The sequence below is a fragment of the Bicyclus anynana genome, chromosome 3, assembly GCF_947172395.1.
Source record: "Bicyclus anynana chromosome 3, ilBicAnyn1.1, whole genome shotgun sequence".
Taxonomy (NCBI): Eukaryota; Metazoa; Arthropoda; class Insecta; order Lepidoptera; family Nymphalidae; genus Bicyclus; species Bicyclus anynana.
This window is the reverse complement of record NC_069085.1, coordinates 5242978-5315066: the sequence shown is the minus strand read 5'-3', so window position 1 is coordinate 5315066 and position 72089 is coordinate 5242978. Positions and strand designations below refer to the sequence as shown.

The 72089-nt window shown below is 35.6% G+C and overlaps 3 protein-coding genes across 3 annotated transcripts; 1 reads left to right on the top strand and 2 right to left on the bottom strand.

Moving 5' to 3' along the window:
• Nucleotides 1-22428: 22428 nt before the first annotated feature.
• LOC112048284 (monocarboxylate transporter 13) lies at nucleotides 22429-60143 on the top strand. The gene is made up of 7 exons (XM_024085764.2): nucleotides 22429-22600; nucleotides 34523-35004; nucleotides 54724-54843; nucleotides 56873-57097; nucleotides 57172-57954; nucleotides 58032-58232; nucleotides 58503-60143. The coding sequence occupies exons 2-7, from the start codon at nucleotides 34848-34850 to the stop codon at nucleotides 58646-58648; spliced, it is 1632 nt and encodes a 543-aa protein (XP_023941532.1). The 5' UTR covers nucleotides 22429-22600; nucleotides 34523-34847; the 3' UTR covers nucleotides 58649-60143.
• Nucleotides 60144-60215: 72 nt separating this feature from the next.
• On the bottom strand, nucleotides 60216-63645 carry LOC112048286 (rhodopsin). The gene is made up of 7 exons (XM_024085765.2): nucleotides 63476-63645; nucleotides 62439-62604; nucleotides 62219-62343; nucleotides 61568-61784; nucleotides 61244-61328; nucleotides 60872-61021; nucleotides 60216-60491 (listed from the first exon to the last, which is right to left on the bottom strand). The coding sequence occupies exons 1-7, from the start codon at nucleotides 63555-63557 to the stop codon at nucleotides 60375-60377; spliced, it is 942 nt and encodes a 313-aa protein (XP_023941533.2). The 5' UTR covers nucleotides 63558-63645; the 3' UTR covers nucleotides 60216-60374.
• A 621-nt stretch (nucleotides 63646-64266) lies between these two features.
• LOC112048282 (visual pigment-like receptor peropsin) lies at nucleotides 64267-71636 on the bottom strand. Its single transcript, XM_024085761.2, has 7 exons — nucleotides 71456-71636; nucleotides 71007-71169; nucleotides 70563-70690; nucleotides 69730-69952; nucleotides 68981-69065; nucleotides 65281-65427; nucleotides 64267-64630 (listed from the first exon to the last, which is right to left on the bottom strand). The coding sequence occupies exons 1-7, from the start codon at nucleotides 71547-71549 to the stop codon at nucleotides 64493-64495; spliced, it is 978 nt and encodes a 325-aa protein (XP_023941529.2). The 5' UTR covers nucleotides 71550-71636; the 3' UTR covers nucleotides 64267-64492.
• Nucleotides 71637-72089: the final 453 nt, after the last annotated feature.

Genomic DNA, 72089 nt, shown 5'->3' with positions numbered 1-72089 from the left:
ATACTAACTGGGCGTCCGCGGTTTTTCCCGTGTAGCTCCCGTTCCCGTGAGAATACTGAGATAAAACATAGCCTATAACACTCGTTAATAACGTAGCTTATTAGTAGTAAAACAATTTTCAAAGTCGGTTCAGTAGATCCAGACATCACCCCCTACAATACCACAAATTAATAGCATAAGCTGCTATGGTTATCCTTAAACAAAAAAACGATATAATTTATTATAAAACATTATATTACAGAATGACAATAAGTTATCTAGAACAGAAAACGCTAAAAGCTAACGGTGGTTAACACTCATAAAAAAAGAATGAAAGCGTAATTAATACTAATTAATAATCCGTCTTCCAGGCAAATCATTTCGGTCTTGGAATACAAAATTCACGAATACTTCAGCTACTTAAGCAATTTTGACAACGATATTGCACTCATTATCTTAAAGGTAAGACGTTTGATAGTGTCGGTAGATATGTATGCCAGTATATATTTTATTAAGCTCCTCTGGAGTAATTTTGTATCTCTGGAAAGTTCATCGTAGTCATTGAAATAACTAATTTCAAACTTCACGAAGTTTATTTCTGTTTACAGGAGCATGTATCCTTTGAAGGCAATGTGATGAAAGCTCAAATTGTGGAATCGGAGGTTGCTTTACGAGACGGGACTGCGTTACATGTTTCCGGGTGGGGAGGCACGGTTAGTATAGGTATTTACACACTTATGATTTCTTGGTACAACATTGAGGGAAATATGATTACCACTTTTTTTTTCTGATTGTGTAAGTCCTGGAGGCTCCTTAATGGGACCTCAACGGCGTCACCGGGGGGCTTGGGTGAGCGCAGAAGCATCGCCTAATGGGACCCGAAGGCAGAAGCAGAGTAGATGGACGGAACGACTGTCTAAGGGCGTCTCCTTTGAGACTCGGACCTCGGCTTAGATGGCCGTTCGGGAAGGGTGTTTTGGCCTGAGTGTATCAGTTTTGAGTGTATCAACGAGTTGCGAAGCTGAAGTGGCAATGGGCGGGGCACATAGTTCGAAGAGCCGATGGACGTTGGGGTCCCAAAGTGCTGGAATGGCGACCCCGCACTAGTAAGCGCAGTGTTGGCCGACCCCCCACCAGGTGGACTGACGACATCAAGCGAGTCGCAGGGATTCGCTGGATGCAGGCGGCTCAGTATCGTGATGTTTGGAAGTCCCTACAAAAGGCCTATGTCCTGCAGTGGACGTCCATCGGCTGATATGATGATGATGATGATGTATCAGTCCGGGCGCCCCCGAGATCGTGGGTGGCGGCTCTCTCAAAATAAGATTTCGAGAGATGTTTCATATATTGGGCTATTGTGCGGAGATCTAGGTCTTTAGCCTGCCCGAAGCATGATCGGTTCTGAAGGACCTAAAGGGGTTTAGAGTCACCTACCACTCTAATTACAGAAATATGAGGCTTAAATAAAGCCTACGTCTCACGGTGTTGTACATAGTACGGTGCATTGATAAGAAGTGTTCTTTGGAAGCCTTGCGAATTGTTGCTCTGTTTTTAGGTTATGGTTTCCACTTACTATCAGGTTGGCCATCTGCCTGGTCCGTCAGTTAGGACTGTAAAAAACATATTATTATAACTTAGCCCATAACAACGAATTTGGTAGGTATTTATCAAATGAAAATCACGGCTGATTGGTGGCGTATAATTTTATCAGATTCTAAAGACAGCGCCATCTATATACGCTTCTCTGAAGTTTTATGTTTCAGTGCTGGTGACCAATTTTCAGCGCGTAGCACTAACCATTAAGACCTGTTAAAGTTGATTATTCAGTATTCCTAAAGATGGCGTTTATTTTCATTATGGTAGAAGTTCTTTAGATTTGTCGTTTGATTCTTCCTATTTTTTTTATAAAACCAAACAAAACAAGACAGCATAAATCAAACCTCTTTTTCTTTCTCTCTCTCAAAAAAATCTTTCTTTGCGTCTAGCTTCTTTAAAACCAACAACATTATATTGTACGTACGGTGCAAAAAATAATATATATTTAGGTAAAATTAAATACATTGCATATCTTTTCAGAACCTACCAGTAAAATATGTGAATTTACTTGTAGTATCAGAAATGATTGTACTAAATAGAAAGGAATGTGAAAAAATTAACAAAAACCTTTTAACACCATCTAACTTCTGTGTGAAATATACAAGTGTAAGTTTAAAAATAAATTTCATACATCTATCACGATTATAAATAATTGTTTAATTTAAATAATAAAGACATTTTTTTATTTTTGTTATTAGACCTTTTGTTATTTCATAAACAAATAAAACTAGGTTGTGAAGTGACATCCAAACAATATTTCAAGAACAAACTGTTACGGGCTTACGGCTTTCCACCACGCTAATTATCTAATTACCAGCTGACGCCGCGCGGTTTCACCGGCGTGGTTCCCGTTCCCGTAGGAATACGGGGATAATATATAGGCTTTCTCGATAAATGGGCTATCTAACACAGAAAGAATTATCAAATCGGACCAGTAGTTCCTGAATTAGCGCGTTCAGTTCAATCAAACAAACAAACAAAGTCTTCAGCTTTATATATTAGTATAGATGCTGTAATTTTAACCTATAAAAAGTAGTGCTGGATTAAGGTTACTTTGATGCCCTAAGCAATGTTACTCAATGGGGCCCTCTATTCGTAAACCCTTTAAAAATAGCTTTATTTTTCACGTGCAGGTTTTTTTGTCAGTCGTCTCTAGTGCCCCCTCCCCCCCCCCCTAGACGGACTTAAGCAATTGCTTAAGTAGCTTACCTATAGACTAATCCACGAAAGAGAATAAAAGTGCACAGTCATAGAGTGCAATTAATTCCTAAGCTTTTCTTTCGTCCATACTATCCTATACATTATTAAGAATATTAAATTGGTATAGAAGTGTAGAAAGAAAGAAAGAAAAAAAAAGCTTTATTAGTGAATTATGCCACACAACACAATTTGTTCTTTAACAATATCCTGCGATGTGTGGCACAACCCAGTAAACGGATCCAACTCAGCATAATGCTACATACTCTTTAAATAAAAAGAGCATGCAGCGCTGGTTTTCAGTTGGAACCGTTGACCAGATGCCGCCACAAACACAGCACACACCAACCTTATTAACTAAAATAAACAATAATAATAACTTCAACTTAAAATAATACATTAGAATTAACTAAAATAAAAAGGGAAAACCAATAAAATGAAATCTTCAGTGACAATGTAATACATTGGCACCATAAAATTCGCTAGTAGGTCTGATAATGGAGTCGGAATGTACTCATAGATACATTAATTAACTAAACATGATAAACACATTAAGTTAGGGATCATCTGTTTTAGTAAACACACAGATGCTACATGTTAGAACATTTTACATTAAACCTTTTTTTCATATTCTTTAAAATTAACTTTTTATAGTATTTTTAAATATTATACAGTATGTTCCAAAACCCTTGTCCGATACGAAAGGAGAGTGTACCTAATCATTCTAATATTATACAAAAAAAATATTACTCAATAAGCATTTAGCATCATACAAATATCGTTTTTTATTTTAATTTTGTGCAAGAGTAAAAAATATTTCTTTTATAATAAGGTCTGCATAAATAGAACCTATCCAGGATACCGAAGTACATCTTAAAGGATCAGACAGGAGTTTTGGAACATACTGTATGTTTATTTGTATTTTCTATTGCAAGGATGGGCGTCTAAGTGACAATGGTGGAGGCGCCACGTTTGACAATATACTAGTAGGGATATTATCATGGGGAGCCAATAGCGTAAACAGCCATGGTGTAGCAGTCCTCACAAACGTTTCTTACTTTGAAAGGCAAGTTTAGTAATAACTAATCAAAACTATATTATCATATCTAAAGGCTAAAGTCCGGCCGCTCAGAGATTGCGTTTCTGACACCTGTCAATGTTTTTTAAATAAATTGTTAATTAATTAATTTTAGCCCAAAACTAATACGTTAATTTTAAGTTGACATAATTATTCATTATTTTTAATGTTATTACTAGTTGTTAAGGTAAATAAAATATATTTAAATATCTCATTGACATTGACATTATCCGATATGACCATTAGAAGCGCAATCTCTGAGCGGCTAGACTTTAGTTATTTTTTTTATTTGTGTGTTACGCTTTGAAGCATTACTTACTCAACGGATCATTATGAAATGTTACATGATATAAAAAACTAGCGGACGCCCGCGACTTCGTCCGCCTTTAGAACTCCTTAATACGGCCCTGTCGGTTTTCCAAGGGGACGATGTCACGGTCGTCTGCTAGTGATGTTATAAAAATAAAAGCCTGGTTCTACAATTTTCCTTTATACTTTAATTTAGAAATCAAGCATTATAAGGAACGTTTGTCTTTAAGTAAAATTTATTTTATTTTATAGATGGATAAAGCTGAATACGAATAAGTTTCTCACAAAATATTGTGTGGTTAAAGATAATACGAATAAATTTCGAATTAACTCCGAGGAATATGTACAAACTTGATTTGTCTTCGAACACTATTAAAAAAACTATATTTTAAAATAAATATTAAAATATGTATTGGTTGGTATACTTAGTTTTATCTATGAAATAAGTTGTAAGAACCTAACTTGCTTGAAGGCTTTAGTATCTCTAGAACTGCAGCAAGTTCTATATTATAACGGCCATCTAAAGCTTCTCTTTTAGTCATCATCATCACCTATAAACTATCACTAACTATAAACTACCTCCCTGTCAAATTTCATTTTTGTACGTCAAGCAGTATTCGAGATTTCGTGATTCTATATATTGAAATTACCTTTCGCTTTTTTTTTTTTTTATTCTTTACAAGTTAGCCCTTTACTTCAATTTCACCTGATGGTAAGTGATGATGCAGTCTAAGATGGAAGCGGGCTAAGTTGTTAGGAGGAGGATAAAAATCCACACCCCTTTCGGTTTCTACACGGCATCGTACCGGAACGCTAAATCGCTTGGCGGTACGTCTTTGCCGGTAGGGTGGTAACTAGCCACGGCCGAAGCCTCCCACCAGCCAGACCTGGACAAATTAAGAAAATCTCAATCTGCCCAGCCGGGGATCGAACCCAGGACCTCCGTCTTGTAAATCCACCGCGCATACCACTGCGCCACGGAGGCCGTCAAAAAATATTATATATTGGCTTTTATATATTGAGATATTTACCTATTTATAATTAGATTAGATGTCGAGTGAACACCATAGGTGCGAACTCATTCCATAAATTGCAGTCTCGCCTTGCAATTTATTTTAAGCGGATAAACGGAACTAACATTGAATACTTAGTACAACCTGTGGTAATAACTTTAAGGTGCTAACCATAGACATCTTAAAAACAAAGCAATAGAAATGGCGTGTTCCACTACGAACTATTGGACCCAGTGTCCCCGAAGAATACCTAGCAGTAAAGCGTCAACAGCAAACTACGCAGTGAGAAACAGACATTGTTTTTTTTCTCATTTATATATATTTCTTCTTTTAGGGTTCCGTAGTCCACAAGGAACCCTTATAGTTTCGCCAATCTGTCTGTTCGTCCGTTCGTCCGTCCGCGGTTTAGCGCAGAGACTATTACTACTAGAAAGTTGTAAATTAGCATGAGTATGTACATTAAAAATGTAAACAAAATCGTAGAATACAATATTGAAAAAAATTTTATATTCGACTCTTGATCCAACAGATAAGCGAAAGCTTCATAAGATGTTGGTCGATTCTTTTCGCTTTATGACCATTGACTGAAACAACTATTGGAACAATAATAGTTGACTCAACATTCTACATGAAGGTAATCTCTTGAGCAATATCCAAGTTTTAGCATACATTTTATTTTCTCTCATTTATGTATTAGTTCTTTTTTTTTAATTTCTAACAATGTCAATTTAAGTATAAAATACTATTTAAAAATTTATAAAAAAAAATCCATCCTCCCGCTGCGGGACATTTGAGTGCCCCAGCAACCGGTGGTCAGGGCTCCAGAGTGACTCCTCCTCACAATACGCGCCGTCTCAAGAATCACTGCATTTTGTATCCGACTCTTGATCCAACAGTTAAGCAAAAGCTAGCATACATTTATTATTATAAAGTGTAGCAGTACATGTTCAGTGTACAGCGAAATTTGAAATATGTCGTGTCTATACAATGCCGTCTATACAAAGTTTTGCCCAGTACTGACCACGCTGGGCATGCGGGTTGATCATCGCAGTGCTAGATTACTCGCGCCGGTGTCGCTGATGCCCGACACCGGCCTGAGGCATTTCATAATCTAGCCTGTGGGAATGGATATACCGCCATTCGTCGGTAATGCTTGCTTGCTTGGGTACTGAAAATTCTCTGGTTTCTGGTTTGAATTGCTTCGAGAAAAGTATGGTACGGTCGTACCATACTTTTCTTTTTGCTTAACTTGGCGATAAACTGCTGTCCTGACATTCCCTTTGTTCACACACACGCATCCGTTATTGTTGTTACCTTACTACATCCAAAACTTTCCTAAAATATAGTATGTATTCTATACATTAGCCAACCTGCAAAGCTAAGCTAAGCTCAATATTATCTCCTCTCTCAAGAGTTATATTAGACTGATAATAATGATACATGTCTTGTATCACCTGCGACAAGTTCTCGTATCTACGCCACTTCTATTCCTTTATGATTTCTATAATGCTACCCCATTCCACAGCACGCCACCCTCGAGTCTGCAGGTGTCTCGAGCCCCGTCGCCGTACAAACAAAACATCCCACAGTATCAGGAGGGTTATTCTGTAACGATGGTTTTGGAAGATTTGGATGGTCTATGCAAGTTTCAAATACACCTCTATCTCTGTCTAACACGATACTATAGAATGAGAAAGATAGGGGTGAATTCTAAACTCGTACTTTTGAGTTATACAAAACATCGTTACAGAATAGGCCCCCAGATCGTGTAACTTCTCACACTTGCGTCTGGGAATGTAATGTATCGCAAAGTGGTCTGTAGCAAGCCGAGCTGAGACAATGATTCCTTTACGGGAAAATGATCCTAAAATTCAGACACAATTCTGTTTCCTTTTATGCTAATACATACTTCTGAGTTCTTATAGTAAGGATTTACTTATAAATCGATAATCTGCCAGAGCATACCTCACTATATGAAGGCAAAGTACATCAGCGCATAATGTTTCTTAACTTTACAGATACTCGGAGGGCATTCAATCAGCTTCCACACAGGAAGTAAACTTAAATTGTAAAAACATTTACTATTGTTAATTTTAATTGAAAAATCATACAATTTTCAAAGAAGCAACTGTTGAGCCTTCCGAGACGGTGGTAGTTTACATAAAGACAAACTTGAGTTTTTTTATTACTTACAACTCACTTGACACTTGCACTTGACTACAATCTCACCTGATGGTAAGTGATGATGCAATCTAAGATAGAAGCGAGTTAACTTATCAGGAGTATAATGACAATACATACCTTCGGTTTCTACAAGACATCGTAACGCTAAATCGCTTGGCGGTACGTCGTTGCCAGTAGGGTGGTAAATAGCCACGGCCGAAGCCTCCCACCAGTCAGAACTGAACCAATTAAGAAAACCTCAGGCCCAGCCGGGGATCGAACCCAGGACTTCCGTCTTTTAAATACACCGCGCTTTCCACTGCGCCACGAAGGCCATTAAAATGCTATAATAGCGCTTATATAGTAAGCCTATTTGAAATTAATGAATTTTGATTTTGACAAATAATTAAACGAGAGAAGAAATCTAGGAATGTGTGGAAAAAAGCATTATTATATTTTATCTAAATCTAGCCACAGCCAGCTATCGTTATAACTACATTTCTTCCAATACCAAGTTCATCTATTTCTCATTAATAACCAACACGGCTCTCTCTCTTCGCGTCTAACTTTATCGGCTCCTTCAGATATATTAAAGCAATATCGCACGAGAACGCCATAATCTCACTGTAATCTGTAATCCTCGTGTAATGCTACACTAAGCCCACCGAATATCTATTTCAGCTTTTGAATTTTGAGTGTAACTACTTAAAAAACAATACTGTACTTCCTAAAAAACGAAAATACGAAGGCACCTAATATAAAAACTGGACATTGGTAAGTACTGTAACTGTGCACTAAGAGGTTCAGAAATAAGGAGGTAGAGGTATCAGTAGAATATAGTAAATTTATTACTGGTGGGAGCCTTCGGCCGTGGCTAGTTACCACCGTACTGACAAAGACGTACCGGCAAGTGATTTAGCGTTCCAGTACGATGTTGTGTAGAAACTGAAAGGGGTGTGGATTTTCATCCTCCTAACAAGTTAGCCCGCTTCCATCTTAGATTGCATCATCACTTACCAGGTGAGATTGTAGTCAAGGGCTAACTTGGGAAAAATTAAAAAAAATCCAATTATTTTTAATTAATTATTTATACAGGGTGATTCGGTCTTTAGTGCGGATATTTTTTTTCGTGGTTCTGTATCATTAATAGAATATAAATCTACAAACAGTTCGATACATTTAATGTAATTTTTTTTTTAATTTATGTCTCTAAAATAACAAAATAATGTACATATTATTACTAAACAAGATATATTCAGCTTAAAAGTGATCTGGTGACGTCCTTTAGGTATCAAACGAAAATAAAATAAACGCACAATAGGGTGACCCTAAAATTCTGTTCAAAAGTAAATAACTTTAGCTAACGATAATTTTGTTATTTTTGAGTTAAAAAAAAAAAGAAAAAATACGTGATCATTAAATTTTGTTTATGTACAAAATATAAAAATATCCGCACTAAAAAAAATTTCTTCCTGTATAGTCGCTTCCAAGTAGATCCGCTTTCATCCATGAGAACGCAATGAAAGAGTAACTTTTCATTTAATAAAACCTTTATAATTATGCTACTATTTTGGGACAAAAAAATTAAAATGTTGGATGTTTAAAATAAAAATACTCGAGCAAATTAAAAGTTTATCCTTTATTATTATGAAAATCACAAAATGATTTGTAAAGATCCGTCACAGATTTGTGTATCCAGGAATGGTAAAAATTAACATTGACGTATATGCCCGGCATCTGGCTGCAGTTCTGGCCATGGGATACGATACCAACTATAACACTACAAACAAATTAAACTAAATTATTCTGTACCAACTGTTTCATTTTATAAAAAAAAAAGTAAATATAGGCAGTTTATTTATTCCTAACTTAGAGACATTCACGAAGACACCAAAAATTTACAGTATTTACCGTAAATGTAAATGATAAAATATACGGCGATTCTTAACTATGTTTAGCCCTTATAAGAATTTCAAGTAAAAGTATTTTTTTAAAAGTATTTTTGTGTTAAAAGTACTGCCACTAGCACTAAGTTAACTTTAGTTTTAGTTAACTAAGTTGAGAACTAAAACTAAAGCGTGATTTTTAGTTTTAATTACTATTTTTAGATTAACGATTGTAAAATTGAGCTTTTAATATGGCAACATTTCACGGAACAAACAGATGATCCATGAAAACCCCTCGGATACAACAGAGCAAGCCGCAGAGCACATTCAATGAAATACATGCTACTGTGCCCTTTGAACTTGTCAAACTGAAACATGGATGCTAAGCCTCATTTGTTATGTGCCTGTAATTTCACCGGTCTCCGTACCCTTTACACTAGAAGCATAACAATGCCCCCTGGGCGATAGTAATTCCACAAACGAGCCCTGTCGTGCATATTCTCCCCTCATTGGTCCAGTGTGTGGCTTAATAGGCTTAAAATAATAAATAAATAGGCTTTATCAATGTATGTATTTCATAAAATTATACAAGGGGCTAAAAAGACCTATTATATACGAGGTATTAGATATTTTAGGGCACGAGCCGTAATGCGAGAACCGCTAAATAGAAATCGAGTTTATAATGGGTTTAGCGCGTGTTACACTATAATTTGTTCTACGATTGCGAGAAATTAAAATAAATTATTCAATGTTAAAATTCTTTTTACAGACGCAGCTCGCAACCCAATAAAAATCAAATAAAAAAATCAGTATCAATTTTTTATCAAACAATCAGGGCCTTACATATGTACTCGTATATACCTAGGATGATTTTATTTACGAATTAAACCTTTTTCGTTTTATAGTAGGCTACTAGTAACAGACAAAAATTATAAAAACAAAATTACTTTAGCCCCTAGAGGCTTAAATGCATGTTTAGCCTCCCTGTGGAGTGGTAATATGACAGTGTTTTTGAGCTAAAATAGTGAAAAAATACTGTACCCTTTCCATAATATCCCACCACCAGAGTCCCCACGGCATGTGTCCTGTTCACCATTTCCAAACAAACAAAACATTTCAGGGCTCAACTCCAAACGATGTTCGGCTTCACACTTCTTTTTGCTTACATAGTGTAGAAGAACTTTTTTTAGGTCTCGTTTTTTTAGATCTTGTTCTTTTATTCCTTCGCCATACTAAAAATGTTTTATTTTTATTAATTTTATACAGTAATATATTTGTATATACATAAACTGTACACATCAAATATGGTATTACTGTAAATAAAACTACAAATTTCGACGCTAACTTTCGTGGTCTAGAGGTTTAATTTTCAAGTCCTTCTTAATTTTTAACCGATTTCCAAAAAGGAGGAGGTTCTACGTTCGGCTGTATGTATGTTTTATGTATGTCCACCGACAATTCCGTCATGTATGGACCGATTTTGAAAATTCTTTTTTTGTTTTGAATGGTTTGATTTCAGGGTGGTCCCATATTTTTCATTTCAGGATTTGATGATGGCATCCTGGGGAAATCGAGGGGAACTTTCAAAAGTCGTAGAGACGGCTAGTGCTTTGTAAGTGTTTCCATGAGGTATTTTAAACCACTACAATTTTATAAAAGTCTGGAGTTGGTCTGATGATGGAGCCGAAACACAGATGATGGAACTCGTCAACGATTTACAGTAGTTACCTTTTGTTTGGGCTTGATTAACTTGTATTGATGAGAACTTTCCACCTAGATGCACCGCCTTGAAACTGATCAGCAGATAGCACATAGGTAAGATGTTTTTTTTGCTTTTTAGTTTAAGTTAATGTTTGAATTGGAAGTCGGTTGAATTTTTTTATTAAAATTTTGAGATTTTCGAAATGTTTTACTAAACGAGAAAAAACAATTCCATTGTAATCGAATCCAACAAATATAAAAGAGAGAGGTGGAATATAGCAAGGTGACGAAATTATTGTTGTCATAGAATAAATTGAAAAAGAAAGTGTAATCCACGAGAAATTTGACTAACACTTCAATTAATATTCATTAAAATCTACCTTCGTTTCACCCCAGCCGGTCGCTATAAAATTTTCTTTCTCATTCATCCAGACGTCTGTATCAACAAGTGTTGCTTTTTGTACTTGCGGGCCGTAGACGAAGTCATCGTGTATTATGATCAGAGCAATATCGTTAGCGAAAAAATACTTAATGTTATAATGTTCGTGTATTACAAAACTCCATACTTCGTGAATGCGAGAGTTGATGTCAAAGACGAAACGCGGGTCTGAAAGTCATTCGAACTTTTATAAACAACTTTGATTTTGTGAGACTACGCTTTGACATTAACGACCGCCAAAACAAGCTTCGGTGAAATGTATGCCAAAGCAATTTATTTACTGAACTGAATAGACGGAGAGCTAGCGCCCGCCAGACCTTCGTCATTGTACAAAAGCGGAAACTTAAGTTAAGGCCAATATTCTTGAAAAAATATGTGGGTACGAGTACAGTAAGTTAGTCATTATTAGCGCCAGTAAATTAATTTAATTCCCTAAAAATACCTCTGAACAGCATGCGACAGGGTATTAAATCGTTGTTTCTTGCAAACGTTATACATTAAGAACCCCTAAACCCCAGACCTTCGTCATTGTATATATAAGCTGTAAGTTTGTCAGCTCATGCTCCTACCATAGGTAAGTAGGTATCGTAACCAACTATGGAGTTTGGACCGTGGCGGCTTTGGGAGATAGCAGGTTTCAAGTATCCAGACCCTCAACCTCCTGAGTATAAAGTATAATTTTTTTATATTTTTATCGGCGTAATATGAGAAATGATATCCTCATTAACCAGATACTTAGCTTCATGGCAACCCTTTGCCAATGACCCTTGAAGTTTTAAATTAAATAGTGTTTCACGAAGGGTTGTCACGAAGCTAAGTGACTGGCGACTAGGAATATAATTTCTCATATTATGCCGAGGAAAATATAAAGAAATTACACTTTATACTTAGACGGTGGAGGGTCTGGTCCACCACGTTCCAAACTCCATAGTTGGATACGGTTCTTACCTATGGTAGGAGCATCAGCTGACAAACTTTCAGCTTTTATAAAATGACGAAGATCTGGGGTTTACGGGCTCTTAGTGTAGAATGTTTGCAAGCAATAACGATTTAATACCCTGTCGCATGTTGTTCAAATGTATTTTTAGGGAATAAAATTAATTTACTAGCGCTAATAATGACTAACGTACAATACTTTTTTTAAGAATATCGGCCATATCTTTTAAATATGACCAATTCTCTGGTATGCAGGTTTCGTCACGATGTTTTTCCTTCACCGTATGAGACAGGTGTTATTTAATTTCTGCACACAACTGAAAAGTTGGAGGTGCACGCCCCGGACCGGAATCGAACCCACACCCTCCGGAATCGGAGGCAGAAGTCATATTGATGGAGCCTGAAGCCAGCCAGAGAGCCAGAGGAAACAGAGGTTTATTTTGGGGCTACAATATTATGTTGGTGCAAATATATTACAAATTTTATTATGTAGGATTTATAAAGACGATAATCCAATTATGTTAGAAGAAAAAAGATGTAGATAGGTTATACGCGGACTGTTAAAACTATGCTAATTAGCAAACCTTAGCTCAGTCGCCCCACTGTCATCCAGCCGTTGACAACGCTGCTGAAATAATTTTCGTGTGCCACTTGTAAACATCGAATGTAGTATGTAACCTATCTACCTCTTTTTTCTTCTATCATCATTGAGCTAATCTATAATTTTATTGTTCTTTAGTCTTCATAAATGCGTTCAATCTAGAACGACTTTTTTATTATTTATAATTTAGCTCTTGACTACAACCTCACGTGATGGAAAGTGATGATGCAGTCTAAGATAGAAGGCTGCTAACTTGTTAAGAGGAGGATGAAAATCCCCACTCCTTTACGGTTTCTACACGACATCGTACCGGAACGCTAAATCACTTGGCGATCTTTACTAGAAAGGTGGTAACTAGCCACGACCAAAGCCTCCCACCAGCCAGACCAATTAAGAAAATCTCAATCGCCCAGGACCTTCGTTTTGTAAATTCACCGCGCATACCACTGCGCCACGGAAGCTGACTACTGAAAGCTTCCAAAACTTTTACAATAATGTAAATTCACTAGGTAAATACTTGAGAATATTTTCATTTCATCCAAATTGTTGTTATGAGCGAAACAATGCGCTGCCGTCATAACTGTTTTACTTGTCAGAATGGTACCGCCACAAAGACCGCCGCGATTGTAAAACTGCACCATAAAAGGGTAGTCGTTCAAAGTCGCTGCACTTCCTCCAATAATACGACTTTCTACCGCTTTCAAAATACGAGTCCAATTGTTATTAGTCACTTCGCCCAAGTCTTTCAAATGGCACTTTACGTCTGTATGTACTAAAAAGTATATGGCAGCCATTTTAATTATCGCGTATAGCATTTTTATTGCAACCACTCAAGTCAGAAGTACCGGCTTACTGAATGAAAACGTTTTCTCTATCTGCTTTTGTGAATGTTTCATGAATGAAACTACATTAGTTGTGGTTTTAGCTAAATAGCTCTAAAAATAGTCTACTTAAACATTGAACTATTTAAACCCATATTCGGCTCACTGCTAAGCTGGAGTCTCCTCTCAAAATAAGAGGGGTTAAAACCACCATGCTGACCCAATGCGGATTGGCAGACTTCGCACACGCAGAGAATTGAGAAAATTTTCTGGTATGCAGGTTTCCTCACTTCACCGTTTGAGACACTTGACATTTAATTTCTAATAATGCACACAACTGAAAAGGTGGAGGTGCATGCCCCGGACTGGATTCGAACCCACACCCTGCGTAATCGAAGGCAGAGGTCATATCCACTGGTCTATCACGGCTCTCTAAACTAATATAATAAAGAGGTAAAGTTTGTGGTGTAGGTAATCTCGAGATCTCATTATCATTATCATCATTATCAACCCATATTCGGCTCACTGCTAAGCTCGAGTCTCCTCTCAGAATGAGAGGGTTTATTAGTCTACAATAGTCCACCACGCTGGAATCGGAAGCAGAGGTCTTATCCACTGGGCCATCACGGCTCTCTCTGGATCTACTGAACCGATTTCAAAAATTATTTTACTACTAGAAAGTCACGTTTTTTGTGAATGTCATACATATTTTATCCCCGTATTCTCACGGAAACAATTTTATACACAGAACACGCAAGCTTGCTATTTAATTTAAACTGTAATACTTTTAGTGCGGTAATATTTCTTCTTAACGCAGTAGTGTTTTTTATTTGTAAATAGATAGACAACCGTGAAACTGCTAAATAAACCATGAAGTAAATAACAGAAATAGATGTTAATGCTCATGAAATTCGCCATCTCGTTCCCACTGTAAGGAATGGCTGTATGTATTTGGGACAGCACATTTGCGGCATGCAACGTCCGTAAGGTTCAATTTCAGACTTGAGCCGCCCGCCTTTCGAGTTTCGCGCAGCCAGTACTCGGTCGCCCGCCGCCGGCCGCACCAGCGCCGCGCGCGGCATTTCCCAGCACTAAACATAACCTATACGGCCTATAAATATTTCGACAATACAAACATTAACTGTAATAACTACTAAAATGTACATATCACTATATATTGATAAATGAAATTTGATGTTTTAATATATTTAAAGTCGTTTTTAATTGTTTAAAAATTAATATAAGCGGACATTAAAGTTAACAAAGACTTATATTGATTATTCATGTGCGGGTAATCGTGATTAACTTTGTTTAAATATAGTGCAAAGTTCCGGTAAGTGTAGAGAAAATTAGGTGTGATTAAAAAAAATTTGACGTATTTTGTTTGGTAATAAGTAAAATGTTATAAGATTTTCATAGCAAGACACACTCGTTAGCGTTGTTTATGCGGATTTTCCAATTACTTTTTTATAGCGAGCAGTAAAAGTTAAGTTCGTCAATCACTAGCAATTACAACCGTAATCGTTTCAGTAGGATTTGTAATTTTAAGATACGTAGGTATAGCTTTTCAATGTGATTGTAAGTAATGCCTTTTTTATATTACTAGGTACCTATAAAATTAATTATAGTATAAAGTAAATTGTATTTATTTAATATTTCATTAACTTATAATTTCTGTTATACCTACCTACTTGAAAAAAAACAGTATAATTTGATTAGTGTATCACTATTAATTTATTAAGAAACACCTAAAACTCACGTGATACAACGTCGGGGTAAGCCGGATTAATTTTGATCCATTCGGGGCCCTTAGTCATGAGCTGGTTCTTGAAACGCGGCACGATCTAAACTATCGCTATCGCTAAAGCTTAAAAAACTTCGAGTTATTTTTTCTGTAAACCTACTCGTATAACTACTGTAGATGACTAAAGATACGTATGATGTGTGAAGCTCGAGTAATTCCACGGAAAGCTTTTTGTTAATATATTTTCTCTACTTAGGTACCTACGTATCTCTTATCTCCTATTAATTATTGTCACATTTTTAATTATATTGTGTTATTTTTTAAAATTATAGGTAAATACTAGTTAGTTAGAGAGCCGTGATAGCCCAGTGGATATGACCTCTGCCTCCGATTCCGGAGGATGTGGGTTCGAATCCGGTCCAACTTTTCAGGTGTGTGCATTTTAAGAAATGAAATATCACGTGTCTCAAACGGTGAACGAAAACATCGTGAGGAAACCTGCATACCAGAGAATTGTCTTAATTCTCTGAGTGTGTAAAGTCTGCCAATCCGCATTGGGACAGCGTGGTGGACTATTGACCTCTCATTCTGAGAGGAGACTCGAGCTCAACATTGAGCCTAATATGTGTTGATAACGACGAAAGACTAGTTTATATACTGGAAAAAACAAACTCCTGCATGCATCAGCCAATTGCGCACTAGACTGCATGATTTAGTTGACATATTTTGTTATCATTGTGATATTTCAGCCAATTTAGAGAAAACCTCAATGAATTATAATATCTAAACCACAGAATGCAATAGCAAACTTCCTCCCGAAACACTCCGTCCATTGGGAAAAATCTCAAAAAATATTTTCAGTTTATCGCAATCAAACAGACAGTAAGTAGTTGTTTTAATATAAGCAGATTACAACGACTTGTCAGCGTAAATTTAGGCTATTTACCCTGCAAGAACTGTTTAGTTTTCTAGTACAAAAATAACCTAGTATGTACCAAATTATGTCAATATTCGTGAAATTGTTTTTGGGTAAACACACATCCATCTCTCATATTGCGTATTAATATTGATATTCGTATATTATTTGCCTTGCCTATCTTATAATATTGACATCACAATAAATATGAAATGACAATCTCCCATCTCACTACGATTAGATTTAGCCAATCGAGCGCTTGTAATCAGGTTATTGTGGCGCTAACAACTATTGTAGGGTTGTCAACGCAAAACTGCTGGCTGTTGCGGTTACATTGGCCAGTATTTTTTGCGACTCTGGATCATGATGTCCTGGGCTATGAAATTCTTTTCTTTCTTCCAAGAAATTGTTAGTGGCAGCCTTGAATTTGGATGTGGTGGTGTTAAGCTGTTCTTTGGAGCGTGTTAATTTAAGAGATGATTATGATAAACATATTCTGATTGCGTTTGTTATTAATACATTTATTACCCTGAGTCTACGAATCCGCATTGGAGCTTGATCTCAGCTTCAAATACCCCCCTACGAAAAAGTGTGCTGATGTGTGTGATATATGAGGTGACATGTTTCCCGCAATCAGCAAAACTTCATGATTGCATTCGAGGTTGTAATACGCATTGGGCCAGCTGGGTGGACTATTGGCCTAACCCATTCTGAGAGGACATTCGAGCTCAGCAGTGAGCCGAATATGGGTTGATAATTATGATGATGAAGATGCAAGGTTATAAAGATAATTTTTATTATGACGAAACTTTTCAAGCACCATAACATTCCATTAAATAAATAATTATTGAAGAAAGGAAGTGATTTTATAATTTGTTCTGGACCAATTTGGATAACGAGTTCAAAGTACATCACAAATTTCTAACCTCTGTTACTGACCTCAGATACTTTAATAATGAAATCATTATTTTATCAAAAAAAGTTTGCTAGAACGTTTTACATTTTTAATTCATTTTTAATGACCTGAGTTTGACTGTGTTTGAGTTTGTTTTTTAATATTTTTTGAAGACTTATGATTATTTTTATTGTTCGTTTTCGTGTTTGTTAAGCTTGTTGGTAACTGAAAAAAATAATACAAAAAAAAATAATACAGCTTCAAATGTAACTTCGCTATTTTGGTGTACCGGCGAAAATTTTGCCCAACAAGAGAAAATGATTTTTCTTCAAGAAACGTACTTTTATTAAGACAATTATTTAACCAGATCCTTATTCATACATCATACTATCATCTCCATATAATTTTTATACGGGGGGTGTACCTGGGTTCCCTTGTATGGGCCGGATGATATTCCCCAAAACAGATGACGCTGTAGCCATGTAAACATCAGCTCCGATTAAATATTTAAGTAATATTAAATTAACGAAGTGTTTTGAATCAAAACTTTGTACAAACATGGACAATAACGTGATTTATATGTGAAAGTGTTATCCAGACATGTGATGTGTTTTTACCTAAATTATTTACAAGCTTATCACATCATTAGTTTCAGAGCCTATTCAATGTAAACAAACAAACAATCAAATCTTTCATCTTTATAATATTAGATGAGCAATCGTGGTCACAACTTAGTCACATCAATACACTACATTTCCTTTAAAAATATATATTGGTGAGTATATTTACGCTTAAAACCAGTGAGCATATTACGCGTGAGCTTCCCAGTGATCGAAGTGGGTCAATAAGCCGCACATAATACTGTTATTGTCGCGCTTGTGGAGGGAATAGGGTTGTCAAAAGCACGATCATCTATTAATTTATTATAGGTTCTAGTCACGTCACTTCACCACCTGCCAATCAAAAGGTCCTTCAAAGCACATCATAATTGAGACTGACCTGCTGGCCTATTTACTATTTTGGTCTTTATTATCAATCAATTAAAATAAACATCAAATCAATTGACAAAATATCATCTGCATACTATATAATATCCACCAATAAGCACCGGATGACATTTGTATTTTGTATCATAGTATATAAATGATATTTTGTCAATTGATTTGTTGCTTATTTTAATAGATTGATAATAAAGACCAAATTATGAAAAAGACCAGCTGACATACTCGTAATTACGCCTAACCGGAACTACCGGTCTCAAGCTAAGATTAGCTTTTTTAACATTATTTTCTTGTGATATAGAGACTAACTAATAAAGTATTTTCAAAATTTTCATATTAATGGACAGAAATTGAAAAAAAAACAACCTTTGAAAGATTCTGTTCATGATTGTCACAGCAACGAAGTCGCGGATGTATGCCAGTATATATATATAGGTATTTAAATCATGAAAAATCCGCACAAAATACTATTAATTATTTTAACCTACTCTTTATTTTTAACTTAATATAGGTATACAATCATTATATTAATAGTGCTTTCCCAAAATATGTATAGGTCCGAGTTATTAATAACTTTGACAGTAATATCGCGAATAGCCGATATCTTTTTTTGACAAGTGTCAAGTGCCAACCCTACTTTATAAAGTCGTTCGCAACTAAATAAATGACTCGTTCACAGTAACGACGAACATCATTTCTCCGGATATTTTAACATTGTCTGACGTAAATAAAAAAGGAGTAAAATATACCATGCTACACGAGTAAGTTACATAGTATTAAGTTTATTATTGCAAGGTTTTTTCCTTGTATTTACACATGCCAAGTGCAAAATTGTGCATGCCACATGCACAATTATCCTATAAAGTCTACCTTGGCATCCTTACAATAACCGGACCGGCTGGCCTTAGACTTACGCCAATCTAATCACTACATATCGATAAACTTGTCAACCAGTTTTGAGTAATAGAAGTTGTGATTACTTATTCAATCTTATCATTACATAATAATTAATACCTAATTATAATTTGGGTTTTTTATAAATCTCGCTTCTTCCCTACAAATGCTCCATACGAACTTCCACCCCCCATTTTAGGGAAGTGGGGGATTAGAAAGAGACAAAAGTAGACTATGTCACTCTCCATCCGTTCAACTATCTCCACTTAAAAAAAAAAAATTCAATTCGTCGCTCCGTTTTGCCTTGAAAGACGGACAAACAAATAGACAGACAGATCGACAGACACACACACTTTCACATTTATAATATTAGTATATTATTGACTATTGCAGACTTCACACAGTTGTGTGCATTTTAAAAAATTAAATATCACGTGTCTCAAACGGTGAAGGAAAACATCGTGAGGAAACCTGCATAGCCAATTCGCATTGGGCCAGCGTGGTGGAGTATTGGTAAAACCCCTCTCATTCTGAGAGGAGACTTGAGCTCAGCAGTGAGCCGAATATGGGTTGAAACTTCGAGCGATAATCTCTGGATCTACTGGACCGATTTAGAAAATTCTTTTACCACTAGAAAGCTACGTTATTTGCGAATGTCACTAGCTATGTTTTATCGCCGTATTCTTACGGTAACGGGAACTACGCGGGTGAAACCGCGGGGCATCTGGTATGAAATAATAAAATAATAAGAAGTATCACTATCAAAACAAACACGTAACGATTACTTAACCTTTTGCGAACATCTGTTTAAACGAATTTAGTTATCAACGTGTTCTACAAATATGACCAAGAAAGGAAAATTTATTACAGTATTTGACCTTACCAAGTTTGGGTTATCTAGGTCGACGGCTCGCTGTATCAGCAAGAGTGCCAAAGTGCAGTTTACTAATAAACTATTTCCAAAAATAATAATTTTTCGATTATGTTAAATCTGGTATTCACACCTCTTCGATAATTCATTTAATTAAATTGAATAATTTATAAAAATAATTCACAATTAAATTCAATAATTAATTAGATTCAATTAATTAAAGCAATTAGTTTAAGTTACCATTTCTGTCGAGCGTCTCCTTTTCATATTTTTTTATACGTTTTGCTTATCTTTTTTTCCTTAGCATAATATGAAAAACCATGAAAAACCAAGTCACCAGTCACTTAACTTCTGGGCAACCCTTCGAAAACACCGTTCAAAATTAAACTTTAAGGGTCTTTAACGAAACCAACCTATCTATTATTTTTTTTACAAGTTAGCCCTTGACTGCAATCTCACCTGATGGTAAGTGATGATGCAATCTAAGATGTAAGCGGGCTAACTTGTTAGGCGTTAGATGAAAATTCACACCCATTTCGGTTTCTACACGACATCGTACCGGAACGCTAAATCGCTTGGCGGTACGTCTTTGTCAAAAACCATTCTATCTTCCAAAGCCATCACGTTCCAAACTCCATAATTCACAATAGAACTGTACTTGACAAACTTTGCTTTTCTAAAAATGAGGTAAGTCTAGGTATCGCAGGCTCTCGATCTACAAAGTCAATATAGACCTTCCATTGGCTTAATGTGGACAAAGGATATTGAACATTCATTCGAAATGTTGCGACCTCAATGCATGAATTTTTTAATGCCACTTTAAATTCATTGTTATCAAGTTTAACAATACTTATTTATGTAACCGAAATAATTGCTTTTTCATTTATAATCGGTTTAAAATTATACCAATAAATCAGTTAATGGACGTCCACTCGATGATATAGGCCTTTTGTAGCGACTTCAAAACATTACGATCCTGAGCCGCCTGCATCCAGCGAATCTCTGCTACTCGCTTGATGTCGTCAGTTGACCTGGTGAACCGTCGACCAACACTGCGTTTTATAGTGCGATACTATGAGAGCAGCTTTGAATACCCGTTCTTCTGAAGAAGTTGCTGCAGTCCTAGAGAGGTCAAGGTCATGCTGGTAAAACTCAAAGGGATTTGGCAGCGTTTTCGATAAAAGATTCCAAGCAGCTAACTTTTTGCGACAACAATAAGCTAGTTGACACTTTTTTTAAGCCGTCGTAAATGGTTCATTATCATTCTATTAGATCGTAAGCAATATAATATAATAAATGGTTTTGTGACTTCAATACTCTCAAATTTTAATTTCAAATTATAATTTAGATTATACGTCCGAAAACGCTAAGCGCCATGATAGTCTATATGGTATCTGTGACATTACGTCAAACACGATAAATTTACTAATTTTCGCCTTTAATTTTTTTTTATTAAAAACCATGATTTAAAAATCATGGTTTAAAAATTATTGTAATTACCATTTCTGTATTATACGAGATTCCAGGAAAACTGAGTTAAAGCATTTAGATCGGTTTAAACCAAAAAAAAAGCACTAACAATTAAACTAAACTCAACTTAACCAAACCTTGTAAACTAGTACTTCTGTAAGAAATAAATGGCTTTTTTATTTATTTATTTATTTAAACCAAAAAAATTAGACAATCTTTAGTTTGACATGTATATGTACACTAAGTTTTTTGGCGTTTGGAAAAATACGCATTTTTTCGACATAAGTTTCTAAAGTAATCTTTTACTGTTTTGTATTAAAATTGGTATATTTCGGACCATTATTCTAAGTACTATACGAAATTAATATTGTTTATACTAAATTTGATATCATCAACATCTTCTTCTTCTTTACGTTATCCCACATAAGTGGAGTCGGGAAAATATTTGTCAATCTCTTCCACTCACTTCAATCATTTGTCAGCTTACAATCTACTCCTTTTACACACATGTTTCTTTTTCACACTACAACCATCTCTTTTCTCCCCTTTTGTGTTACAACAATTACTATCTTATTCCAACTTTGACAAATTATAACCTTTTTCATAATTCACTCTGTTTATTGGTGAAAACCTCGAGAAAATGTGTTCCATAATTTCTGAGTTTATCGCGAATTAAATTAAATACTATAGCCCATAAATGAGAGACCTTGAATAAAGTATAAAACCTGGCCTTGTGTGCGTTTAAACACATTTTGGCTGGAAAAGTCAAAATAATATAATCAGAGTTTCCTATTCCGTATTTCTGCAACTGTTTGCGTTGATTGTAACTCGTATGCCCTCACCTTAAGATATCTTCCGACTGTCCATCGCTTTTCTCAGTTATCTGCTATTTTTGTTTCCATTGTCAGTGTGAAGACGACAGCGCTCGCGAGCGAACGCTTAGCGGGTACATTGTCACATATCACTTACAACATCGTGAAGTGTTCGTTATAATTGCAATAAGTTTTAGTAACAACAAACTTAAACTAAAAGTGAACTTAATCAAATAAAATATATGCACGGACAAGTTTTAATCGACCAAACATTTGAGGTAGCTATATTTTTTGAAATTGTCATCGCTGTTTAGTTTATTGTGCATGAATGAAAAAGCGAATGCACCGCCAAAAATTTATTTTTGTCTGCGTGTTCCTAAATATAAAGTTTGTGTTGTGTTCGTAGATTTAAAATAAACGTATAGATTTAAGATAACGCGTCTTATAATTACTTTTACTTTCTTTGGCATTGTTATAATATTTTACATACGACTTTTTTACCTGAACAACCAGCTAATAAAAATTAAATATTGATAAAATTTAATCATCAAACTCCGAGTAATGGTCGTAATTTTACATACGATTCTCTGTTTTTGGAACAAAGCATTTGTTCCAAAAAAAAAACACTTGCACACAAAACAAAGCATTTGTTGTATTTATATCCATGTCAATTACGAATAAGTGAGTTTCTTGTTTAATTTAATATAAGAAAATTCACTTATTAGTTTCGGAAATTGCTCATTATTATTAATAAACTATTTTTATTATTTATTAGATAAACATTATTAAAAATCGTTGATAATATTCTTATATTCTTCTACTTTTGCCCGGTTCCAAATTTATAATCATTATCATTAACAGCCGATGGACGTCCACAGCAGCTGGACATACGCCTTTTGCATGGACTTCCAAACACAACGATCCGAGCAGCAAGCATCCCTTTATAATTATTCAAAATATTACAAAGACTCTCTTTGTAGTATTTTAATTACTTCGCAATTAAGAACCTTTAATAAAACTATCCCGCAGCACTCGCGTAGATTCCATTTCTATATTAATATCGGAATAAAGTGTCATTGAAAGTCCCGTCAAAATCATTTCGTTTCAGAGATTAGCCGTAACAAAGAAACAGACGTTTTCAAAATTATATTACTCATTTTCGTATGCATTTAGCAAGATAGCTGTTAATTTAAAAGTACAAACAGACAACAATTTATTTATTTGTTGTACATAAAGATATCAAAAATCAACTTTGACATTCCATTCCACTTATCACAACAATTAACGCAGGAACAAATACAATAAGTACATTACGGTTATCACATTGGGTTACATTAACTGCAAGCAACACATTGCATTGTTCGGTGGCCGCAATGATTATTTTATACTATAGATATGTTACGTGCCGCAAAACCACCGCATAAAGTGATCCGAATTTAGCAACTCCACTGAGCGCACACATACACAGTTTTGTGTTTACATTATATATTTATGTATACATATATAGTTTTTACATTTCCTAAACACACAACTAAACACTGCAGGCAATATTTAATATTTATTATGTTTTAATAACTTTCCTTGTTTATTAAGCGACTAAATGAAATTAAGACAATAATTATTGTGGAGTATAATGCTCAATTACGAATTCGCATTTGTGTGTCAAAAGTATGATAATATTTCTTATTGTTTAAAACCAAAAAAAACTTTTTTCACTAATATACCTTACGCGCATCGACTAAGAGGTTTTGAACGAGAATAAAATGGTAACTGCTTTTATCATAATCAAGTTATATTTTAGACCAGAAGACAATTGTATGATTGTATTATGCTATACACTATAAAGTCATACAATTATCTTCTAATAATAAGTAGAAATACGTTATGGTATTATTACATTACCAGTTTATTCTCGTACAATAATGGCAATGACTATATCTTTAAATACTATTGTAATATTTTGTAACTTCGTAAATAAATGCATAAAAATTACGAAAAAAATTGAGCAGTTGTATTAGCACCTATCATATCTATTAATAGATCACAAAAATTAAATAAAAGTAAAACTAGTGTAATAGCAGTTACCATTTTATTCTGCGGAAACGGCGAATTATGCACATTAATATACGCCTCAGTTTTGAGGCCTATCTCTAGTATGAAATATCATTGGGTAGCCGTATATTTTGTATGGCGACCCAGAACGTTTTGATCGCAACAGCTGAGTCACGGTCACACTCGAATTATTCGGAGACGGTCAACCAGAATCATTTAGGAAGCACGTGGAGTACTTTTTTAAACTATTGCCTAGTGACTTTGGTTCGTCTGCGGATCTCCTCATTTCTGATTCGATCACGCAAAGAAACTCTAAGCATAGCTCGCTCCATCGCCTGCTGAGTGACTTTGAGCCTTCTAATAAGGCTTATTCTGCATGTTGCCAGGAGGTTTTTTAGTCCGATTTTTCTTTCTATCTGCATGCTTTTTTAAGTTCCAAACCATGAATAGCATGCGGTCCTCATTATTAGTCACACTCAATTCCTGGTAATAATAGTTGAAAAAAAATGGAGCAATCATTGGAGCAGCGTGAAATGTCTAAGCTAAAATTTAACCTTCCTCATTATGATTCATGTGGAAAGAAAGAAAACTGCATGAAAATCCGGTTAGTAGTTTCTGAGTTTATCTCGAACAGACAGACGCTGTGGAGGACTTTGTTTTATAAAACGCGGAGTATGTAGGTAATATATAGATCGAAAGGATTTTTCAAATGATTAATTAGTCATACAAATCCAATTATGCAAGTATCTGTTATGTGAGTAAGTAACAATATTCCTTTGTTTACAAATGTAGGTCTAATGAATGATTCAGCTTACGAGTATTAATAATTTTTCCATAGTATTTGTATAGTAGGTATAGATACCTATAATATTCAATGTTACAGATAAATAAATAATTAATATGTTATGTATAATTATTAATTTCTGATTAAGCTATAATATCTAATTAATACCATGTGATGCATCGTTAATTAATTACTTCCTAGATGCATATTCAAACTTCGGTATTAGGAACTCGATAATTGTATAGCTTTTAGTAAATACGAGTATAGTAGGTATGTATGTCAAAGGTCAAAAGATTAATAGCAAGTAGGTAAATATAATTATTTAACTGTAATGTGCTTCTATTATAGGTAGGCACATATATTCTGATAAAAAGAAAAACAAAGTTAATAGGATAAAAAACATTTTTTTTTATTTTTGTATCTATGTTCATGCTTATACTAGAAAATACTGAAGGTATTTTCATGCGGTAGAAAAATAATTATATTAAAGTATAACTGTTTAAGTTATTCCAACTATCTATTGATTATTTTGTTATCGAACTAACTATTTTTTTACGTTATCTCTAAGTGGCGCTGCCTGGACAAAGGTTTACCTACCATAAAAGTACGTCAAAAGTGCTTGAAAACAGTTATCTCACGTTGACATGAACAATATATACAGCAAAATGCATACATTTATGATAAATATACTTTCTAAATATAACACAGATGTCGTCAAGATACGATACTACTCAAACTAAAAGGGCTAGATAAAGTTGTCTTCAGAAAAAAATATATAGAATGTCATTGGAGATTTGTTTAAATCATCAGCAGACAATTTTACTGCAGCAGTAGAGAGCCAAAATTTGGAGCTTATGTCAGCGATGTCAGATTCCGGCGGGTCGTCCCGATTTTAAAATCAAAATTAGATGTCCCGCGGGACCTTTTCGGGAATAACTCAACCGTGTGATTTCTGTTCTTTTTTATTTTAATTTTATACAGAAGACAAATAACGATATTATGGTAAATGTGATTTAAAATATCATATTTTTATTAAAATACATTTTCTATGGATATTTTCACTATCTAATGAATTTTCTTTCTTCTAATAAACTAGCAGACGCCGCGCGGTTTCACTCGCGTGGTTCCCGTTCCCGTAGGAAAACCGGGATAAAATATAGCCTATAGCCTTCCTCGATAAATGGGCTATCTAACTCTGAAATAATTTTTCAAATCGGACCAGTAGTTACTGAGATTAGCGCGTTCAATCAAACAAACAAACAAACTCTTCAGCTTTATAATATTAGTGTCTAATAAATATGGCCTACACACACAAATAACGTGGATCTCTAGTGTTTACCAATAGAATTTTCTAAATCGGTTCAATATATCCAAAGATTACCCCACAAACTTTCATCATTAGCAACCCATATTCGGCTCACTGTTGAGCTCGAGTCTCCTCTCAGAATGACAGGGGTTAGGCCAATAATAGTCCACCACGTTGACCCAATGCTGATTGTCAGACTTCACACGCGCAGAAAATTAAGAAAATTCTCCTGTATGCAGGTTTCCTTACGTTGTTTTTCCTTCACCGTTTGAGACACGTGATATATAATTTCTTAAAATGCACACAACTGAAAAGCTGGAGGTGCATGCCCGCCTTTCGAACCCACACCCTCCGTAATCGGAGCTAGAGGTCATATCCACTGGGATATCACAGCTCCCACAAACTTTACCTCTAAAATATTAGTAAAGAATTAGCAAGAACTGAATTTTCTCGAGACGTTTCATATGATATTTATCTTCGCAGAGGATCGATATAGAAGGTTATGCCTAAGGATTAGAGTAGGTAAGCCGGATAAGCCTTCTGTCAGTTGGGCTTTCACGGTCCGATCAATTGTATTACGTACTAAATATAAACTAAACTTGAGGCTTAGGGCTCATGTCTTCTATGTAGATTAAGTACTTACTGTTTGATAGTTGCACGCTTTCAATATTATTAACCGACTTCCAAAAAGGAGGAGGTTCTACGTTCGGCTGTATGTATGTTTTTTTTTTTTTTTTTTTATGTATGTCCAGCGATAATTCCGTCATTTGTGGACCGATTTTGAAAATTCTTTTTTTGTTTTGAAGGGTTTGATTCCAGGGTGGTCCCATTTTTTTCATGTCAGGATCTGATGATGGCATCCTGGAGAAATCGAGGGGAACTTTCGAAAATCGTAGAGACGGCTAGTGCGTTTGTTAGTGTTTCCATAAGGTATTTTAAACCACTACAATTTTATGAAGGTCTGGAGTTGGTCTGATGATGGAGCCGATACACAGACGATGAAACTCGTCAACGATTTACAGCAGGTACCTTTTGTTTGGGCTAGATTTATTTGTATTGATGAGAACTTTCCACCTAGATGGGTTGTGACTGTATTAGGGGTCTGGTGACGAAGATGAAGGAGAGTTAACGTAACTCCTCGACGGTTCACAGTAGCTACCTTTGTTGGGACTTTATGAATTTGTATTGCTGAGAACTTTCCACCTAGATGGGTTGTGACTGAATTAAGGGCCTGGTATTGAAGACGAAGGACAATGAAGAGAACTTCTCGAAGGTTATTAGTATCAGTTTTGGTTACACTCAGTAGGTGTGCTAACACTAAAAATTTAAAAATAAAAATTTTAATAAAAAAATTCAACCGACTTCCAACTCAAAAATTAGCCTAAACTAAAAAGCAAAAAATAATATCTTACCTATGTGCTACCTTCTGATCAGTTTGAAGGCGGTGCCAATCCAGTGTCATGTTTTAATTAAAGCCGTTTCTGAAAGAACCACAGAAATTTTGTAATTTAAACGGCTTAAATTAAAACATCACTGGCTTGGCACCGCCTTCAAACTGATCAGAAGGTAGCACATAGGTAAGATATTATTTTTTGCTTTTTAGTTTAGGCTAATTTTTGAGTTGGAAGTCGGTTGAATTTTTTTATTAAAATTTTTTTTACTACCCTAGTAACATTATAAACGCGAAAGTTTGTATGGATATTTGGTTGCTTGTTACTCACCGATTTAGCTGAAATTTGGAATCGTAATAGATTTCACTCTGGATTAACATTATACTTTTCATCTCGGAAAAACCCATGGTTCCGAGGGGTTTTTGAAAAACTTAAATTTGACGAAGTTGCGGGCGTCCGCTTGTTTTAGATATATTTTGCAAGCCCGTCGTCAATAATTCTACGGTGAGAGTCGTGATAGCCCGGGATATGACTTATGCCTTCGATTCCGAGGGTATAGGTTCGAATCCGGTCCGGGGCATGCACCTCCAACTTTTCAGTTGTATGCATTTTAAGAAATTAAACATCACGTGTCTCAAACGGTGAAAGAAAAACATCGTGAGGAAACCTGCACACCAAAGAATTTTCTTAATTCTCCGCGTGTGTGTAGTCTGCCAATCCGCATTAGGCCAACGTGGTGGACTATCCCCTCTCATTCTAAGAGGAGACTCGTACTCAACAGTGAGCCGAATATGGGTCGCTTGGCAACTTCGTTCGTAACACTCCTGATGTACCGCGCGGGCCGGGGGACATGTAGCGATGAATGAAAAACCCACGACTGATGCACGTCATTTCCCCGTACACACGGTTTCACACCCGCGCAGTCTTTCCCCCTGTCGCCCGCATATAATGGGAGTGTTATAAACGAACTTGCCAGACTATAGCATCATCATCATCATCATCAATATCAGCCGATGGACGTTCACTGCTGGATATACGAGTAGGCCTCTTGCATGGAAATCCAAGCACAACGGTCATGGAAATCAAAGCGGTGGCCGAACCGCCAGCATCTAGCGGCTGCCTGCAACCCGCTTGATATCCACGGTCCACCTAGTGGGAGAACGACCAACACTGCGCGTACCTTAGACCCTAGCATATTAAATTGCCATAGAGCGACCCGAGTCCAAATCCCCTCTCTCACAAGAGAAAAAAAAGGAGTTAAGCTGCAGTAATGGACCGTTAAATATAGGATTTGTAGACAAGATTTTTAAGTTTGATGACCATGACGATGCTCCATTGCAGGTTAACGGGCTAAGGCCAAGTTAATTATCATAAAATTAAATAATATTGTTATTTAGCATGTATCTTGCCAAAACGATAAAAACCTAATCTTTAAAACATATGACATACTCGTACGAGTACATGTGCCTAATATGTTGATTGTTGACCTTTGAAACTTATTTTTATCGTAAATTTTCAGATTACTCTTATTATTTTTAGAGAATGGAATGAAATTAACGCATTGTTCGGGCCACGAGATAGTCGACGTCTCATCTCCAACAACGTTATTGAAAACGTATCTAATATAATTATTAGCTACGTTCATTCATAATTGAATGATAAAAAAATTGTCTTGCTATCAGATACTCAGCTCTCTCTGAAAAATAATAATTTAAAAAAAAAATTGAAAAATATGCATTAAATAAATGGTTGGTAATTATCGCAAAACGACTGCAACTTCACCTCTTAGATGACGATGTTATCCACGATTGTAACTGGCTAACTTAGAAGCAAAGTTCATACACATATATTGCATGCAGCAAACAGCATCATATTTCATCATTATCTGTGATGATAATTGGTGGCCACGGCCAAACATAAAACACTACCACCTAACATAATACCTACTAGGACAAGGCATTATTAAAATCGAAAACAGTAACTTCAAGTGAACTTGGAATTTCAAAATTTTCACTTATAAAAATAATGGATTGACAACCGTTTTGGTAACCGTTCATGGTTACCAAAAAGTTTGTCAACGAGGTGACTTGCAGCGCCCACCTTTGACATTGCGCTATTGTGCATGCATTATTTCTTGACGCTCATAATTCATATTATATACCGCTAACCCAAGTACGCTCATCCAATTTCTCAATACAATCCAGCGAGAGTCTCCCGCGCGAATTTTAGCGCATGCCCGGAGCGATTCGCGGTCGTGGCCACGAGGTTATCGCGCATGCACGTCATGTGTTGTGATAACCGTGGTCAAGTATCTTATGTAAATTCGCTAATTTTGTTGTCATATCGAGGTCTGAATAGCACAGTGTTTACAGTTGAATGGTATACATTACTAATTATAATTATGTTAGGTATACAACTAGGCATTCAATAGAAATAAAACGCCACATAAAAAGGATTTTCTTCATTTCGTAAAACTTATTTCCAAACCGGGTCTCTACTTTACGGGTATTTGTATCTTTATATAAATTAAAAACAAAAAAAAAATTTAAGTAAACTTTTGTGCGTTTAAATAAACATTTTTTTTAAGTTTTTATTTTTAATTTATATTTTATTTTTTAGTTATCGCTGGCTAGGTCTCTGTTCATATTTTCAAGTTACTCTTAATAAGCCCATTTATTTGATACCCATATTGTAGAAATGCATTTAAAATAACAATTTCGCCATCTTGGGTAGTCCGCCATATTGGATTTAGAATGACGTCATATAACATATCGTGCATTGTCAACCACACTTAACGTTTATACAAAATTTCAATTTTATTGAAGATCTCTACTCAAAATTGAGTTCAAAGAATCCACCGTAACATACACATACATTGCAAGTCAAATAAAAGCTTATAATAGACGGGAAGCGCGGATTTTCTTAAAAGAATCCCTATTGTTGTGTAGTGGAAATGGAAAATATAATGGTACATAACGGAAGAAAAGCTTTACTGAACTTACGGTTCAGTAGGTAATACATATTGTATACTATCTCTTTCTCTGCGTATGTGAAGTCTGCCAATCCACATTGGGCCAGCGTGGTGAACTATTGGTGTAACCCTTCTCATTCTGAGAGGAGATTGGAGCTCAGCAGTGAGCCGAATTCGCGTTGATGATGAATATCCGAGTTTATATTTTTTTAATCGGCTCCCAAAAATAAAAAAGTTCTATGTTCGGCTTTAACATGCCATAATAGGTAGGTAATATACCTAAATAAACACCCGTGACCCGAGCTGAGTAAAAGCAAACGACTCAATATGGGGCGAATAAAAACATGGGGCGTGCATATATGGAAAGTAACATTGATTTTTCATGCATAAAGTCGTCCAATGATAATAATAATCTTTTTAACATAAAAAAAGGAACTGACTTCAAAGACGTATTTCAGTTATGTTGATTTTAAAATTACTAAATAGATTTTTATTAAAATTAAATGGGACCAATCTGAAAGTATACTCTTTCAAACAAGAAAACATCTTCAAAATTGGTTAATAAATGGCGAAGTTATGAGGTAAGAAACATTAAAAAAAAAAACAAAAAAAAATACGCGTCGTATTGAAAATGTCCTCCTTTTTTGAAGTCGATAAAAAATACATATTCTTCGTAATTCAGCGTTCATTCTCAACAGAGTATTAGTGTGACGTCACAAAATGGGTAACCACTTTGACGTCGCTGACGTTGAATACTAACTACCTTCACCCCCGAGATTTATTTAAATATTAAAATGATGAAGGGTGAGTCTTAAAGCTATTCTGTATATTATCTAGGTAGGTCCGGCTACTTCGGAGGATCAAACACGTGAATAGCTGAGCTTGTAATCGCTAAGGATCATCGACATAATATCCATATTGGCTTAAAAGTATAGAGTATAGACTTTAGAACTATATAGGTACTACATCTACGAGTATCTTCTTCTTAAGGAGCCTCTCCGACTAGCGAAGGTTGGCAGTCAGTTTCCGGAACTCGTCTCTATCCTTCGCGAGGTGAAATAATTGTGCCGCGCTCGCGATCCCGGTCCACTCTCTGATGTTTCTCAGCCAAGACTTCTTCCTGCGACCAACGCCTCTTCTACCAGCAACCTTTCCCATCAAGATGAGCTGTAGAAGCTTGTATCTCTCGTGTCGTAGCACGTGCCCTAGATACGCGACTTTTCTCGTCTTGACGGTCTGCAAAAGTTCACGCTTCTGATTGACGCGTCGCAGAACTTCGGCATTCGTTGACTATAGTATATAATATTATAGTATAATATTATAGTATATAATATTCTACGAGTATACTAATATTATAAATAGAAAACTTTGATTGTGTGTTTGTCTGCGTTGAATAGGCTCTGAAACTACTAAACCAATTTGAAAAATTCTTTCACTGTTGGCAAGGTACACTATCCCCGAGTGCTATGTAGGCTATATTATAAATCCGTATTCCTACGGGAACGGGAACCAAGCGAGTGAAACCCCGCGGCGACTGCTAGTCAACATAAAGATCTAAGAAATATGTTTTTCACAGTTTTTATGAAAATTAGTAGAATCTATCAGGAAAAAATCACCCGCTCCTCCGTTTGCTTCTCTAATAAATCCCACGGAAACGATGATTTTTTGGGCTAATTACCCATGTGTTAATCCAGGGTATAATCTATCTCCATTCAACCTACACACAAACTTTCGCCTTTCAAATATTGGTGTAACGGAACCTATATCCTACTAAAATTAAAAACGCGAAAGTTGGTATGGATGTTTGTTTGAATGTTTGTTTGTTACTCTTTACGCCGCAACTACTAAACCGATTTGGCTGAAATTTAGAATAGAAATAGATACTCTGTATTAACACATAAGCTACTTTTCATCCCGGAAATTCTATGGTTCCTAAATCTATTCTAGGGTTGTATGAAAAACAAAATTTCACGCGGACGAAGTCGCAGGCGATGCTAGTAAAAAATAAATTGAAAATAAATCAAAAGTATATATATATAGCTTTAGAACACGTGGCGGTCGTAATAACCTAAAACAATATTCTCATGTTTTAACAGAAAATGGAGATATTGATTTAATACAGAAATAATATAATAACTACGTAAATTGAATATTAGAGCCGTGATAGCCCAGTGGATATGACCTCTGCCTCCGATTCCGGAGGGTGTGGGTTCGAATCCGGTCCGGGGCATGCACCTCCAACTTTTCAGTTGTGTGCATTTTAAGAAATTAAAATATCACGTGTCTCAATCGGTGAAGGAAAACATCGTGAGGAAACCTGCATATCAGAGAATTACTTTAATTCTCTGCGTGTGTGAAGTCTGCCAATCCGCATTGGGCCAGCGCGGTGGACTATTGGCCTAACCCCTCTCATTCTGAGAGGAGACTCGAGCTCAGCAGTGAGCCGAATATGGGTTGATGACGACGAAATTGAATATATTTGTCAAGTTATTTCTTAGATACTTTTCGAACAAAATACATTTCCATGTTAGAAAATGTTAGAACATATTTCCTTACTATCGTAGTAATAACATTAGCTGAACAAATCGTTCTATCAACTCATATGACATTATAATATTGTTATGGATCTCTTCGTTCGATAGGATTCTTTTCATGCGTATAAAAAGATTTATCTGCTACTACATATTGGATTTTCCTTTTTACAACTTTGATATTTTATTTTACATTTCTTTTGAATGATCATAATAATTGATTCACCATCATCATTATCAACCCATATTCGGCTCACTGCTGAGCTCGAATCTCCTCTCAGAATGAGAGGAGTTAGGCTAATAGTCCACCACGCTAACCCAATACGGATTGGCAGACTTCACACACGCAGAGAATTGAGAAAATTCTCTGGTATGCAGGTTTCCTTACGATGTTTTTCCTTCACCGTTTGAGACACGTAATATTTAATTTCTTAAAATGCAACAATCTACAAACTATAAGTATAATATCTCTAAGAATCTCTACAGATTTAAGACCACTTTAGATCTTTTCTAGAGCAAATCTCGTTGTAGATATATAAACATACCTTTACCATTTTTATCGTCTAATGACGGGCCTATTCTCGCCGTTTCGTGAGCACAAAAGAATATATTAGACTATTCGTTACGGGAAGGCGAGCAAGTTACTCGTATGTTGGACTCAGACATACACTTCAAGATGTTCCAACCCCTCGCTTAGCGACTAGGCCATGCGAGCGCAATTGCAAACTCTCACACTGTCTACATACCTGTCTCAACAGGCTTTTAGAGCGACGGAGGTCCTGGGTTCGATCCCCGGCTAGGCTGATTGAGTTTTTCTTAATTGGTCCAGGTCTGGCTGGTGGTACCGCCAAAGACGTACCGCCAAGAGATTTAGCGTTCCGGTGTGATGTCGTGTAGAAACCGAAAGGGGTGTGGATTTTCATCCTCCTCCTAACAAGTTAGTCCGCTTCCATCTTAGATTGCATCATCACTTCCTATCAGGTGAGATTGTAGTCAAGGGCTAACTTGTAAACAATAAAAAACGCTTAAAGAGCCAGCAAATAGCGAGTGCACCTGTTTGCCCACATACACTACGCTATTCTCAATAATTTTCCATCGTTGATTCAAGTGAAGTATTAAAGAAAATTCAAATAACCTCTAATTTCGATTTTTTTTGTTTTTTCAGATACAAGCCAAAGATGATCTTCCAATACAATAGACGATTGAGAAACAAACAAGAAACACTAAACCGCAGATAGGTAGAAAGATCATGATCTAGTTCTATAGATCATGCGAAGAACATAATCATATGAGTCCTCAAATCTCCCTCCGTAACGTCGCTTCCTTTTATCACTATATTAAATAGCAATACGCAAAGTGCCTCTATTTACTTAATAGTTACCAAGATTAGATACAGACGCATATTTATTGAAGAAATAATATTAGAACTAGAATATAACTAATAATATCTAACTGCCTTAAGTGCCAAGAGATTTTTTTAAATAATAAGGATGTCACACGGAGCTGTGAAAAGCACAAAGAATGGGAACAGCTCTCACGCCGCCGCGGCCGAGACGTCGAGGGAGAGCTCGGAGAGCCTGCCGCCCCCCCCAGACGGAGGGTGGGGTTGGATGGTGGTCTTCGCGTCCTTTATGATTCACATAGTCAGTGAGTACTTTCATTACTTCTTTGCTATTCTCAAAAGACTTTTGTGTTTTACATGTGTAAACATGCGAAGTAATCATAGAATTAAAAGAATGAAGTATTATACTCGTAAGTATGTAAGTAAAACTGTTTATTAAATTTACTTCAAGTGTATATTTGTAGTGAACAGGTATTCTCCCACGAGATCATTAACATATCTATTTGTTTTCTCATGTCAGAATATTCATCCCCTGTCAAATAGTATGGAGATGATCATGTTGTAGTTTAGTACTTATCAACGTTTTATGTTACCTGTGTGGATTATTAACTTCTTATATTTTTAACTTTAGAATGCATCTTTTATGCATCGGTCGAACCGGAAATATCGCTATCTCTTACGACCTATCAGTATTTCCGGTTCGGCTTTTGGTCGACAAAATGTCTTTTTGTCTTCATAAGACATGTCGTGCCGAGCATCGTAGGCATACTGGAGTATCTTAATTAATCACTGCAACTGCAAGGGTTAATAAATAACAGTGAATTATTTATACATAGGCGCTGACCTCTTCCCGACCTCGAGCGATATTCCACGCACTTTGCAACCATCGCTATCTGCACAATATAAATATTAAGTAGGGCTGCCACCTACCTTGATTTGACCAGATGTTGTATTCAGTAATTTTGATGTATATTACCCTGACATAATTAACATCAAATCAGTAACAACCGCATTTCGGAAAATCTCAATGCATACTGGACGATATCCTCTATCTAATTTATGATTTTATTGCATGGCTTTCATTTGTCTTCTCTATGATACATACCCAGGAAGATTTGTCAGTAGCCATCGAATAACATTTTTAACTATAATCTAATATCAATATACACTAAAATGTTTGGAACGCTATTTCACTTGGAAATTATACATTTTGCTCTGTAGACACTGGTTACCAATTTTGATCAGTTAGCAATAAATAAATACTGAATAGGACACCATGTGATGTGACTTAAGAGTTACTAACAAAAGCTAGTTAAATTATCGTGTTTTATTACTGTCAGTAACTTTACTGACAGTAATAAACAGCAGAAGTTTTATCGAGCAAACTGACTCAATAAACCTATACCTACGTTCAAGCTTGATTTGATGAAATTCACTTATTCGAAGGAAGTAAAATATATACGAAGAACGCCTATGCTCGTTCTATAAACGTAAATTATTGAGTTAGGCCCAGCAATTTGAATTCAGGGTCGTAGGCATGTACTTATTACGTATTGACGAAACAGTACAGTTCTTGTAACAAACAAAATCCGTAAATTAGTAGATAATATACATAATTAGTTTGTAACGCATGACTTTTTTAAGTTTTACCAATCTTGACTAAAAACTGACGACTTTGCGAACATCAGACTACTGCGTAAAGTTACTAGGCTTCTGTAACTTATAAAAAGTCAAATCTTATAAAATATCGCAGATGAAATCATCAATAAAAAATAATGAAATCCCTTATATGTTTAATCAGTTATTCACGGTTACTGGGCCTCACAAAGTTTAAATTGCTAAATTGTACCCACGGTAATACTGCTTGAATGAACGACTTGTCCTCGATTTGTGCTAATCTTCAGACATTGAATCACCGTTAGCAATACGTTGTCCCGAAATCTTTATTATTTGACAAAAGCTATTCTAAATTAGTCAATTGTTAGAAAAGATACATTATACAAAAGCAGAATTAGGATCTTTATTGACTGGATAACTAAGGAAGTCGTTTTATATAATGTCACACTTCTCTTTGTCGTCATCCAGTCTGAACGTTTTCTTGAAAGCGTCCTTATCTGATATTTAATATAGTTAATGTCCTATAGTGAATAAGCTGCGCTTATGGTTTAGTCATCGCAGATTACACTGAAATCAGCTGCTTGAAATCGATCTGGGCCTGTAGCCATGTGGCATTTCGATTCTCATTCTAAAAATGATAACGCTTCGAAAATATGAATTCGAATGACATTCGTTATCGACATGTCACGTGATCAAGTTGTTGATCGAATCTTCAATTTTTAAAAAAATTATAGAAAGATAATCGACGTGTCACAGGGCCCTGCTGCCCAATTCACAATTTTGGTCGTTATTACCAACCCATTTATTATAATAAACATCAAATGAATTGACAAAATGTCACCTATGCATGATATCTAGATATGATACTAGTAAGCACCGGATGACATTTGTTACATAGAATCTCAATTTCGTATACATCAACTCGCATCTCATTTGTTTGCTAGCTAGATAATGTAGGTTCACACATTGTTGTTTGCTAAAGTTTCGTTTACATTATGATTGGCACTGTGATTAATTGACGTTCAGATTCATTAATCAGATCTCGATCGGACTCTATAAAATGTGACAATGATTATTCTATTATGATCTAAGTAAAGCGCTCTAAATGGAAACGTTACTTTCGATCAGAAAGCTATTGTTGACAGAAAACTTATTGTTAACTAATTGATTTGTTAACAGATATTAATTTTATAAATATTTATTTAGATACTGAATGGAGATATTTATTATATTCATTAGTGCAATGTAATTTTAATTACAGCCACAGTAATACGCCTGCATTGTTGTTAGGTATACATGTACGAGTATGTATGGTACTTAAGTTATGTTTCGGATCTGAAATAATTGGGTTCTAGATAAAAATGTTGGTTATCTCAGCGATCCGTAATGCTTCCGCAAGACAACACTTAATCCACTTTAGAAATGATCAGTTCTCAAATAGATCTTCTCATCGTATCATAGAGCTTACATTTATAATCTTCAAAAACAATTCACATATTTAAAGTATTCAAATGAGCTGGAGGAAATCAATAAACATTACAGGAATGGCAATAACAGAAGTCGAGCCGATATTTATCAAAAAATAACGAGTTATGAGGTTAATGTTGCGCCTAATGACTTAGATAGGAAACAATACTAGTATATTGTCCAGAATTATTTTAGTACAAACCAGGCTAACGATAATTAGTATAATTAGTTCGCACGATAAAAGCAAACAATGTTTTAATGCCCTAACTTTCTGCCCTTGTTAAACAAACAAGAACAAATCTTTTAAGTCTGCGAAATGAATCTTGTGTAAATAACACTAATGGCAAAAACTGTTTACTGCCTTCAATCAATTCTTTGTTAATGTCATTCAGGAGTGGCAATGGAGCACAAATTACTATGTCAACATCGCATGGTGGAAAACATAAAGGATCTTTTTTATTCCTGAATGTCATTAAGTATTTCTTATTTAACGATTATGATTAACAATGGTTTCTGGACATGGCCAAAATTATACATACGTGTTATCAATCAACATGAGAAAAAAATGGGTAACAATATTCAACTTGTAAAAATTTTTAAAGAAAGTAAAAACAAATTAAATGATTGTAACATAATGAAAACTGTCTTGTAATATTAAGAGTTTTATAGAGGATGTGGGATAAAATAGTAATGCCAGTATATTCATTTTAACTACTTAAAATTATAAGCCTGTTTTTAACTATCAAGGTGCAGTGTCTATAAGTTAGTTACTTACAAATCTTATAATATAAATGTGAAAGGTCATTTATAACGATATCTCTAAAACCGCTTGATGTACAAAGTTGAAATTTGGCAGGGAGGTAGTCCGTAGGTAGTAGACATCCACTAAGAACGGATTTTGCGAGGCGGCCGGATTAAGGAGGTCTAAGGGCGGACGAAGTTGCGGGCATCCGCTAGTAGTACATATCAGCAAGATATTGCAAAATGGGGGCGTAATATCCTGATGTTCCGGGATGTCGGCAACCCTGACTGTATAGTATAGATGCGGTATATTTACGTCTGTTTGCACTTGTTTACCCATGTTTATACATACGGCCTCTATTTAATTACGCTTTATTATTCTAACATTCCTATAATTTATTAACGCAGGAATCTTGACTTCTAGTTCAGTCAATTATGTGACGTAATGTTGTTTTGTTAACACAGCTAAAGTTATCCAAAGATCCGGGGTTGTTTGTTTAGTGTGGATTGGTTGTGCATACGGTTACCTAAGATAGAACCAGGATGGATATAACTTTGAAATATAGTCTTGATTTATTGAATCAAATCTAGTTTGTAATTCAGTATTATATTATTCAATGTCAAAGTAAACTGTCATTTGAATTTGGATTGTTACTATTTTAACTGTATTTACAAAAATTACAGAATACCAATACGTACCATAAATTACAGAATACCAATGGAGAAATTTGTAGATACTAGAAAATAATCTATAGTATCTGCAAATTTGCAGAAAACTGACTAATTTCATGCGACGTCGCGGGGCGTACTATGACAATAACTTTATTATCCAGACATCAGTGTCACTACATAATGATAACAAAATCCTGACACTCATAACGGCGAAAATAATTGTGTTTGTTGAGACTGTCATCATTATTATACCAACGTTTATACGTCCGTTCTGAAGTAATAAATAAATACGATAAGGAACTCAAAGCAAATATTTGTTAATATCTGTTATTTTATATATCTGATCGCAAAATAACAATTTCAAATATAATGTAAGAAATAAATATAGCTGAAATACGGTTAAGTAAACTCATCAGTATATTGCCTGTAAAATGATATAGGTTTTACTAAATAATTTGATGCACTGGTTAACTCCTGTATCATGGAATTATTAAAAGTATTTTAGCGCATTAAATCAAAAAACCTCAATGAAAATGCTCTGCAACAGCAACTCAATATTATGCTGTCCATAAACCATTTTTTCATCCCGAATACAGTTTTCATTTAGCTAGTAGGATGCATGACTACAACATATAAAGTCAGTTTTCTGCATCCTCTTTCCCATCTGATAACAAAGCGTCCTGTTTTCCATTGAAGTTACTGCGAAAATCGGATTAGTGACAATGTGATAAGTCTAGTCTTCCTCAATTTAATACTCATGAGAGATGTTGCCAATTGTGCTAGTTTGTATTAGCTTTTATGAACAAACAATCCAGCTATTTATTGTTTTCAACCAAATTTCACTGTCAGGAAACTGATCGCCTTAGTCTTTGTCTAACTAAATGTATGTATCTAAATCAAGATAAGGAGATGGTTGGAAGAACTGACTTACGTGGATATCATGGCTAAATCGATATTGAAATTATAAATTTTGTAGATGTAAAGAAATATGATGAAAAACAAGCTACAACCTACATACATACTATACTGCTTTTATGCGATTATGCACATAACTTATACAATTTTAAAATCTATTTAAAATACTTTAATATTTCCACGTATTCGATTTCAGCTTTAGAAATAACAGTAAAAGAGCTATCACAGATAATACAGATAATTTATTACCAAATTGTAAGTATAGATTAAATAACAGTGAATGAGCACGTAAACATTGAGCAGATAAATTACTCATGACAGTCAAAGTGGAAAGTTTTTAAAAACAATTTGCACCGCATTGCAGTGGGCGGTACTAACACTAATTGCTCCAATAAATTATAACAACAACTTTTAAAACATTACTCATTTTACAGATTTAACCAAAAACATGTGGCTCGCTCAAGTTAATTGTATATAATAACAAGACAAGTATCTACCGAATGCATTTAACAATTCTTAAGTATCTGTAATGTATACCAGTAGAGTTATTTACTGTATGTAATGTTCTTTTTTTTATAAATCGATTAATTCTCGGTAATTAAACTAACAGCTTTTATACCTACCTACTTGTTTAGATACTTCTAGTAATAGACTAAGCTGCCGCATATTGTTTACATAATATTGCGTTTTTTCTTAAAAAGGAAATCGATTAGTTCTCGGTAATTAAACTAACAGCTTTTATACATACCTATTACCTAACTACTTGTTTAGATACTACTAGTAATAGACTAAGATGCCGTGCTTACATGATATTGCGTCCATATTCTACCTTTGCCTGTTATCTTTATTCTTTCTAATCAATGAAAATATTCACTAAAACGCAAGCAAAATGGCTAGCTGTAATTCCTATTTATTAAATCCAGCGAGCAATCCAGATCAGTTTTACTGCTTTGTTAGGCTACTATAAACAATAACGACCAATCCCGTCCTGGACTAGACTAAACTTACTGGATTCATCATCTTATTTAAATCAGGGAGATAAATCAGTATCATCATCACATCAGCTCCATGTCCCTGCAACCCATAGGCTTTTTGTAAGGTCTTCCTACCACCACGAGACTGAGCCATCCAGCGACTCCCTGTGACACGCTAATGTTACAAGTTCCCCGATTGGTTTAACATTCATTATTTATGTTATTGTAGAGGAGAGGTATCAGTGAAGGTATAAAAAAGGGTATTTGATGATATGAGCTCAGTTGTTTGTTAGGCAGCGTAGACACCGTTACGCTGCCAGTCGCTTTAGTGGTTTTGTGAAATAGTGTTTAGTGTTGTAATTATTGTTTATCATAAATTGTTTAGTGTGGGCATGGAGAACATTTCGGACAGGGAAGGTGAGGGTTAATGCATTATATAGGGTATCCTAAAACCTCCTCTCAGGGTCACAAGTCCTGGGACCTGCTCGAGTTGTTTCCTCTACCACTAAATAATAGTACAATCATTGTCGCTACCCTACCCCGTCATGGTACCCGTCATGTCACATGATGTTGTCTGTTCAACAAGAGAGAAATCGACTCTATTCCGCTTCCTGGTTCCTATTTAAGCGTGAATACGGAAATAACATATAAAAGGACATTTTAAAATTGATTCAGTAGATCCAGAGATTACCCCCAACAACCTCACAAACTTTACCTCTTTACAATATTAGTATAAAAGTATAAATTACATAGTCGTAGATACAATTTTAGCCAAAGTCTTCGTGTTTTCTACATTATTGTTCTATAAATACAACACAATCTGATTTAGATTATCTATAAAAATATCATGCTAAATGCCAAATCTAAGAATAGTTGTTTCAATGTTTGATTTGCCTGAATTGTTACTACATTCCTGGAAATTAAATTCATCGATTCATGATTTTATGCTTTTGACGTCAGACAAACCGCTATTCCGTGCAAAGATGACGATAAACTATGACAAAGGCAAAACTTTTTTATTCATAGACCGAGGCTCTGCTATTTTATCTTTTGTACCTTAAAAAATCATTTATATTCCACGCACACTACATCCACCTATGATCAGCTCAATTCTTATCACGAAACTCCTCTGAAAAAAGTATGGGTTAGGTTAGGTTAGGTTATGAGTATGCACTGGCTAAGGTCGAATTGATAGACTTCACAAAATTTTCCTTACTGATTCAAATGATTCTTGACTATACCAATATTATAGAAAGAAGGTAAAGTTTGTAATGTTGGTATGGCAATGGATCTACTAACGTTTTTGGTGTTGTAGGGGGTAGACTGAACTGATTTTGAAAATTCTCTTACCACTAGGATGCCACGTTATATTTTGTGAGTGTCATATACTATATCTTATCCCCGTATTCTCATGGGAACGGGAGATACGCGAGTGAAACCTCAAAATGTCGGCTGGTTGCGTATATCGCGAAGTTAAGTCTACCACCTCGGACATCCTGATTTTACTTGTACAAATAGGTACCTACTAAAAATTATGAATCTATTATTTTAATCAGTATTCTAGTAGTGTCAAATATTCAGTGTCCTTTCAGAATTGTGCGAAAAATCTACTTCCTGGAAGTAATTAGGGTGCGATGCTCCAATTCATGGATTCGTAATGAACTCATCAATCTTCATAAGCCGATAAAACTGAAATCGTTTGCGAATGGCTCGAATTTTGTAAATAAACTGCCGTTGTGTGGGTTTAACCAATACATTATCTATACCTACCAATTTATAGGAGGAAATATTTGATTGTTTGTTTGTTTGCATTGAATAGGCAACGATTAACTACTGAAACGATATAAAAAATTCTGTTGGGAAACTCCGAGTATAGGCTATATTTTATCCCCGTATTCCTACGGGAACGGGAACCATGCGGGAGGAACCGCGTGGTTAAATTTTATACAAATCCCGCGGGAACAATAATTTTTTGGGATAAAAACTAGCCTAGAAAGCAATTTTTCAGCTCTGGACTCATTTGAGGGTTGTGACTTTACTCTAATGGGTAACTATAAGTATTTCTATATTTTATATTAGGTACTACGAGTACATTCAAAACACAGTCTCATTTTATTTGACTAAGCATACTAAATCAAACCTGATCGCTATCAATAAATAAAGCAAGTTTTGAACAACAAATCTTTTACAGGAATTTTGTCTAAGATAACGATAAAGTATGTAATCCATTGATTTGTATTTTTAATTAATGAGTTTATCAATTAGAGTCCAAGGTGACGAAACAATTTAAGACGAGCAGTCACTTGATGCGGAATAGCATGGAATTGGGACGAATTCAGTGGCTGAGTTCCATCGTAAACCGGATCAAAGCGCTTTCACAGCGTGAATAATTCGATGATCGAGTTTATCCTGGCTAAACGGACTTTATCTACATCGAATGCAGTATGAGAGCTGATCGCTTATATTGTATCTACCCTCTACAAATCGGTATTTTTATTCATAATATCTAAACTTGTGATTTTAATACAAGTAATGTATCAAGATCACCTGATCATTTTAGACTAGCCAAAGCCCACGGTTTTACTCGCGTATTTTTTATTCCCCTGACAATACGGAGATACACAAAACACTCACAAAAACGTGGCTTTCTAGTGGTAAAACATTTCAAAATCGATTCAGTACCTAGATCCAGAGATTACCCCCCAAACCAAACAACACCACAAACTTTACCTCCTAAAAATATTAGTATGGATAATGGATGGATGGATGGATGGCTATTTGTGATTCTCAGATCTTCGTCATTTTATAATAATCACTAGCGGTTAACTTAGTTTTACTAACATTGCTAATTTAAAAATCTGGCAACAAACACACAATAACAAGGTCACTTAAGATTACAAAATAAATTACAGTAAGTTTATAAAAAAAATAAAACAAATCTTTAAAAAATTAAGAATCATCATTTATATATTTACCTATTAAGAATTTAATTTAATTCAACAGTACGGAACTTAGACGATTTATAACAAAATTATTTGTACCATAAAACTCACACAAACTAAGATTAGGTTTATTTTCTTCAGTCATCTATCCGTTTAGTCAATTAAGCAGACAAAGTAAACGGTCTCTGTCTGCTAACTTTCATGTTATCCCAGCAGACTACGATAGGTACTGCCTTGATCGAGTTAATGGGAGATCTCACGTTATCTCAAATTAGGACACAGATTTGTGATAATATACGTGGTATGTAGGAGAACACAGAACTTGAATTAAATTATTCAATTAATTAAAAACAAATGACTGAAAAACTTTTTTATATTCTGACAGCATACTACGTTACTTTAAATTTTGATTTAATAATAGAAATGATTATTATTTATGAACTAGCTGACGCCGCGTGGTTTCACCCGCGTGGTTCCCGTTCCCGTAGGAATATGGTGATAATATATAGCCTATAGCCTTCCTCGATAAATGGGCTCTCTAACACTGAAAGAATTTTTCAAATCGGACGTAGTAGTTACGAGATTAGCGCGTTCAATCAAAGAAACAAACAAACTCTTCAGCTTTATAATATTAAGTATAGATTAACCATACATCTAAAGTTTCATGTCCGCACTACAAGCCGAAGAGTATTTCTCCACGAGGATTTTTGCTATTATCAATAGGTAAATTGCCTTCTTAATTATAACAATATGCAATGTTTCGTATTCATACTACGAGTACAAACCATTCAGTATTCATCCCTTCCCCAATTACGAGTAGGAGACAACATCACGGCTAAAATTAAAATAAAAATCCGTGTCCTTTTACCTATAATATTTCAGAAGGAACATTGATTATGTTTTCTGAGAAAAACCTAATGCTTCCATCGCTCGTAACAAAATGGCTGCCTAGATCCTCACAAAAATAAATTCGCTTTGTAACTTTTGTTGCTTAAATCTTATTTATAAAACATGTTCTGGGTGAAAAATGTGTTTATTTTAACACGGTTGACGGTTTGGTTTTATAACAATCAGAAGGCTTATAAGCTTGAATGAATTCCAGGACAACGTGAGATCTGCTTGCAACGTGCAAAGTAGGTCAAAGCGGAGTCACGTGCTTCGTCAACACGATAATGGTGTATATGTGAACTTATCTAACTATAAAAATCTGTACATGAAATATATTTCCAAAAATAACTATCAGGGGGTAATAAGTGGTCGATACTGATGGCAAAAATGCAATCAGTGAAATTTTTGTCTGTCTGTCTGTATGTTCGTTATAGAACCAAAAACTACTCGAAGGATTTTAACGAAACTTGGTACAATTATTCTTCATACTCTTGGGCAGGTTTTAGTATACTTTTCATCACGCTACAATCAATAGAAGCAGAGCAGTGAAGGGAAATGTTCTGAAAACGGGGGAAGTTACTCCATTTTTAAAGCAATACTAATAGGAGGGCTGGATTAAAGAGGTTTAAGGGCGGACGAAGTCGCGAGTATATATGAGATGCTGTTTTTTACAAGCTTTTATTTAGTTCACCTGTCCCGTTGTTGGTCGGTTTGTAATCAAATCTGCAAGTTAAATTTGATCCACTTTCTGGTTTTCATAAAACTGAAATTTTGCACGCACGTATAAATGCAATATTATTATGATATAGAAGTGATCTGATGATGTAGCTGGAAGGTGGCCGTAGGAAGTCCTTAACTAATCGACGCAATCCCATCGAGTTTAGGCTCGTTTAATTCATCTTGACGAGAGCTTTTTATGGTAACAAGGGTCTGATGAAGGAGCTGGAAAATGTCCATAGGAACTCCGTAAAAAACGACGTAACTCCATCCAGTTTGGGCTCATTCAATTCATCTTGATGAGTGCTTTGAAGATAACTAGAGTCTGGAAGTATGCAATTAAACGACGCAATCTCGAGTTTGAGCTCTATTGTTTCATCTCAACAAGTACCTTCATACTATATGGAATTTTTAACTTATTAATTCATTTTAATCCGAAATAATAAAAGCTTTTTCTTATAGAGGTTTTTAATGGTAGACTTGATTTTATTTATCATCAGATTAGCCCTTGATTGCGACCCCATCAGCTGGATTCGGATGTGCTTATCTATGTTTAATATCTACGTTTGTTTACATTGCTGTTATGATGGGACGAAAGAGTATTTAGATTTCGGCGTTTTCATTTACAGCGCTCTTTGTCCAATCTCTCTATCACCAAATATGTCGTTTATGCACTGATGTTAAAATACGGTTAGAAAACTTTGACCTAATTAAATGAGCGAAACTTTTATACTAAACTGCAGCCTCAAGATTCCATGTTGAAATTTCAGCATGCAAGCGAAAGCTGTAAATTGTAATATGTAAATTAAAGATTTCTATTTAATAGAAGCCTCTTGGCTAAGCTGACAGACGGTCAGGAAAATAGACAATAGCATCGCCAGACTCAAATACAAGATATCTAAAGTTTATTTCCTTACAATTGGACTATTGTCGTACCCACTCCTGACATGGGCTCTTCGTCTATTAAAAGGAAGCTAATTTTCTTTTTTTTTAGAAGAGACTGAGAAAGCAAAATATTAAAATTTCTAAATAATAACCAATGAAATTAAAAAAATGTAACAACTTTTAGAAGCGTAGCGGACGTTAAACGTTATTATGCTAAAATTTATCACAAGAGATTACCAGCGGTGGTTCGTTAGGTTCGTCTACTAAAGAAATTGAAATAAATGAAATTGTTACAGGCTTAGTTTAATAGCGTCTTTGTCTTCAAACACCAGAAAATACTCCATGATAAATGTTACTAAATAAATTCTTCTTACATTTTGATTTTGTATGATTGTTTCGCAATGCGGCGAGAATTCCAATACTTTTCGGATTTGGATTGCATTATGCACCGTCTTATAGGAGAAAGGGGTTTAACATGGATGAGCACGTCAAACATTAGATTGACGTGCTCATCCATGTTGAGTCTCGAGTATGAGTAGATATCAAGAAGACATCTAGATAAAATAATTTATTTACCAAAATGTTACCTCGACTGGTGAAATTTTCAGTTAATTTTTCGCGCAAAATATCAGCCTGGCTGTCAAACCGCGGAAATGAAGCCAGTATTCTTGCCACCATTCCACGTGGGCGTGATTTGTATAGTTATTACTTATTAGGATAAGTTAGCTTAAGTTTCCTATTTTATTCTTTTTAAAATAAAGATTACTTAAAAAGAGATAATATTAACTAGAAATACAGGCCATCTTATTGTTAACCCACTAGCAGAATACCCAATATGCTGGTGCTATTACCTCTCTGGAAGACAAAAAATTAAGACGTCATTTTAGTCCGTGCATACTGGAGCCTTAATACTGGAGCCTCGATCAACTAATTTTAAATGGATACCTCGATATTGCACTCAACTTATTATAAAACAGAAAAACTAAACATTGGCCTATCACGACTTAAATGATAACTCGCGTAGACAAAACGTCATCATTATTAAAAACCCATATTGGGCTCGCTGTTAAGCACGAGTGTCACCAGTCTCAGAATGAAGGAATTGGACTGTTAGTCCATCACTCTGGCCCAATGCGGATTGGCTGACTTCACACGCCTACAGAATTGAAAAAATTCTCAGGTGTGCAAGTTTCATTACAACATGTTTCCTTCATCGTTTTAGACACGTGACATTAATTTCCCATAAAATGCACATAACTGAAAAGTTGGAGTTGCATGCCCGAACCGGATTCGAATCGAAGGCCCTCCTTATCGAAGGCAGTCATATCACGGCTCTCAAACAGACAAAATGTAGTCCAATGTATTCCGGGTCCTAATTTAAGAGACTCCCGGCAGAGGGCAAATATTTGTATCCTCTCTGCTTAGATTACATGCAAATTGTTGATATTAACATTTATATGTATCCAGAGATGGTAGATTACATTTAATTTACATTTTCATCAGAGGTACAGAGGTAGCTACATATTATACTAGCAGACGCCCGCGACTTCGTCCGCGTAAAAATCGATGTCAACTTTCAACCCCTATTTCACATTCTATTTTGCAAGTTTTATAACTTATACCTAATAAATAGTCCACTTATAATTTTACATTTACAAATGTACCTAGACAAATTAAGGACTTTCCGTACAAACTTTCTACCCCTACTTCACCCATTTCTGATTTTGTTACGCGACAAAAAGTATCCTATTATCCTTCTACGTATTATGGTCTCAAATCGTCTTAAGTATCATTTAAATTCATTCTGTAGTTTCAGCGTGATGCCCGGTCAAAAAAAAGGCAGACAGACAGACAAAAAATAGAAAAATAGGCTTCAGTAACGATCCCTTACCTCTACCCTACTCCTATCCTACCCGTACCCTAACTGTATCCTACCCCTACCCTACCCTACCCGTACCCTACGCTACCCGTAATCTTCCCTTTGCCTACCCCTTAGATAGTGCTAGGATAGGGGTTGGCCCTACCCTTACCCTACCCCTATCCTACCCTACCCCTAGCCTATCCCTACCCTACCCCTACCCTACTCCTACCCTAAACTACCCCACCCTAACCTACCTTTACCCTACCCTTACACAACCCTTACCCTACCCGTACCCTACCCGTACCCTACACTATACCTTCCCTACCTTAGCCCTTACCCTTAGCAAAATCGGTCCAGCCCTATGAGCGTGGTGCGATGACAAAGGGAAATAGAGACTTCTATGCTAAAATTATAATGAGGTAAAGTTTGTGTGGTTGTCGGAGGTAATCTTTGGATCTACTGGACCGATTTAGAAAATTGTTTTACCAATAGAAAGCTACGTTATTTGCGAGTGTCATAGGCTATGTTTGATCCCCATATTCACACGGGAACGGGAAATACGTAATTGAAAGCGCGGGGCGTCATGTAGCGGAATTTCTGCGTCTTTTAGAAATTTTGTATTATCTCCGAAACTATTTAACTAATTAACATACTGTAAAGGGCAAATCTTATCTCCATAATATCCTTGTGATTATTCAATAATTTATTTTGATAAGGATTCAAGTTAAGTAGTATAAATAATGACGCAAACCTAAGTATATAAAATTAATAATTTTTAAAACACAAAAGGTACTATATCTGCTAATATATAGAAGATAGATATATGGTGTCGCGGACTTTTTTGTAGAACTTTTAAAGATACAAAAAGCCTCCATACATTAATTTCAATTTCACACAATGGTTAAGGCAGCGCATGCGAATAAGTCTGCTTAAGAGGATTTTCGGTCCGACCTCTATGACAAAAACTGTGTTAACTCGGCTAATATATATGATACCAATATAAAATATAGCCTATAGCACTCCCCGATAATGTAGCATTCTACTGGTGAAAGAATTTTTGAAATCGGACCAGTAGTGCCGAAGATTACCCCATTTAAAAAATGTGACAAACTTACAAACTTACAAACTTTACCTCTTTATAATATTAGTATAGATTGATTGAGTAAGCCTATCGTATAATCATTAGCCTATACTTTGCACGACATACTACAAAGCCCAAGCTTCTAGGTAAGTGGATTTAGAACTAAAACCCACCACGCTGTTTAATAAATCGAGTGACCTGCTCTAATGCAGGGTTAGGAGATAGGGTGACAATCATTGACTCTTCAACTATCATCAACCTAACTTGACTACTATTGTAAGATTCTTGAAAGAAAGAAAATCCCAATATTGCACAACTTGACCCAGAACTCGAACCCAAGACACTATGGCTGTTAAGTTGTATAACTATTATTTAAGCTACAGTAAAAAAAACCGCTGGTTACAACTTTTAATAACCTCGTTATTGATACAAGTTGGGAAGAGGGTAGTTTATCTTATTTATATGATGTTATGGTACTATTGCGTTTATGTAACTTAGCAGAAATAACAATACAATTACGGGAAACAAGACAAACAAGTAGCTTTGAGTTTGGCGCACGTGTGCCAAGTTATCGGCGAGTGATTGAATACATGACGCTCCGCAAATTGATTACTGAACGACTGAACAGTCAATTTGTTTACTAAACTGGTGGAAATTGCACTTGAGCGGCACCTAGGGTTGCCAACTGACAACAGTATTTGTACAATATCAAATTTATTTTCTATTCAAAAACATACAACATTTTATCGGCAAATTGTTTGAAATTGGATTTGAAAATGATCGAACTCTAAATCTCCATTAAATAATGATTAAATTTAAACTGAAATTTTTAAATCATTGGAACTCTAGATTTAATAAATAACATTTGATATTAAATTATAGATATAGGCCGCGAATTTCACGTTAAATTAAGTTTTATAGAGGTACTTAGTTGAAAATCAGCGCCGAGTATTTGCTTGTATGTGATGCATGGCATTTGCTGTGCTGTACACCCTTTCTGTTTAGAGTTAGGTATCATTAGGGTAGGGTACGTATATATGTTTATTTATTTTTCACAAGTCCCACAGGAATTATGTTTTTTTTTGGGATAAAAGGTGTTTAACGAAATACTTTTCATCCTATATTTTAGATTAACAAATCTAGGGTTTAATATCATTCCAATTAAAATTTCAGCCAAATCGGTTCAGTTGTTTCGGCGTGGATGAATAAGAAACATACATAAAAGGACACACAACACACGCGAAATGTAAAAATTCGCGTGTGTCAGAACCTGGTTACCTTAGGGCATCAAAGTACTTGTCAAGAAGAATCAAATGAGCCCGAACTCGATGGGATTACGTAGTTTAATTACGGATTTCCTACGGCCACCTTCCAGCTCAGATTCTCAGCTCTCAAATACGGCTATAAAGCGAGCAAGTACCTAATAAATCTCCCTTTGCAACTTTATAGTACTATACTTACTACTGGGAATACTGGGATAAAATATAGCCTTTTAAAAATCGGTTTAGTAAGTAACAAACAATCATACAAACTCTCTTTCTTGTGAATGTCTAATACAAATATTAAAGACGAAAATTAATCGAAAGAAAAAAAAACAGTCGGCGTCCTACTGGCAACCCTGATTGAGCCACTTTTCTTGACTTGACTTGATTAGTTCCTCGAAGATTCTGAAAGAGACACCACTAGCCTTTCTGCGCTTACCACCTAGCAGGCTTATTTATTACTAGCTGACGCCGCGTGGTTTCACCTGCGTGGTTCCCGTTCCCGTAAGTGTACGGGGATAATATATAACCTATAGCCTTCCTCGATAAATGGGCTATCTAACAATGGCGGAATTTTCCAAATCGGACCAGTAGTTCCTGAGATAAGCGCGTTCATCCAAACTAACTCTTCAGCTTTATAATATTAGTATAGATCATTGACGTAAATAAATGCCATCCGATCCTTACTGGTGGATATCACACATTATGTACATGACATTTTGTAAATTAATTTGATGATTATTTTATTAAGAATGATATTCATTTATTTCAATAATACGATATTTATACTCTTATTTCTAATATGACATGACATTACGCCATCGGTGAGTACACACCTTTATTAACTCGTCGGGATTTCGTTTTGTTCTTTATCTTGTTAAGAAAATGAAAATATTGTACCTTTAAAAAGATCAGACAGATAAGGTTAGTTTTATCAGATTACGACATATTCGAACCTTATCGTGATGAGACAAGAGAACAGTCGATTGGTATCTTTTATCAACAAGAGTATATTATATTGATTGATTTTATCACTCAGTGATAACAAATATAAGCCTGTCTCAGCTTCTGTATCATAAAAAGGGTTTAGACTAAACTAAGGTTATAAAGCGCCTCAAGATAACTAACTTATCTCTAAGCTAAATTAAATCTTCTTCAATGCAAGTGCTTACGAAATACTATTATCCTAAATAGTTTCTTAAATTTTTCAAAAACTAACATGCATCTACGAGAGCTAAGCAGAACTTCCTTAAATTATAAAATTGAAAATTTAGAATAACCCCCGAAGGTGTTGAAATTATTAATTATTTGAGACCCCACTCGAGTATATTTGCAGACATTCGTTATTCTTCCCCACTTTCTCCCCCACAACTTATAAACGGTACAACCGATTTTCATCATCAACCAGTCTGGTTTAATTTTAGTTTGATTAACCATTGCATAATCAAGATTATGGCCAAGAACCTTATAAATTCACGAATTCAATAAAAGCACATTTAAAAAATATTAAATGTTTGAATTTTTTGGTGATTTTAATCTAAATATATATAAAAGCAAACCTCGTCACGAAATCTCGAAAAATTCTTGACGTAGAAAGATTTTTTTTATTTTTTTCTGTAACGTTGCCCAAAATGGTCTCCATTCAGCGTTTTTAAACTGAGGAATGTCTGGCCATTATATGCTTAGCTCACAGACTTGATCTTACTAATGTCAGAACGAACATCGCATCGTGATAGTAAGTACCTAGTTGAAATAAATAGGTACAGTAGAATCGATAGCTGTTGACTGTTGATAACATGCAATCCAAATATTTCACCTATGTTATCGGTACGTTCGATTTGATTTCGCCACGTGAGAGATGTACGTACTATAATCTAATATTAGATTTTGATAATCGCACAAGTGTTTATGACATCGTGTTTATACTATTGATATTTATGCTTGTTACTCTATAACGCCACTACCTACTACTGAAGCGATTTGGCTGAAATTAGGAATGGAAATAGATTTTACTCTGGATTAACACATAGGCTACTTTTTATCCCGAAAAAATCCATGGTTTCCCGAGATTTGCGAAAACTGATGATTTTGATGATATGAATGTTACTCTTTCATGCCTCGACTATTGAACCGAATTGGGTGAAATTTGCTATTAAGATATATTATAGCCTGAATTAACACATAGGCTACTTTTTATCCCGGGGAAATCCATGGTTTCCGAGGGGTTTGTGAAAAACTAAATTCCACGCGGACGAAGTCGCGGGCGTCGGGACGAAATCTACTTGAACTTGTCTTTCAGAAGCAAGCGTTGACAGTGGCGGATTTACGGCCCTAATGTCTAGTTCGGATTACTGTAGTATTTTAGTCGAGTACGAACGATTGGGCGGTAGCAATTAGTTTAGTATGCTACTCGATTAAAATGCTAAACTAGTCTGAACTAAGCCTAATAGGTCGTGTAGATTACTTTAGTATTTTAGTCGAGTACGAACAATTTATGGATTTACCGGCGAACTAGACTTAAGGGCAAGTTATTTGGTTTAATTAAACGCACACTTACGCCTCAGGCTGATAGACACAGGGCGGCATTACTTACTTGACCTGCGTTGCAATCTATACTAATATTATAAAGCTGAAGAGTTTGTTTGTTTGAACGCGCTAATCTCGGGAACTACTGGTCCGATTTGAAAAATTCTTTCAGTGTAAGATAGCACATTTATCGAGGAAGGCTATAGCCTATAGGCTATATACTATCCCCGTATTCCTACGGGAACGGAAACCTAGTGGGTAAAACCGCGCGGCGTCCGCTAGTGTTTAATAAGCGATGAATTTCCTCTTACCATCAGGTGTGCCATTTACTTGTTACGTCAATAATTACCATGAAAAATAAAGACATCTTTTATGTGAACTATCAAGTTGCTTTTATGCATTCTTTGTTCTTAATTGAATGGGAAGCTCTTCGCAGCCTCTCGTTTGACTGAAATAGTCCGAGCTATTGTTCCCGCTACGTAGGAAATGTAGACCACGTGTTAAACTAGGCTCCAATGTCAATATACCTACTCTTATAGTGTCTATCATTCTAACCCACTTTGCATTGACACCTGATAAGAGCACATCAAACGAATCAGATCGAATATCATTGTCGTATTGTTTGTGACTTTATGTTCTTGTCACTGTTTTCTCTTTGTCTCCAAGAATGAGATGTTTTCTCTTTGTGTCAGTTATGTTAGTAACAGTAGGTCTCTTTCTCCTTAAGCCGTGATCCTCAAGTGTCAGGAGGGTCATGACCATCTTTGACTTTATTCTTCATGGTATCGCGCCATCTTGTCTTGTCTCTGGCTACTTAGAAAGCATCGTAGACCACGGAGTCCAGTGTGGTGTGGATCTGGACATACCAACACATGCGACTCCCGAATATATTTTAATGTATGTTGCATGTTTAAGGTTGTAAGTAAGAGATATTAATAGTGATCATTGGATTTTTCGGGCATCTTTTATTTTATTAAAATTATCAGACTGCACATTTCTTCTTATGGTATAGCAGATATGGAGCTCAGATCTACTACGCTGCTCCAGTGAGAGTTGATGGGCTTTAGGTAATAATGTTTGACTTTATAATTATCTATTACCGACGGTTTAACTTTCTCTTCGATGCACGGGGGTGTAATGATCAACTTCCTAGCCCCGGGTAGCGATTTTTGACTAAGTAGGTATTTTTTGGAAGAAAGTTTAGCCAATATTTTAAAGCCCGTTCCAAGGCTAAAACCCAGGATCTTATGATCCGAAGCAACATCTAGCAAGTCTAGGTAGTTAGTTAGGTACATAACAATTTATTTGACTAAACTGAAATGAAAAAAGAACATATTCTAATTAACATTTTAGAAAATTACGCAAAATAGTATTTGGGCTTATATTAATAAAAAAATACGAGACGCTGAATCATTCTGAGCACGAAAACCGTGAAATAAATTAACGTTCTAACGTTGTAAATATTACTTGTTCCAGCTGATGGCATGACCTACTCGTTCGGCATTTTCTACGCGGAGTTCCTGACCTACTTCAACGAAGGCAAAGGCAAGACTGCGTGGATTGTATCAATTCTTGTCGGGGTTACGCTTAGTTCAGGTAACAATTCATCATCATCATCATCATCATTGTTAGCCGATGGACGTCCACTACTGGACATAGGCCTCTTGCATGGACTTCCAAACAAAACGGTCTCGAGCCGCCTGCATCCAGCGGCTCCCTGCAACCCGCTAGATGTCTTCGGTCCACCTACACGGTCGGGTCGACCAACACTGCGCTTTCCGGTCGCCATTCCAGCACCTTGGGACCCCAACGTCCATCTGCTCTTCGAACTATGTGGCCTGCCCACTGCCACTTCAGCTTCACGACTCGCTGAGCTATATCAGTGACTTTAGTTCGTCTGCGGATCTCCTCATTTCTGATTCGATCACAACAACAACAGGTAACAATTGCTTTTCCTTTATTCAATCTTACTCCAATTAGTCACTGAATGAGTCGAGAACACGTGAGAGAACTAAAAAACTTCGTTCACGACTTTTTTGTGTGGCGACCGAAAACGTGTTGTTTCAATTAATACGCAGGATGCCACATTTGCTTAACGCTTAAAGTTTCAATGGTGAATGGTGATAAATTATAGCAAAACGATGCGATAATAAATTGTAGTAAAATTGTTTCTCTTTAGATCTTTGTCAATTAAAAACAAAGGCGTCTGAAATCTGCTAATTGGCCCTTACAGGGAGATTTGAATACCTTTTATTTACAAAGCTACAACGCTCATCAAAGATATGGGTTAAAACATGAAATTAATTATTATTCAAAGTAAATTATTCAAAATAAAATTGGTTATTCATAAAACAGGACTAACCTAAATGAGTATTGGTTTAAACTATTCACCATCATCATCATATCAGTCGATGGACGTCCACTACAGGACATGGGCCTCTTGCAGGGAATTCCAAACATTACAATCCTGAGCTGCCTGCATCCAGCGAATCCCTACGACTTGCTTAATGTCATCAGTACACATTGTGGGGGATCGAACAACACTGCGCTTTCTAGTGGGGGGTCGCCATTCAAGCACCTTGGGACCCCAACGTCCATCGGCTCTTCGAACTATGTGCCCCGCCCATTACCACCTCAGCTTCGCGACTCGTTGAGCTAACTATTAATATGTTTCAAATGTAAAAATACTTTTGATGACTCCTAGCCATGCTTCACACTAATCACATCACACTAATATATTATAAAGGCGAAAGTTTGTGTGCGTGTATGTAGGTATGTTTGTTCCTCTTTTACGCTGCGGTTACTGAAGTGGTTTGGCTGATTGGAATGGAAATAGATTTTACTCTGGGTTAACACATAGGCTACTTTTCATCCAGGAAAAATCGACGGTTCCCGCAGTATTTGTAAAAAACTGAATTCCACGCGGATGAAGTCGCGGGCTAGTAGTATAAAAGGTTCTAAAAAGCTTATAAAGATTACTTGCGACACCACTTGGAATGAAACTAAATTCAAAAAACTGAATTGCTACAGTGATTTCATTTTAATCTTGTGATAACTACGGTTGCTAAACATCATAAAATATTTGATGAGATTTTTGCTGTTTCAGTAAACGAGCCGCTTTTGAGATAAGCTCTTATTAATTACATTACTACGAGTAACTATATATTAAATATACCTAATCTGAAAAGCTTCTTTCAGCGGCAGTTGGAAATTCTAAAGCCTTTTTAATTATTAATACTTGGTAAAATAGTTACTTGGTAAAATAGGAGTCGTGATAGCCCAGTTGATATGACCTCGTCCTCCGATTCCGGGGGGCGTAGGTTCGTATCCGGTCCGGGGCATGCATTTCCAACTTTACAGTTGTGGGCATTTAAGAAATTATGTCACGTGTCTCAAACGGTGAAGCAAAATCATCGAGAGGAAACCTACATACAAACCTGCATACCTGAAAATTTTCTTAATTCTCTACGTTTGTAAAGTCTGCCAATTCGCATTGGGCCAGCATGGTAGACTTAACCCCTCTTATTCCGAGAGGAGACTCATGCTCAGCAGGAAGTCGAATATGGGTTGATAATGATGATGATAATTATGACCAATTATTTACGATATGTAAATTCTTTTGCAGGTCCAGTATCAAGTTCTTTCGTGAACCGATGGGGCTGTCGAACAGTTACAGTGGCTGGGGCTGTCCTGTCTGCAACTTGCGTTGTGGTGTCAGCCCTGGCGAATAATGTCACTACCCTCATCTTTACTATAGGCATTGGCGCAGGCCTGGGCTTCGGACTGATTTATCTTCCAGCTATCGTCAGCGTTACTGTCTGGTTCGATCGCTACAGAAGCCTTGCGACAGGTTCGAACTACAACTAATTTCGTTTAATCAAATTATTAATTGACCACCTTTCTACAACTTTAATTACTTTTTAGGTATTGCGGTTTGCGGCTCAGGTCTCGGCACATTTCTGTTTGCACCAATCACGTCAGCTCTAATTTCAAATTATGGATGGCGAGGAGCAATGGCTCTTATTGGAGCCTTCATACTCAACTGTATACCATTAGGGCTAATGTTTAAACCAGTACCTGAACGACCGAGAACACCGGTCTCTGAACCTATGTTACCTAAACCGAATAAATCGCCCTTGAAAAAATCACAGAGCACCGAACAAATAACGAAAGCAAACGGAAAGCTTGAAGATGACGTGGCAAGACTGACCTTATCCCAACCCGCCTTAAATAAACCACACGAGCAAAAGAGTATAGCGAATTCACGGCACGGAAGTGGTATTATGCAACGGCCAGATGTACTGTACCAAGGCAGCATGACTAGCTTAGCCAAGTTCAGGAGTACATCTCCTGAAAGAATTCAGATATCCATTAAAAAAAAGGAGCGAGAACAAAAATGTAGTTGGTTACCTTGCTCGGAAGAATCAAAAGCTGCGCTCGCTGAAATGCTCGACTTAACTCTGCTAGTCGATCCTATATTTATACTATTTTCTTTATCAAACTTTTTAACTAGCATAGGATTTTATATACCGTACGTTTACACAGTGCCTATGAGCGAGAAGCTAGGCGTAGAGAATTCGCCATATTTAATATCTATAATAGGTGCATCCAATTTAGTTGGCCGTATTGTTTTGGGGTATATCAGTGACAAACCTTGGGTTGATCGCTTATTGGCCTATAATGTGTGCCTTACAATCGCTGGAATTAGTAAGTCTTCAAAATTTTCTACAATAAATTATTAACATTATTTAGCCATGATAACTTACCTTCGTAATTTTCTACAGGTACCGCAATGGCAATGGTTTGCTGGGAATTCTGGGGTCTGGCTGTATATGCTACATTTTTTGGATTTACTATTGGCGCTTACGTTGGTCTAACATCTGTAGTATTAGTGGACCTTCTTGGCATTGAAAAGTTGACAAATGCATTTGGTCTACTTTTGTTATTCCAAGGAATAGCTTCCCTTATTGGACCACCTTTTGCAGGTATGAACTATTTGTTTCATTTTGTATTTTCTTATCAGCTATATTATCTACCAATCAAGCATCTTATCGGTTATATTTGTTCAAATCTTGTGACTACTGTTGAAATTAGTTAAGTGTTATACAACTATGTATTTACTTTAATCAGTAAATAATATTTGTTTATGTTACTGAGTCACACTGGTTTTGCGAATACCGAAAATTTAATCTACATTGACATCTTTGTAGTGTTTTCTATTTTAAGTAAGTAACAATAATTTATTTTTCCTTCAGGTTGGTTGTATGACACGTTGCATTCATACGCACCTGGTTTCTACGTAGCTGGTGGAACGATATCAGTCAGCGGGTTAATTCTCTTCTTCATCCCCATGCTGCAGAGGAGAATGAATAACAGAGAAATAATGATAGAGCAAATTTAGCAGGAAGCGCTTCGAGGGCCTTGGCGCGACTATCCGATCATCGTGCTGAACAGTCCCTCGACCCCGACCTCCGTGGGTTCAACGGAGGACACCTACAGCAACAGGGTATATACAACTACAATCGTAGAAAAATACAATAAAGATAGTAATGCTAAGGCAGATAATTACGAATATGTAAATATTGATAGCATAGATGAAAGCGATGTATTTTTTAATAACAAAAATCAAGCTCATTCCAAAGATTGCGTGAAGAGTGATTATGATTATTTTTAATATAAAGTGTGAAAATATAAACTGTAAATGTAACTAATAATATAAATAGATAATCCGCGTATTGTAAATAGCTAATAACTTCAAAAACATCACTTAGCATCAGTGCTATTGCCGCAGAGCTAACTTCATCAGTTTTTGACCACAATTGCTAGTCAGTCTTAAATGCAACCATGATTTTTTGTTAATATTGCGTTTATTAGTAGTAAGTTCATTACCCGGTTTTATGTGGCTTCGCATTTTTGAAGCCATTTGTACAAAGTTAACACCTTTAGACGAACATCTCACTCTTTAAATATGGAAAGTTTTACCGTTTTGTTAAGCATTGATTAAGCTAATACATAAGTATAACACTTTTTAATTACGATATATTTTATAATTATAATTTACAATGTTTCAATTTTACCTTACTATCTAAGCATAAATGTATAAATAATACTTAATCTACCAGCTATCTTCGTAAGAATCTATGAACTTTTACATATACATTATATATTGTAATGGAATAATTTGATTATGTATATTAAAAATGTAATTTTCATTTGTATATAAAATGTTACTTACTGTAAATATGTAGATAACTGTTCATCAAATGCCTTATCGCGGACCAATAGCTGTGGTTATATTGTAATTGTGGTCCAAAATATCTAATTATTTCGATGCTAACCTTAATATTATCCCAATATTAGGTAAATACACTTTTCTTATCCTTAATATGTTTGTCTTTATGAATGCTCCTTTATGCCCTTAACTTAAATGTGATAACTTAATTTCAATATTAGATAATAAATACTATAAATGAAAACGTTCGTTTGCATTTTAATTTCAACAAAAACTTTTCAAACCCTTTCTGGACATGCATTCATAAGAAATAAATGCATATCGGACGAACATACATTATTTCTTTAAAGACTTTGAAATTAAATGAAATTTTATTTATTTTTCTCCACATTATGATATGTACATATTAATTATTATAATAATTATTGTAAGTCAGTTATTTTCAAACTAGTCTTACCAGCAGAATCCTTTATTTGCTTTGTGCCGAAATACGATAACCTTAATATATTATAATATTAAATTGTTTGTAAAAAAGATTTGAACTGTAAAAACCAGACTGACGGATGTATAATTTTGTACAAAAAATATTAACAATATTCCTCATCGCTGTAAGTGAAATAACTTACATTGTAAATATGACTTGATTAAAGTAACCACAGCAATCTACTGTAGTTTTCTTTATTCTATCTTATAAATTAAGGTAATAAGAGAGAGACTGAATAATTAAAACTCTCAATTGGGATAATTTAGAGACTTCATTGCTGCATTTAGAGATTACTCAGAAAAAGTTAAATAATAAACACAGATTAACTTCGTGATAAAATTTGCCGGTTACTGTGCAATAATTATATTAAAAGCTGTGCTGAGCTCGGAGTTTCAAAGACGGAGGGATTATTCATTCTTTCTTTTTGTTTTCTTCATTCACTTCTTCATCATTGCAGACGTTTAGCATTTTCTTGTGTGCTCTGTCATCGACTACAAACATTGCCATCGCAGTTATTGCAGGCGAGATCTAAAACAAATTGAATAATTAAAAAGAGAATTCAAAATCCATTACGCTAAACAATGTAGAGAACAACCCCAAAGATAGAAACCCCTTTGGAACACTTCCAAAAGAAAGGGGTAAAAACAATAGACACGATTCGGGAAAGGTTTCAATAGAATAGACGAGGTCAAGATGATTTGGATGGGGTTTCTATGAGAAACTTTAAACGAGTATTTAAGTACAGAAATACAAAATGATTTTAAAAATATATTAAAACGAAAATATGAATGAGGGCAGGCAACAATAATTAATTTTAATTTGAGTGGCTTTAACTTTTACTGTAGGCTATTTCACAGTAATGATAAAGCGCTTTAAAAAAATCGAAATCTTATTTTTTAAATGCATACCCAATGAATCCATATAGCCCATTGCATAACACATGCAGATGGTTTGATATGCACATTATCGGAGAGCAAATAGGACAGTACCACCCACCCTCGCAGGACAGCAATGGGCATCCAGCAAATCAAATTTACGATAGTTACAACTATCACACTCTGTAAAGTAAAAAGTAAAAATTAAAATACTGCATTGTCGGACTACATGATTTTAATAATGAATGTACCGAGAAATGGATTAATAATTTAAGTTTGAAATTGTTAAGGACTGGGACATTCCTTAACAATTTCAAATTTACTGGGATATAAGAGTTTATTCGACCGGAATATTCAGTGGGGAAATGTTTACTTAGTAAAATTATTTAAAAGTAAAACACTCACTTCAGTAAAGCGCATCTCCTTCATTAGTTCAGTTGAATCATTATATTTCGCTTCTAAATTTCTAGCCCATATCAACATAGTAAGCCTAAAATAATAAATAATATTAATCATACCCGAACAATTTCAAATTAAGTAGGTATCTGTTAAACTATTTTTAACCGACTTCAAAAAGGAGGAGAAGGTTTTTGTATAATATGAAAGTCAGACATATTATAGACTTACTTTTAAAAGGGATTGTGGAAAGGGTGCAAGGGTTTAATAGCTGGGATATATTTTTGTACGAAAGTCTCTGTTTTTTTTTTAATTTCGTAAAGTAATACTAACATGAATCCTGTAGATTTAACGCTTCGAAGTAGAAATATAGCAACAACAACGTATCTATGCCATGTCATCGGTAAAACCATGTCCAAGATACATGACTGGCACGAAAAGTCCAACCCGTATTTGCCAATTCCAAAAAGAGGAGGACAGGAATATGCGAGCGCGAAAAGCACACATAAACATGGATACAGTATATAATGGTTCTTTTGTATTGGCCATCCTGAAAATGGAGAAGAAAAACTAATTACTTATGTAAACTATAACATTATTGAAAAATAATATGGAAATTTGCGTCTTAGTTCCAGTGTGCATGCTAGTGGGTATCCTATGTTCGATAACGAGATCCTGGGTTCGATTCCTGGTTTGGGCTGTGATATTGAGCTTTTTTTTTCATCAATCAAATTCAAAATCAACAATCAAATTTGTCAAATTTTCAGAATTTGGAAGTTGGTGGGCTATACCCCTGTATATCATAAAACACGTTAAGCCGTCGGTATCGTTGACGTCTGATAGTAATCATTACAAAGTTAAACAATATCATATTCAGCCCGCATTAAAACAGCGTGGTGGATCTAAGCTTCGTAAAGCCCTGGCCATGAAGATGAATGTTGAAAACAAAATTTCGTACTTTTAATTTTACTTAGTAACACTTACCTCTCGTATTATACTTAGCAACAACATATCTCTCAATGCAAACATGAGTAAGACATTCGACTTCTAACACGCCAAAAAATGTCTCCCAAAACCCATAAAAATTACAAGACATATTTTCACCGGAACTGTAATTATAAAATTCGTACATAAAGTATATTTTTTTAATAAAAGAAGCGTATAAAACATGACATTCACTCGTGTAATCCAATCCCATACTCACATTTCAGCGTAATTAAGAAGGGGAAGATGGGTCAATAAAGATACGGCGCGTCTGACACATGCGATGAAAGCGAAAAAGGCAAAATTACGGTAGCACAAATCCTTCCGTAGATTCGTCAGTAACAAGGCCAAATTTAACCAGGATCCCAACAATGTAGAAACGGCCCCTAAAATGTATCAAAACACTCGGGAAATATTAGTATTAATAATAAAAGAGTAATGAAAATACACCTTATTTTTATACCATCTGTACTAATATTATAATCTATACTAATATTATAAAGCTGAAGAGTTTGTTTGTTTTAACACGCTAATCTCAGGAACCTGGTCCGATTTGAAAAAATATTACAGTGTTAGATAGCTCATTTATCGAGGAAGGCTATAGGCTAGATATTATCCTCGTATTACTAAAGGAAAGGGAACCATGCGGGTGAAACCGCGCGGCGTCAGCTAGCATTAAATACTAATAAATAAAATAAAAGTAAATGTCGAAATCGATCTCTCTTAATAGTTACAGTACAACTCGAGAAGGGTTGAAAGGTCCGGATAAGATACACGAGAGTTAGATAATAATTGGCTGCTATACTCGTAACACAAAAACTATTTTTATCATAATACTAGCTGACGCTGCGCGGTTTCACCCGCGTGGTTACCGTTCCCGTATGAAAACGATGATAATATATAGCCTATAGTCTTTCTCGATAAATGGGCTATCTAACACTGAAAGATTTTTTCAAATCGGACCAGTAGTTCCTGAGATCAGCGCGTTCAAGCAAACAAACAAACAAACTCTTCAGCTTTATAATATTAGTATAGATTTCCACGACACCGGGATTTACGCCGAGAAAAAGTAGGGAAACGTGAATACAATAAAATATGTATATAATAAAATATAATTTAATTTCTCTAAAAACCATTCTTAAAATGAACTTGAAAATTATCTCAATGACTCCTCTCAACCAAAGCAATAACTTATTGGTGGCAATTGAGAAGGTGGAGTCACGCTTTTTCTTAGAATAAAATTAAATTCTCACCTACCTGTTACGACAAAGCCTGTATTTAAATTAGCTCTTGATTGTTCGTCAAATATATCACTCCAAAAACAAGATTGAGTTGCCATTATAAATTCTAAATTGTGTCCGTTTATTGATTGCGTATCGATCTAATGCGGTGGTGCATCTATTCTGAACACGTTAAATGAATTGTGTCGTTTCTAGAATTCCTTAGAGGATCTTATTTCTGAATCTCAAGTTTCAGGGACAACTTGTTTTGTTACGCTCTGTTTACTCGCCAACTGTTTACTTTATTTATTTAGTCCTTAGTGTATTAAACATGAACTTTTAATATTTTGTTTTTTGATAACTTGATATATATTTTTGGAATTTCAACTTAAGTTTGAATGTCGCGCCTGTGACAGAAAAGTTGAGGAGTAAAAGGTTAGCTTAGTATTTACATGATTATAATGCGGAGTGATGAAACTAATATTACCAGAGGAATGTTTAAATTGCAAGTAGAAGGACATAAAAGGAGAGGAAAGCATAGAAGAGATTGACGAATGACAAAAACGAGTGATAGATATTGACATATTTTGCCGACCCCACTTAAGTAAGACAATGTAAATTGATAACATTGACATTGTCTTACTTATGTGAGATCAGCAAAATATGATAGAATTCAATAACAATATTATGAAAAATAAATGAAAGATCTAATTAATAAAAAACGTAGCATGGTCGCCGGTCGGTCTAATCTCCATCCATATTCCCTTACTTATAAGGATTTAAAGGAGGATTGCCTTGTAGATTGATAATGATCAAATAAAAGACCACTCACAAAATATCTTTTAATTTATTTAACTTAAACGTAAAAACTTAATATTATACTGTCGCATTTCTTAAGAACGTTAAATTCACGCTCGTAACTTTTATATAACACTGTCTTTCTGAGTCGACAAGAACTTCATTTTCCTGACCAGCCGACTATTAGTACTCGTATTTGACTGTCGCCTCTTACAGGCTGTTCAGATACTTCCTGTTTCTGTATACTTGGTTAGTTTTAATATGGACTTCTTCTGTATAACCTTGCTTGCTCAGGATCTAGGAGTGCGTAGTTCTTTTTCATTCGGCCCATCAATGCCGCTCGTATCCTCTCGTCAGCGCTGAGATAATATAACACTGGAACACTTGTCGCTGCCTGTGATCCAAAAATTACCATTTATACGATCAAATACATTACCAATGTTTCTCTAACGATTTACTAAGGTCTCTTTATAAAATTGTAATGTTTGTATAGGTAATTATGGTAGGCAACTATGAAGTTTATATCATGGTTTATAAAAGGTTTCAAGGATCCAACCCCTAATTATCCAAGTATAAAACGCAATTTTTTTTATATTTTCGTCGAAATATCATGAGAAATCAGGCCCTCGATCGCCTTCGTGACAACTCTTTCGATAATGATGCTTATGACCTTTAAAGGTATTTTTCATAGGTTTGCTACGAACCTAAGTGACTGACATCTGCAGAAAGGATTTCATATATTATGCCGATTATTTAAATTATAATAGTGCCTCATTTGTAACTGAAGCAGCTGACCTTTGATTATTTTATATATTATAGAAGTAAAGTTTGTAGTATTGTAGGGGGTAATCTCTGGGTCTACAAAACCGATTTTGAAAATTCTTTTATCACTAGAGGGCCACGTTATTTATGAGCTATATTTTATCCCCGTAATATCACGGGAACGGTAACTATGCTGATGAAACCGCAGGGTATCGGCAAGTTTTCTACAAATATTTTGTGCGTGTCTAATAATGTTAACTTTCTATTAACTTTAGCATATACCTCAGCAGCTATAGGTGCGAAGAGAGCCAGCACCTGTGGCACGTGGGGTCGATACCCGAACAGCAGCAGTGGGAACCACTGCCAGCCTGCCAGCAGCGCCGCCGGGATCCACAGCGCCAAGGTTGTCACACACAGGGCGTGCACGCACTGATGAATAACAAAATCTGATCATTCATGATATTGAGATTATTGGTTCGATGATATCAATATCGTGAATCATCAGACTTGAATGCCTGAATTATTGCTGTGCCCACTCCCATCTCAGCCTTCTGACTAGTTGGAAGGAAACGGAATATAAGTCATATTTAAGAAATATAAAATAAATAGCCTTTTATTTCAAACAGCGTTTGGTTACATGGGTGTTGTGTTTGCTCTGATTATAGTATGTGCCGCTGTTGATAGTGTCTCCTGACATAGGCCTCCTCCAGCTGCTTCCACTGATCCCTGTCGGCCGCAACGGTCCAGCGAGGCCCCAGGGTTAGGCGAATGTTGTACACGCCAGAGGCGCGACGTCGGGCAACACTGGAGCCATAGACTCCCATCAAGACGGAAATGCAAAACGCCCGCCATGACACTTCCGTTACTGTCTTCTCTCTGCCCCGTTCATCGTTAACGCATCGTAGGCATCTTCGCACAAAACTTAATTTAAAACCTCAAAAAACCTCTAATTTTTAAGTGCAGTCCACTTGAGTGGCCTTAACTTCAGTAATCTAAGTGTCGTGAACGTTAAATTCTGCCGTTAACCATTCAACGCCATCAATCGCTCTCAGCACATCGATGTCGTGAGCCAGCAAAGAGAGGCTCGACGACACACATCTCGTCGGTATCAGCGCATCGCCCAGTTAAAAAGGTAATCACTTCCAAGGCCTTCCAACTACCTCACAGCTCATACTCTCATTTCACGTTCCCATAGTTTAGTCCTGCTTAAAGGACTTGGTCCTTCGCTAGCCCTTTATTTCACGCAACAGATGTCGTCTTCCCACCTTCTTGTCGGACGTCCACGTTCTCTGGTACCATCTCTTGGGTACCAGAGTGTTACCTGCTTGCTCCATTTGTTCGTCTTGCAGCGTAACATGTGAGCCGTCCAACGACATTTCAAGTGACCGATTCTTTTGAGAATATCGGTAAGCTTTGTCCTGTGTTTTATCTCAATTGAGGTGATTCTGTCAGTTTGTCTTACACCCAACATACTTCTCTCCATTAAAAGATATAGAAAATGTATAAAATATCTCTTGAACTACAACTACAGAATAGTTGCATAACAACTCGTGTCTATTTGTTTGTATAAAAAATATGGAGCCGCTTTGAAATGCATTTGTGGCTTAATTTTTTTCAGATTTTCATGTAATACCTGAATTAATTATTATTGAAGTGTAAAAAAAATTAAAAACATCACTTTTTACAAGTTCAGCCGCTTTGAAATGCATCTGTGGCTTCTTTTTTTCCGATTTTCATGTTCAAAAACATCACTTTTTACAAGTTCAATTATTTTACAGAATCCTTCCAAGTTCGCAAATACTAGAAGCGCTTTTTCTTTGTGAAGGTAATACAAAAACTACGATCCTTCTGAGTTTAGAAGCGATAAATCTCTTAAGGTTCATCAATCTTGAAGTTATATAAAAGAAGCATTGTAGTAAATAAAATAGAATCCATTATGTAGCTTAGCAATTCTATAGAATGTGATAAATAGCTACGTCACGCATACTATAAATCATTCTCCTACATTCATATATTCATCCCAAGCCCATTACGGTCAATATATAGTCGCACAACGGCCCACGCAATCGTCGTGGTCAATGGAACCAGTGTATGATTGCAACAATAAAAACTTTTTTGTCTTATTTATAGTCAATTGCTAACAAAAACAAACACACATCATAGGTAAGGACTTCTCCCTCCTATGAAAGGCACGAGCTTCATTTCTTCTATAAGAGAGTCTTTTTAATGGTCTTAATATAATGATGACTTTAAGAACTACTTCTATAAAAAAATTATGAATCAACGACACTGAAGCTGAGACTATTAGATACTACACTACATACAAAAGAGACAAGATTATTAAATACTAGTAGATGCCACGCGGTTCCACACGCGTGGTTCCCGTTCCCGTAGGAATATGGGGATAATATAGCCTATAGCCTTCCTCGATAAATGGGCTATCTAACACTGAAAGAATTTTTCAAATCGGACCAGTAGTTTCTGAGATTAGCGCGTTCAATCAAACAAACTAACAAAATCTACAGCTTTATAATATTCGTATAGAAGTATAGATTGCCAACAAAAAGAAACACCCATCATAGGACATCTTAATGAAACATCATACTCTTTCACTCTTTGGTAAGATAAAAGAGACTTCTCCCTTCTATGAGAGGAACAAGCCTCATTTCTCCTATAAGAGAGTTTTTTTAATGATATTATTATGATGATGACTCTAACTACTTCTATAAATAAATTATGAAGCAGAAGACACACGACTAATACACAAACTACACAAAACCTGAGTCTCTAGTAGCAACTACATGCAAAATGGACATGATTTTTAAATATTCGGGTGTCAGAAATAAATAATCATTGATTTGTAAAATTTGCACAGAAAAAGCAACATGTTCATCACTAACTTTTTAACCGACTTCAAAAAGGAGGAGGTTCTCAATTCGGTCGGTATTTTTTTTTTTTTATGTATGTACACCGATTACTTAAAGACGCCATTTCTGACAGGACCCCATGAAACAACACTGTCTGCAAAATCTAAATCTATAAGATATTCTCACATGGCTTGAATTAATACATCACCGGCTTAGCACCGCCTTCATACTGATCAGCAGGTAGAACATATTATGATGTTATTTTTCGCTTTTTAGTTTAGTGGGTACGTTTTTAGGTTTTGAAGTCGGTTGTATTTTTTTTATTAAAATTTTTATTATGCAAAAAAATATCTACTTTTGACGGCCTCCGTGGCGCAGTGGTATGCGCGGTGGATTTACAAGACCCCCTCTGTTGTATGTAGTGTACTCCTGGGTTTGATCCCCGGCTAGGCAGATTGAGATTTTCTTAATATGTCCAGGTCTGGCTGGTGGGAGGCTTAGGCCGTGGCTAGTTACCACCCTACCGTCAAAGACGTACCGCCAAGCGATTTAGCGTTCCTATACGATGCCGTGTAGAAACCGAAAGGGGTGTGGATGTTCATCCTCCTCCTAACAAGGTAGCCCGCTTCCATCTTAGACTGCATCATCACTTACCATCAGGTGAGATTGTAGTCAAGGGCTATCTTGTAGAGAATAAAATAAAAAAAAAACTTTTATTGCTGTTACGTTAGATTCCTTGGAAATCTATTACAATTACGACAAAAAGATCGACATCATCAATCCTGACATCAAATTTTATACTATACATGTTATATTATGAATTATATTGAGGTTTTCTTTATTGATCCAGGTGTGGCTAGTTACCATCCTAACTGCAAAGACGTACCGCCAAGTTCCTGTACGATGTCGTGTAGAAACCGAAAGGGCTGTAGATTTCCATCCTCCTCCTAACAAGTTGGCCCGCTTCCATCTTTGATTACATCATCACTTACCATCAGGTGAGATTGTAGTCAAGGGCTAACTTGTGACGAATAATAAAAAGAAGAATAAATACAAATAGATACAAGTCATGGTGACTGATATAATAAATGATATCTATTTTTCAAGGAATCTACCTTTGTCAAACGTTTTTCTTCCTTTTGTCGTTCGCTTCGGTAATATATCGTCTCCAGACGAATTGCTTTTCCCATAAAGAAAAATCTGTAAGGTAAACGTAGTGTTGTATTTTTCAAGCGAAACAAAGTAAAGTAAAGAAAATTAAAACTTGTATTCTGCCATAGATTTTTGCCTCCAAAATATTTTAAAAATTTATTTATTTACAGTGTATAATGTGTCATAGGTACCCCCAATGATAATTTTATACTATAGATCGGTTACGTCCCTACAAAATCACCGCAGAAAGTGATTTGATTAATAGGCTACAACACTGAGCGCACACATGCACAATTTTGTCTTTAATTCCATTACATATTTATGTGTATGTAGTTTTTACACTTCTTGAACACACAACTCGACATTGCAGACGATATTTGGGTATTATTTGCTTAAATAACGTTCTTTGTTGACCAAAATTAACATTGAGTTGTGCAGAAATTTCCTCTTACTAAATATCATTGGGTACTCCTACATACGTTTATGACCTCAGCAAGCTCACTGTTACGGGTTATATGAAAACTCAATAATAGGAGCCTGTGTTGTAGTGCTGTAAGAAATTGAAGTTTTAAGTACTACACTTTACTTCAAAGTAAAGTGGACCTAGTACATACTTATTAAAGTTTACTTTGAAGAAAGAGGTTTAAATCCTAACCCATGTTTATAAATAAGGCCGAGGGATTGCATGCAATTGTAATAAAAAAATACTTACATCCCAACAATTGGTAATACACCACAGATGATGACGTAGGGTACACTGAAACCCAATTCCCTTGCACCAGACTTGAGCGACGGCCACACAAAGGTACAAACAGTGGCGGTGACGTCACAAGAGTACGCTCCGTAGCCGAATAGTGGTGGAGTCGCAAATACCACCGCCACCGTCCAACATACGCCAATCAACGTCCAATAGTACCTAAAGTATATAGTTTTTTCTGAAAAACATTGATAAATTAGGAAAATTTCATTAATTTAAATGATTAAAGTGGAGTATCCTTCCGAGTTCTGACGTCAGTGTTTCCTACCCCTGTCCTATGTCTACCTATGTCCATAAGTAGAGTAAATAAATAAAATCATGTTAAATTTCAATAACATCGTACCTATGTCCATTTGTAATTTCCAAAACGCCACAAAATGGGGAACTTTGATCACTTATTTTGATTTTAGCACAAAATTACTGAAAAACATTTCGTGACAATGGGACCAATCCCTATTCGTAATGGGACCAATCTGGACTCTTTCAAATAACAACGCTAGTGTGTAACACTGTGTACATACAGTAATTTTGGTTTGATTTCCTTGTTTAATTCGTTATAGCGTAAAGATTGTATTTGCATTATCTAGTGGGTAATACGATTATTACCTGACGTTTCGAAAGTGCTTGTAAACTAAGCCTAATTGATATATATGAAATTTAACTTTGACTTTAACCTGCTTATACACAGAACAGAAATCGCTAAAAGCTAACGCTTCGCAAATAGCAATCGTTTAAACATGAAGAAATTAAACTGGAAAATTATCAAAAAACGTTCCATTATCACTAACCTCGTTTATAGTGTTTTGCTAGTAAATATCTTTCTAGTACCAATGCAAATAAAGCAATCATTTGAAAAACTCCAAAGAATTGATTTAGGAAAGCAAAAAGTTGGCAACATGCTGGCCCAAATAACCATCTGAAAATAAATAAATCTTTATTCAGTTCTTAATAATTACTATAATAGACATACATACACATACATTTCATTAATTATATTAAACAAACTAGATAATATTGATAAAATTATAGTAAATAATAATGCGTTTAATTGCATTAAAAGACTCAAAACGCCAAGACTGCCATGCATTAAATTTTAATAAAAAACTTAACTTATTTATGAAAATTTAAAATAAAAAAAGAAACATAGATTACTATGAAGTGACATAAAATACAAATCGAGTTGATCGAATTAATTGTGTTAAATATGTAGCGATACCTACTCGTAAACTCACCTCTTCGCTAAAGCAGATGACCCTGCAAATGGGAATCCGAGTAAATTCCTGCCAAGCGACGCTGAGCAAAGATTGAGTACCAGAACGTGACTCTTAAACGCCACTAGGTGACTGTGGATGAATGTCACGTAAAGCCAGGCGTTAAGCAGCACCCCGAATACACCTGTTATTTAAAATAATAGGTTACGTACTGTCGAAAAAATGTATCAAGGAACTATGAACTACAATTTGACTATTGTTTCGAGCAACATTTCCACTAGTACAAAGATTTCGGCTATCAAATCAGTTTTCGATATTTTACACTTATAAATAAATAAATATTTAAATATTTAATAATAAATATTTTTTATCACCTAAGAACTTTGTCCGTAAAATCGTAGATTCGCAGAAGATATCGCGGAAAACCTTTTTAATTAACACTGTAACACCAAACCTAACGTAACACTCACCAAAAATAATGAGACAGGCTCCCAGAAGAGTCTTGTATGAACTGTCAAAGAAATACCAGGCGCATTCATCATCATTGTTATCAAACAATTGCATCGCAATGCTTACACCTTCTCAAATTGCCACGCACCAAATGAAAGGGAACCGAGAACTTTGGTTTTGATGTAAACGTCCACATAGGAGAGGCGGTCACAGAGACTGATCAGGTTGACGAACCAACAGGACCTCGTCGGACAATAGACAAAGATCATGTTACAGTCCCGGTTCCACTTTACATGCGACATCATAGCGTAAAGGAAAATTAGGTCGCACAGAAAGTCGAACTGTCAGCTCGAAGAAATCTAGTCTCAGTGAAATATCAAAAGTTGTGACAACAACTTCTTGAAGTTTTGTAAATATAGTTTCCTTTCACATCAGTTATATTAACTGACGTTGACTCTGAAAACTATGACGATGAAGGTATATGATATATTTGAAACATTTCGCTGTGCTTTAACAATGATATCTACTATTTGCTAGTCGATCGGTCAGTTCGCCGTGCAATAATTGTTGATATTACTGTTCCACATGACGATAATCTGGTTTAACCCGAAAAAAAAAGTATCAAAATCGCTCACGCTCACGAGATTAACGCCA

Bases quoted from the DNA above. Each gene is read 5' to 3' on its own strand.
- LOC112048284 (XM_024085764.2), top strand. From the start codon at position 34,848: ATGTCACACGGAGCTGTGAAAAGCACAAAGAATGGGAACAGCTCTCAC. The intron at 54,844-56,872 runs GTAACAATTCAT...ATTCTTTTGCAG, and splicing joins CGGGGTTACGCTTAGTTCAG to GTCCAGTATCAAGTTCTTTC. The intron at 57,098-57,171 runs GTTCGAACTACA...ATTACTTTTTAG, and splicing joins CTACAGAAGCCTTGCGACAG to GTATTGCGGTTTGCGGCTCA.
- LOC112048286 (XM_024085765.2), bottom strand. From the start codon at position 63,557: ATGGCAACTCAATCTTGTTTTTGGAGTGATATATTTGACGAACAATCA. The intron at 62,344-62,438 runs GTGAGTATGGGA...TTATAATTACAG, and splicing joins CTTCTTAATTACGCTGAAAT to TTCCGGTGAAAATATGTCTT. The intron at 61,022-61,243 runs GTGAGTGTTTTA...TTTACTTTACAG, and splicing joins AGGAGATGCGCTTTACTGAA to AGTGTGATAGTTGTAACTAT.
- LOC112048282 (XM_024085761.2), bottom strand. From the start codon at position 71,549: ATGCAATTGTTTGATAACAATGATGATGAATGCGCCTGGTATTTCTTT. The intron at 71,170-71,455 runs GTGAGTGTTACG...TTTAAATAACAG, and splicing joins AGCCTGTCTCATTATTTTTG to GTGTATTCGGGGTGCTGCTT. The intron at 69,066-69,729 runs GTAAGTATTTTT...TTTACCTTACAG, and splicing joins GTATTACCAATTGTTGGGAT to ATTTTTCTTTATGGGAAAAG.